General features: G+C 37.1%; 4 protein-coding genes across 5 annotated transcripts; 3 read left to right on the top strand and 1 right to left on the bottom strand.

Annotated features, from left to right (window-relative positions):
* Positions 1-14,677: 14,677 nt before the first annotated feature.
* LOC146732325 (alpha-N-acetylneuraminate alpha-2,8-sialyltransferase ST8SIA3-like) lies at positions 14,678-19,089 on the top strand. The gene is made up of 9 exons (XM_085492374.1): positions 14,678-14,689; positions 14,796-14,914; positions 15,496-15,600; positions 16,087-16,209; positions 17,551-17,686; positions 17,949-18,064; positions 18,206-18,295; positions 18,521-18,750; positions 18,863-19,089. Exons 1-9 carry the CDS (start codon positions 14,678-14,680, stop codon positions 19,087-19,089), a joined length of 1,158 nt encoding a protein of 385 aa, XP_085348500.1.
* An 8,814-nt stretch (positions 19,090-27,903) lies between these two features.
* Positions 27,904-43,924, top strand: LOC102803573 (alpha-N-acetylneuraminide alpha-2,8-sialyltransferase-like). Its single transcript, XM_006817333.3, has 7 exons — positions 27,904-28,383; positions 37,441-37,710; positions 38,070-38,202; positions 39,231-39,346; positions 39,779-39,868; positions 40,849-41,078; positions 42,881-43,924. Exons 1-7 carry the CDS (start codon positions 28,193-28,195, stop codon positions 43,108-43,110), a joined length of 1,260 nt encoding a protein of 419 aa, XP_006817396.3. The 5' UTR covers positions 27,904-28,192; the 3' UTR covers positions 43,111-43,924.
* Positions 43,925-46,633: 2,709 nt separating this feature from the next.
* LOC100373922 (alpha-N-acetylneuraminide alpha-2,8-sialyltransferase-like) lies at positions 46,634-54,867 on the top strand. 2 transcript variants are annotated; one of them, XM_085492192.1, is made up of 9 exons: positions 46,634-46,670; positions 49,199-49,438; positions 49,601-49,759; positions 50,153-50,263; positions 50,745-50,880; positions 51,712-51,827; positions 52,364-52,453; positions 53,171-53,382; positions 54,498-54,867. In XM_085492192.1, exons 2-9 carry the CDS (start codon positions 49,275-49,277, stop codon positions 54,731-54,733), a joined length of 1,224 nt encoding a protein of 407 aa, XP_085348318.1. In that variant the 5' UTR covers positions 46,634-46,670; positions 49,199-49,274; the 3' UTR covers positions 54,734-54,867. The 2 variants fall into 2 exon arrangements, with proteins under 2 accessions (XP_085348318.1, XP_085348316.1); XM_085492190.1 differs by lacking the exon at positions 46,634-46,670 and adding an exon at positions 47,126-47,294.
* Positions 54,868-64,226: 9,359 nt separating this feature from the next.
* On the bottom strand, positions 64,227-68,291 carry LOC102803807 (alpha-2,8-sialyltransferase 8E-like). The gene is made up of 6 exons (XM_006817335.2): positions 68,185-68,291; positions 67,765-67,900; positions 67,419-67,534; positions 66,932-67,021; positions 66,492-66,721; positions 64,227-66,000 (listed from the first exon to the last, which is right to left on the bottom strand). Exons 1-6 carry the CDS (start codon positions 68,250-68,252, stop codon positions 65,768-65,770), a joined length of 873 nt encoding a protein of 290 aa, XP_006817398.2. The 5' UTR covers positions 68,253-68,291; the 3' UTR covers positions 64,227-65,767.
* Between the last annotated feature and the right edge of the window lie 3,798 nt (positions 68,292-72,089).

Raw genomic sequence — 72,089 nt, 5'->3', positions numbered from 1 at the left:
AAGCCAGTGAAACAGCGTGTTCTATTTATTTCTAACGCGCGTGGTCGGCGTCTTTGATTGCGATTGTTTTGTATTTTTGTCTTCGAAATGTATCACTGGCTGCGTTTTTTTTTTTTTTTGGGGGGGGGGGGGGGGTCACGTCTCGCAACTGAAAGTCCAAGCTGACTTTGTTTTGGCTGTAAAACTAAAAGCCCCCAACGTCGGATTCGTCAGCGTCATTCACAAATACTTGAAGGGCATCTGTGATATCTTCACCTTCAAACTGTCTTCGTCCAAAAAGTCAAATTCGTCCTCTTCTTCTCCAGAGTTAGCTTCCCCAGCTAACACCTCTTGAAGTTTGCTGTTCAGTAATTTACTTTCATTGACTCCACCGTCATTCACAGCAGTTTTCGTTTCCTCAACGGCGGTACTCACAATGGTAAAGGATGTTTCCCAAGATAGTACGACGTATTCAATGCGGAAGTGTGAATTATAAACAGACCAGAAAAGTCCGGTTAAAGCAACAGAAAGACGACAAAAAGACACTTTGAAGCCCCGTCATAGCCATAACAAGAAACCACGTGGGGTTGTTTAGTGTCTGTCAATATTTTAGAACACTGCATTTTCATTGGTCGAATTACGTTGAAAGAGTCGTCAATTGAAACAAATATTACAGTCTGTTGACAGTGATTGATCACTGTTATCATCATGAGAAAAAAAAAATATCCGCAATGTACTTGCTGTTTTGGGGAGCCACACTACGGTAGCTTCCTTTGCCGAGATCGCCAGAATCTTCACGATAAAGTGGCAAGTTTAAAACTTGATGCAGCACAATTATTTGCGAACATAATGGACTTGAATTTAGCTGATGGTGGTTGTTACTATTTTAAACCAAAATCAAACCAAAGTCCGACGTACCTGCAAAAAGAGTGCATGTAAATGTGCTGTAAGACGAACACTTTGGTGAGGAGGGGCAGCGTTTCCTTCGAATTTGTCTGAAAATCGCTTTAGGCTTATTCAGGTAAAATGAAAACTAAACTTGTACGAACACTACAAAAGGTCCCTCCCGAAAATAACAAGTCCAACAAAAACGGTCTCGTCGGATGATGATTTACAATATTTTCGTGTTGAAAATTTACTCTGCATTTCTTCCAATTCCACACATAAAAAAACTTACCCCGCAGCCGTCATTCCATTTTCTTATTCTACCGTATTCTGCGCAAGTTTGCTCGCGGGAGTCTGATAATTATTGTCGGAAAGTGTTCTTGTGTCTCTAAAAGACTTTGAAACTTGTGGAATACTCAAGAAAATAAGTTTGCAAATAAAACGGCCCAAACATAAATACGCTATGTTGACAAACACTTCAACTGCCCAGTGTAGTATTTGTGTTGTTTGCTACCTGCAAACAGAACCGCCCACTTTGCATAATCCCAGCTGTAATGAATGACGTCACCGTTCGTTATCAGCACAGACCGTGTCAAAACTCCATAGCGTGAAAGAAAACGGTAAAAATACAGATTTTTTACAGACACAAATGTCGAATCATGATTTTTTCTGAAAACAACCTTCAAGGTAATTTATTTACTACCAACCTATATAATTGTTGCTGCTAAAACGGGAGTTAACCTTGATTGAAGTTTAAAATCATAAAAGTGCCGATTTCTCGGTGTTCGATTTCTGGCAATTGCCGTTGACCTAATTTTAAATGGCGTTTCAGTGAGTAGCGCTACGATGTCGCCGTTTGGCTTTTCGTACTCTCGAATATGTTGGCTTCGTATCCGTATTTACATTTTTGCGAAATTCTATCGCGTATTTTCACAAACCTCGCGCAAACCACCGGTATACACTAACTTCAACACCAAAAAACGTGCTTGAAATTTTCCATTTTCGGAGATGAAAAAAAAACTTAATTTAAAAAATAGAAATACGGATTTAAACTTCATGACCCTTGCTTCAAAACAGTGTAAAGTTTTTGGCCGCATGCATGACCGTAGAGCTGACATTTAAAAATGTATTCACGTTAGTTAATTATCAGCCGCGCCGATTTTCAGAATCACGTGACGCTAAAACAAACACAATGTTCACAAAATATTAATAATAGAAAAGTACAAGTCAAGGGCTTTCCAAACATATATAGATTGTATAGGTTCTTATAAAATTTACTCCGATTATAGATGTTTACATTTTTCATGCCAAAAAACTATCTCGCTACCTTAATGCGCACGTACATAGAATTAGCGAATGAAATTGTTCGAGATATTTGCCATATAACTTTCTAAACTCAACAAGACGTCATCTCCTTGACAGAATCCATTTTAAGATTTTGATTGGCCATAAACGAGTAAATATCGCGATTCTGTTTCGTTGTCAGTATCAATATCGATAACGATTACGTGAGTTCAATACTGCAAAGTGACCGACACTTGCAAGGTTGCAGAAAAATAGATGTTACTTTAGTACCTCCAGATTCGGAGCCGCGAACGTCTTATATTTTTTTTCTCGCAGCTAAATCAATAGAAACAAATGGCGGATATCTCAGTTGCTCATATGAAAATATTTGCTATCAATCCTAGCAATTGTACACACTACTTGAAAAGTAGTAATATTTACGTCAATTTGCAATTGTTTGCCCATGTAGACATGTATATGCTTGTTGCTCTGATGCTGTAATCATAGCCAGTATGCGGTCGTCAAAACCTTCTGCTTAACATTCGATTGACTTCAAGTTATTTAAGATTTTATCAACTTGGCCCTTATATTTTTCGTTTGTTTAATATATTTAGTCAAAGTCTATAATTTGTATTTTGTTTCTTTTCAACAAAAATGCAATATTTTAGCTTATTTTATTGTTAAAATCTAGAATTCTATTTTATTTTTTTTATTTTATTAAACTACAGCCAACAGACAAAAAACCCAATCATAGGCCTGAGAACAATACAATGATTGCACAAATGAATACAGACATTTGACAATAAAAAGAAAAACAAAAATTACTTTCTAAAAAAAATGAAGCTATACCAAACAAAATGAAGAAATTAAATTGGATATAGCAAACAAAATGAAGCCTATGGTCAAACAATAACTTAAGTGTGCGTTATTGAGGTTTTATTATAGCTATTCACATCGACTTTCTGTTCTTAGTTTTGAACTTTACGGCCATTGACTACTTACCACAGATTTGGGTGTGGTCAAATCCGATAGAGCCAACGTCACTGGCAGTAAGCATTTCACGGCATGGCGACAAAAAGCAACACGTACCAGTCGGCGCTGCTCTATTTTGCATCAGTGTGTGCGTGCGGTGTGCTACTTAATGCATACTCTCTTGTATCTGTGATTCGTGGACATATAGTATGCGTCAACACTACCCAGACAGCGTTACCATCAAAGGCGTAAGTAACCTGGGCTTCTCAGTAGCAGCGGCACGGGGGGGGGGGGACTCGCCCCCGGAACAAATATTGGGGCGCCCCGAATCAAGCTGAAACCCTTGTATGTCAGCAAAATTTGCCTCTCAAAATGCAGGAATAGCGTTTCAGAGGGTCTAGATTTAAAATTTGTCCCCGGATCCCCTAGTAAGGTTGGTGAGCAGATCTCGCACCATGCAAAATGTCGTGCCACCGCCTCTGCTTCTTATTCACTGTTATACGTTATAGCTTTGACATTATCTCTAAACAAATTAGAGTAAATTAATTTGCTTTCTTGGAGGTGATTTAACTTTACCCGTGTAATGGTTAACTGTTCCCTTTGTTTAGACCCTATCGCACGTGCACCTGCACGGGCATAAAAGTAATTGTTTCCAAACGCCTGTATTATAGTCTTGCTATCTGTATCAAATGGATAGTCGAGACAGGTTATTATTTGCTGTATGTGTATATGCGCCCAATAATTAAGGACAATAATGATATTGTTTGCGCAGACACCTGTAACCAAAGCCGCGGTGGCATCGCTGAATACAACTTTAATTAATGCAATTTAAACATTGTAAAAATGTACTGGTGTCATTAACAAAGAGCTGCTAACCAGTGTATACCTCAAAAAAGTTTAATTGCATGCACTCATAGAAGACGGTAGGTACTTGGACACTTCGACTGAGACGGGCTTGGAACACAGATGTATTCTTGGGTACGATGACGTGCAGAATGTGGCAAGTCACAAACGTGGCATCATCGTTGCATTCGTGTATTTCTGGGTTGAAAACACAACCGCACCACCTTTAATTCGATTTGAAAGCACATCCACAAGATCTTACAAAGGTATTGTCATTTCTACAGGATTCTGATTTGGTGATCATATTTAGTACACAGTAAATTACACCAAAGCATTGTGATAAATTAGAATATCTCAATTTCAAGCTCAGCTGAATTGGAGTGTAAGATGATCTATTATCTGTAAAATAATGAATTCAGAGCGTTACCAAGACTTAACTCGATCGTAACCCGGGCGTAGGCACTGCTAGCACACAATGCTTGAAAGCCAACACGTGCAAACTTTTTTAACCACTGGGCGTCAACATAGCTTTAATTTCATGCGTTATTAATTTAATTAAATATTTGTTCCTCTTCACTGAAACATCACATTTTGTACTCAACTACTGACGCTGAAGTCCGGTAGGATATGAAAAGGGCTGCTTGTGTGTCCATAGGCTATAACGCTGTGGCGTTTGTTTAACATTTCATTAAAACGTTAGTCAGTTACTAGTAGCCCAGTTATTCTACCATTCCATATCATTTTAATGTAGCTATGATGAATTTGTTTTTGCGTATCTGTTAATCGACTTAATTAGCTGATTACTAACGAATGGCTGTGTTATGTCTGTCATCGTTTAGGCGAGGTTCTGAACGGAACTTGGCTCAGTGATTTGGAAATAATTACGAGATAACCGTCGCTATTCGGACTACTATTTCTGACAGTTGGTATTCGCAATTATTAATGTAGTGAACGATTAATCAAAAGATATGACGTGTCCAGTACTTAGTGTGATTGGCTGTATGATTGAAGGTTACGCCTTAGAGTCTTTTTACTGTCTTGTAATTGGTTAGAGTTTTGAAAATAAATAAAGAGTTTTTAGTTGGTCTTGGCGAGTACTCGACTTGGGAGTCTAGAGTCCAGTCCTGGAGAGTCTTGGGGCGAGTCTTGACGCAGTCTAGAGAGAGTCTTGGTTCAGCCTTGCGATAGTCTTGGGGACTTTTCCCCAGGGCGCTGTGTGTTATAGAGTGCTCGACTGACCGACTAAGACGAGAGTTAAAACGTATTTCGCTGTGTGTGTCGTATTCGACTGTAAGGCTTAAGTGACTTTCCCGATCCCGTACCTCAAGGGGACGAGATATAGAGGCCAGACGAGATTTCCCCCTGTCACATGTGAAGAACCCATCAGAGAAGGAGAATTTCCTCCTGATATAGCTAATAGCAAAGAATTTTCGCATCCGTCTCCGACGAAACACAATCTAATTTCACCCACTTTCAAGGGTTGTAGCAACCGACTGCGAAATGCGCAACCAGACCAGATGTGTGCCAGATCAGTAACATTCGCCATTTTTTTTTTGCATTCTATTTACCTAAACACATGTCGTACAACACAGAGTAGATCTAAAAACACATTTCAGAAAACTACATTCATGTAAAACCGAGTGTTCCTATCCAGTTATGATTGATCACGGGGACAAGCACATGTTCTCAGCAGAGACACACATCAAGATAATTTGAGTGATATTAGGTGCACGCAAATGCTGATATATATTAGATAAACAAATTATTGTTTTATTTTCAGAATGGCCTTTTCAAGTCCGAGTAACACGCCAGTCACCAACTTTACCGATTACAAAGCAATTATTACTAATAAAAATGTTTCTAGCAACAAAAATGACGTCAAAGCATCTTACAGACTTCAACTCCTAAATGAGACGGTTGTGGTACAGTCACAAATACACAACGGTAACAGGCAAGTAGGTTATTTATTTTTAATACATGAGAGAGTGGCGAAGAAATACTATAGTGCATTTCAAGAAATTTCGTGTTCCTTGTACGATAACAATGTCATATTATCTATTAACACCACCGTGTTCATAACTACGTTACTTTTAAAACGCCATCATATTATAATATGTTACCCTTATAGTGGTGAACATCAAACATAAAACAGCAAAACTGTTTGCACATCAATGTTTTTATATTTCACCCTCACATGTGCCGTCCGCACTAACATAATCACATAGTACAGCTTAGTCGGAACATCGATTGTGTCTTTTGGATTTGGTGGTTCATATTAAAAAAATGATGGTCCATATTGGGACATAGACTTTTTGATTCTGTGGGGCACATTGAAAAGCTGATGGCTCAAATGCGACATTGAGTTTTTGGTTTGATAGTCCAAAGAACTGGTGGTCTAAATGAACAAATGGCTTAGTTTTGGTAGTACACATTGAAAAAGAAACTTGTGGACAAGATGAACATTTAGATTAGGCATTAACAAAACTGGTGGATCCAATTGTGAATGAACACTGACATATGGATTTGGTAGTCTGCATTGTAAATCTGGTAGTCGTTGGCCGCAAAAACAATCGATAATTTTGACCATTTCTGTGTGTCATTGACAATGTCTTAAAGGGGAATCGCTCAATCCCATGGATTGCACCAAAGAATCATGGGACACTATTGTTTATGTTGTTTATAAAGTTAATCTATCTTTTTTTATCCATTGTTATTATAATCCAGAAAGTAAATTTGTTGTGAGATTAGGCTTACCTGGAAGGTGCGAGAAGGGAAATCTTCACTTTTTTCTTGATTTTTCAAAAACTGATAAAACGGTTATTTTAGACCTTGATACATCATCCCAGGTTTACAAAAGATCGAAATTGCGAAATAACGTTGCTTAAATTAGTGTTTTAAGACGCTAGCAAAAAAGACTACAACTGCCGTTTCATGGATATTTGCATAATGTTTATCTTTGGAAGGGATTAAATGATAACATCTTATCTGTATACTCTGTTGTTGACGATTCTGATATAACGGGTGATAAGCTTCCGGTCGCAAACAATGCGTGTTTATCTAAAGTCCATTATCAGCATTACTGTCAGTCGAGACTTCGTCGGAGAAACATGGTCATACAGTCCGGGCATACAGTACTAATTTCGCCCAACCTTTCGCTTTTACATCGACCGCTTATCACTTAATTTACGACCATGTGGTCTTGTCCGACCGGAAACCGACCGCATTTTAATCGCTTTTTTTTTTCGCCCGCTCATTGAAACACCGACCGCTCGCCCGAACACTGATCACTGGCACATGAGTGATCGAAATGGTGGTTTTGATGGTAGAGTGTGAACATACAATTAGTATTAACTGTTATTAAATTATGAACGACACTTCAAATCTAATAGTTGTATGACACTTGTATCGTGAAAGCAACTGAACTGGAACCTCTTGTTACGTGTTTTGGATGATTATTCTAGATGTACTATTTTTTATTATTTTAATGGGACAGTTACGTGAAAAAGCATAGGTAACTCATTTTGACAGAGCAGAGAAACGAGGAAATGTTAATGATTAATTCCAAAAAATAACGATACTAAATCCACGTCGGCCGGTCTGGTGAAATTTGACATTAAATTTTCAAAAATAAGTCACGATCATTGAATGAGTTCAGTCTATACCGTATACGTACCGTAAAAGTGTTCCCACAAAAAAATATTTTCGACTAAAAACGGCCACATGCCCTCAGCAAATCGAACAGAGCTTGACATGTATGAATAATTTATTGGGCTATAAAAAAACGTGTCAAATTTAGTTATAGCCATAAATATTTGGTGGCCAGTCGATGAAAAATTCGAAACTCAGGATTCACTCGGAAGTCCTTCAGGGCTGAAAATCATCGACCCTACTCTGGTTTACTTTATTTCCCAACTTGCAGAGAAAACTGATTCGCCGTGGACTCTAAAGTATCTCAGCGTCAAATATGCTTTGTTACAACATCATTGATTGGCTGAAAGTCACATGATCGGAGCACGACCTGGGTCACAGAACCATATTGTCCGTATTATCAACAGGACCTCGCAAAAGAACCACACCCACATTTTCAATCTTTTTTAGCGCGGAAGTTGCCAACAAATGTCAAAAAACTCGTGAATTTCATGGAATCAAATAAAAAAAGCAAGCGATTGATAAGAATTATTATTAATATTTTCCCCGATGCTCTTCGTCGAATTTTTATTTATTTTTTATTTCAAGGTAAGAAATGGCTAGTTGAAGTTGTATCGTCTTCAATGCGGCTGTTTCACCGCGAACAACTCTAGCTCTGTTGTAGTTTTGCGATGTTAAATAAAATATATATTATAATAATAATACTTGTTTAATTATTTGGGGTTTCAGTCCACATATTACGGACATGGTCCCCATGAATGATTAGGGTCAATGTTTGTCCTGTCTTGGCTGATTGTGTTGATCGACGCCCTTCCTAAACTCAGTATGGAGAAACCAACTGGGATCGACATTCCAAACAAATTATTGGGACACGGTCGACAGACATTCCAAACAATCGAAATTATCAACGAAAGACGAGATTTTTCTAGATATTTACAGACATACTGTTATGAAAAACATATGTAAAACTAACAAATACACAAAGAGGTGTAATATTAGGTTTTATTTTAGGCTAAGAAATAATTCCTTTCACTCAGCCCATGCATGGAACTGCCATTTAGCTTCATGGTCCTTCAGCTTGTCTTTGCCTCGGTGGAAAAAAACAATAATTATACAAAACACATCGCGAAGACTCGACAATCAGAAAAAAACCAGACAACCATGTCGTACTTGTGTTGAAATACATTTTGTATTTCACGTCAGAATATTGTTTAAAATAAAATATTCAGTCCAAGCCAAATCGAGGTCAAAGGGTGCATATAATTATAGATAGTTAAAACATAAAGTATTTGAACTTTTGTCAGCTGTTCAACATTCATAAAAACCAGAAAGACAATTATAAGACAATGTGAACCTCGGAAATTTTTCTATTAGTCCGAATTTTAAATGCGCTCGAACGAGCGAGCGGGCGGGCGGGCGGTGACATTTCTGGGTTTGCGCGGTCGAAAATAAAGCGGAAATTGTCCGGTCGAATTCAACAAGCGGTCACAAAAGCGAGAGAAAAATGTGATTGGAAAGCGGAAGCGGGCGGGAGATTGTGCGAAATAAGTACGGTAACTTTGCGCAACTTTCTTTTATATCGTTTTATTTTCCAAGTCAATATTCTATTTTACTAATACCATTTTTTCTAACGCAATGGCGAAGGAAAGAAAGCGTTGACAGACGAGGCAAAGAAAAATCTGCCACTCAGTGTCGCACTTTGAAACAGCAATTTTTTTTTCAAACATCTGCCATTTTGTTTCACCATGAAAACTGTTTTATTAGATCTCTTATCAGAGACACTTGAAGGATTAGCTTGTTTGTAAACTGTCAGCGTGTACAGTGGGACAGTAATGTTTGTCAGAGGATTCGTTGCATAACAATAGAAACCCGAACGTTCCTGAAGTACGGTCTTAAATGCCAGCAGTTTTCTTCATTTTTCACGCTCGAGCTTGAAATTATTCATTATCTGACACTCTGTATGAGTACTGTGATATCAGTGGTTAATATGTTTGGCCTTTTTTAGTGTATATTTATAATAATACAGCAAATCTACAGTGTTTTATTAACCAAAACTGTTTTTCGCGTTTTTCTCGAGTTGAAGTTTTGACTGAGTACGACTCATTGGGACCGCTGCCAAATCAAGTGCGTTCGGACTAGGCCATTCAAACTCGCAGTTATCGTTCAAAAGATAATGATGGTGCGAAATATGTCTGGGTTTTTAAAGAAAGTGCTTTGTCACAGAATAACAGTCTGTTAAAGGTGTTAAGTATGAAATAATTTGGGGACAATAAAACAAACATGCATAGAAATCGAAATAATAGGTCTTTTGATTACCGGAGACACATTTCAAGGGACTTGATTACGGACAATGCATGACGTAAATTTCACCAGGAAATTCCGCAGTGTGCTCTAGCAATCGCGGACTTAGTCATTTTTACAAGGTTCGCCATTTTTGATGTCACGTGATCATTATGTAAACAATGACTGTCCAGTTTGTGCGAACGTGTACCTCTATACTTAGTCTTTTGAAATATATAAGCTAAATTACTGTTCTGAACGAGACAACAGACAGAGAATGTTTTATTCGAAAACGTTAAAAAACCTTCTTGCTACCTTAAGTTCCCCTTGATTAACGATCTCATCGTGACGCACCGACCGTGAGCGCTGAATAACGGCCAATAAAAACAGTAAACAGAAGATTGAAGGAAAATAGAGAGTACAGACTAATCCCTCATTCATTGTTACATTTCTAGGACCAAGGGTGTTATAGTGGACGAGGAAACGGCTCGAAAAATGGAAATTATCAGAAGGTAACTACTGTGTTAATCTTCAACATTTGATCTCTGATTAATCAATCGAAATATTGAAATGTATAGTCTCCATCTTTACACGTATATATAATGTTCATGGGAGAGCAATATTAGGGCTGAATGACTGAGTGCCGCGTTCTGTTAGAGGAAAGTTCTCGTTTCGGAAATTAAGAACTCTTTTGACAGTTCTACTGTGTTTATAACGCTGGGAATATATTTGGGATTTTACTGAAAGTTTGACGGTTTAGGCATCCGTACTGTAGGAATACCTCAATTTGGACTACGTTGCGACAAACGAACTCATTTTAGTCGACTTTTATATAAAACTGAATTTTATACGTCATCAATCATGCTGTTCCGATTGGTTTAACTGGATGTTAGGGGTTCGTGCACATAATATTGTGACGGGTGTGTCGAAATTTCACTCATTGCTAAATTTGCATTGTGGGTAGTACACAATTATATGTATATATTATATGTACAATTATATGTATATATTATTATTTTATTATATATATATATATATATATATATATATATATATATATATATATATATATATATATATATATATATATATATATATATATATATATATATATATATATATATATATATATATATCTTTATATCTTTATATCTTTATTTCGTACTGTGGCCATTGGCCTTATGTACAGATACAAATAAATACATAATAAATTAGATTGGAATGGTCGCAGAAACAAGTAAAGAAAAACAAATATAAAATCATAATACATAACATTTGCATAATTAAGTGTTCTCTCCAAGCATAAGTTGTCGTACTTGAAAATTATAAAATATAAATTTACCAAGGTTTAATTGTATATATGGGGTTTGATTCTGAAATAATGAAATAAACTTTATCTCTGTAGGTGGGGAGTAGTAATACTGTGCAATAAACTTCAACCTTAGGGAGTTATATTTGGGACAAACTAATGTAAAGTGGTATTCGTCCTCAATTACACTACAGCCAAAAGGACACAACCTCTGGTTACGTGGAGTACCACTGGCCCTACCCTTTTCAATTTGTAGTACATGGGACGAGATCCTTAATCTACATAAAGCATTTCTGCATATTGCAGAAGACTGACCAATATTTGTGAGATATTTCTCACATGTTAATTCATGTTTCACCTTACAATAAGTTACAAGTTTGGGACTTCTATTAATTTCAAAGCTCCAATCTTGTCTGGAAATATCAAAGTACCTATGTTTAAATAGTTCCAGGAATGCAATAGAATTACTTACATATTGGTCAATCCAAATATGTCCAAAACCATATTTATAGAGAAGATTTTTAACTGTCAAAGCCCAGCAGATAGTACCTGCTCCTGCCATATTAAGTTGAAATTTATACGATTCTTTTAAAATATGTGGAGAAACATCACTTATTAGTTTTAACCAAAAACGAATAATTTCAACATTTACATACACTCTAAGATAATGCCGATCCAATTCTCCCCTAACAGCGGAATTAGTGGCAACAAAACTAACACTTAGTATATATTTGCAAAATTTATTGTGTACTCTCTCCACATCATTAATATCAGAATGTGTGCCCCAAATAACACTACCGTAGATGAGAATTGGGAGGATTTTACAATCAAATATACGAAAAGCAACATCAGGTGGCACACCACCCAGATTATGTAACTTTTTTCCAAACAAAAAAGTGCTTTACTAGCCTGTTGAGAAACATATTTTTGTGCCTGGTACCACTTTCCAGAACTGGAAAGTATAACTCCCAAATAATTATATTTTGAAACAGTTTCAATGCTTTTACCCTTCCAAAACCATTTTTCACTGTTTTTTAAACGACCCCCTTTCCGAAAAACAATAATTTTAGTTTTCCTAAGGTTCACTGTAAGTCTCCACTTTGAACAATAGTCTGCCAAATTATTCAATAATCGTTGTAAACGAATAGGTGTACTACTAAACAGAGCCAGGTCATCTGCATACAATAGGTAACACAATTTCAAAGCACACAGGTAAACTACAGTTTCATGACCTTGTTGAAAAGTTATATAAAGATCATTAATGTAGAAACAAAATAAAAGAGGTGAAATCACAGAGCCCTGTTGCAAACCCACACTAATATTAAAGTAGTTAGTTACCCCCCAGGGAGTTTTCACTGCTGCCTTTACATGCTGGTACATTGAATATAAGGAATTAAATAATTTGCCTTTGAGACCAGTCTTCGATAATTTGTATAACAATGAGCAATGATGTACCCTATCAAAGGCCTTCTCATAGTCTACAAATGCACAATAGAAACGATCTTTTAACTGAAAGACATATTTTTCCACAAGAGTACGTAAAATGAAAACATTATCTAATGTGCTTCTACGTTTCTGGAAACCACTTTGTTCTTCCACAATTTCATTATAATGTTTTAACCAGGTATTTAACCTATTACTTATTATACTTGTATAAATTTTACTTATGACGTTTAATAACATTATACTCCTATAATTACCGGGGTCATCCTTGTTTCCCTTCTTGTATACAGGCGATATTAATCCCCTACCCCATTCATCAGGAAAGATTCCCTGGTCAAATACCTTGTTGTATAAAACAAATAACATTTCATGGATGTCTTTGGGAGCATTTTTCCAAAATTCTGTGGGTATGCCATCTGGTCCTGGGGCTTTATTTGTTTTTAATTTACTTAAATTTTCCCTAATTTCATCCAAAGAAATAGGCCTATCAAATTCAGAAACATTAAATTCGTTATTTAACACCGCATTATCTTCTAAATCATCCATGTAGTTTTTGATTGATGCGAAAAACTCTTTTTGATTTTCGTCCTCCATCAAGGTTAGAGGGTTAAATAAATCATTAAAATAGTTAAACCATTCAACCTCCGATATACTGTCTGGCACATTGGGCCTATTAGATTGCAAACTCTTCCAAAATTGTTTTGAATTAGGTTGTATCGCCATTTTTAAAAAAATCATCACGTTTTTTTCTTTGATAATTAATTTTCTAATCACGAACTAGTTGCCTGTATGAGTATTTAGACTGCCAATAATAGTCTAAGGTAGCCTGACTTCTACAATTTCTAAAACGATTCAATGCTTGATTTACTTCTCTTTTAGTAGTACAACATTCCTTGTCAAACCAGGAGTTAAAATATGACCTGCCAACATAATTAGGTTTGTGCATCATATGTGTGTTACAAGCATATATAATATCAGCTAAATTCTTTGCAGCTCTACTTACATTTCCCTGCCTAATACTATCATGAAAATCATGGCGCATCCCCTCAACGTGTTGTAAATTAATATTATTATAATACTTTGGTTTTCCCTTGGTGTCCCACCTTAGTTTAGTAGTAGAATAATTGACACTATGCTGGAAGTCATTGACATTCGCAGAATTGGAAACATAAGCAAGTGATATAGCAAATTCAAGTGGCATATGATCAGAATCAATCCGAGCTCCAACTGTAAATACATTGAACAATGGAAACACATTTGGAAATGACAAAACATAGTCAACAACACTTGTCCCAACCTCTGAAATAAAAGTAAAATTTCCACTACCAGTGTTTTTATAAACCCTACCATTCACAATTCTAAGGCCAGTGCTAATGCAAAAATCTAGAAGTTCACTACCATATTTATTGATCTCATTATCCATCGACTCCCTTAAAGGTATATCATTACTTTGCTCTAAATCATCTATTGGCAAATACATTGTATTTAGATCAACACTATCACCATAGTTACCAGTTCTGCTATGTAAATCGCCTACAATTATGACATTACAACCAAATTTTGCAGAATATACAATCAGATCTTTTTCTAATTGATCAAAGTATTTTTCATGTGCAAATGTTGAACCCTCGGGAGGTCTGTACACTGTTGCAAATACAAGTATTGTTTGATCATTGCTTATAATCCTAGACCAAACACAGTATGGATCTTTAGAAATATGCTTAATTTTAAATTGACATGTGTTCTTTTTACGAAAAAATACAGAAATTCCACCAGAGGCTCTTCCATATTTTTTCTTCCTCATACCCTTCAATCTTAAAATCAAATATGGTACTCACCCAAGTTTCTACCAAACAAACACAGTCAAATGATTTTAAATAATCTGCAAAATCATGATCAGCCAACTTCCCTATTAAGCCATTTACATTCCATACTAAAAACTTTAGTTCAGCGTCACTCCCCATGCTATTAAGGCCATGGCCAAATTCCTAGTCATTAACAGTATTTGAATTATTGGAAGCAGTAGGAGTTGGCATGGCCAACTATGTATATATATATAAAGCTGCGTATCAATATAAGTCAGTTACTACTGCGCATGCGTCAACACTCGTCAAGTTGTATTAAGATTAAATTTCCTTGTTATACTTAATAGGAAGTTGGAACTAACAAGCCCTACAGTGATCAACAACAGCAGGTAATAATTTGGCTTAAACTCAGTAACATGAAATTAGCACAACTTATTGGACGCGTGCCAGATACTTTGAGGGTTCGGTGTGTGAATGAGCATAACCAATGTTTTCTCGAAACAAATAATGATAAATCAATCGAATAACTTGAATCTATGCACGATAATAAGGATCTCAGGAAATGCCGCTACCGTAACGATCTGCGCTACGTGTCGCTTCCGTTCTTGCATTAACGTCGTAAAATTAGAGCAGACATCACCAAGAATATAAGGAACAAATGAAGCACCGTCGCATGGGTCCCATGCAAACGTACCCAGCGTGTATAAATTACGTTGTTTGTTCAGGTGGAATTGGACTGTGGTGCTTCATCAAGATGATCTTCATTTACATTAATCTCTCATTGTTATTGTATTGTCCCAGCAAGTCATTGACGCCGCAAGAAAAGCGACAACTACGCGCTGTGTTCAAGTTAGGGAAATCACATTTCGAAGCGGAACGAAATCGTCCCTCCGCGTCGTGTTCGATCTGGGCCCAAGTAATGTATACAACGCGTGTAAAATATTGTTTGTTTACATGGAATTTGAACACGTAAAGATGTCTGTTTAGATAACAGACAGGTAACAGATGACTGTTTTTATGAACAACAGCAATTGTTTATATTTACAGGGAGAAAGCACGACTGAATTATGCGCCTGGAGTCGCGCGACCGGGACAGCCAACCGGAAGAATCAGGGACACTAGTTTAAACATCACTAGAAATCTAGAATTAAGGTTTGTATTTCTTGGTGCCCGTATGTGGTGGATTTGATATGATAATGGTCTGATTCAATATGTAATGGAACGCACGAACGACAAGAAATGCGCCCTCTACCGACGAAGCGCTTCTCTGACGTCAAAATGACGTGTACATCGAGGTCATGTCATTCAAGTGGTAAACACTTTGGTTGTGTAGTCCTTTGCAATTAGAGATATATATTAAGAAGAGTATGTGTTGCCTACACGGACGACCACAGTAAGGGTCACACACAAAATGAAAACGGCGTTTACATCCATCACAGAAGCGCGTTGCTGCTAGAGGGCGTGTTTTATATAAACAAATGTTATATGAAAAGATATTGATTTTTATCTATAATTTCCATATAGTGGATATTTTCTATATCACTGCCAGAAAAAAACAAACACTTCCCTATGATTATTTCTCGCAATGGTTCCAAAACTGAAATGCATATAATATTGTGATGTTTTGGTCATTATTAGACAAGAGAGACGCGCCTTATTGCGAAAGTTGGCGTCTAAGAATATCCCAAAGATGATTGAACAAGAAATATCTGATAAACTACAAGATTGGAATTCAAACAGATCAAGGTTATTAACACTAAGGTATGTTCTTGAGAAACCCCCCTTTAGTATGCTACTAGAACATTTGCATAATTATATATAAACAGAAATAAATATATTATCAATAATTTGAGTGACAAGAATTGTTATACCTAATAATGCAACGGTAAGGTGGGAAAGAAATCGACATTGAATAATTATGTATATCATAGTAGATGTGTCGGAATCACCACGGTAACAGGGGGATGTTGTGAGTACACTGGATGTTTTAATTTAATTTGAAGTACTAGGAAAGTTCAACATAATTTCCCACATCAACAAATCATTAATTTCCAGCGTCTGTTGGCACCGACTATTCAGAAACCAGGACTACATACACCTGTTTTTACGTTTTCACTGTTCTTAACAACACACTTAAACATTTAGGTCAGCTGCTTTTAAATTTTTAGTGGGGAATTATTGCCGGTACCGTCACGGTTTTTCTCTCATTTATGTAAAATATCACCAGCTGAAAGGCAGTCGCTGATTGGTTACTCACGCTGTCAATAACTTGACCGGTATTGAATGTATAAAATAACAGAATCATATTTCATCACAAATATATTCGTGTTATTATTTATTTATAACTTTTGAAATAATATTTATTACATTTTATAGTACTATTTGACCGCTTTGGCACTAAGATGATGAGCCAATGAGCAAACAATCCTGTTGATTTCCTTGTACCTTAAACATTCAATTTAAAATTGCTTCAATGTTCATTGACCGATTGTTATGAAATTCGTCATGAAAATCCTGCATCGTTTTACTTTTCGAAGTAACACCAAGAACATGTGCAATTTGTGTATCAGAATTACCAATTATATTCACACCAAATGAACAGCCTATTTCTTTGTTCTGCTTATTTCGATTTTATTGTGATTAAGGATAATTACAAATCTGTCTGGCCTTTTTCGGCTCATTTGAAAAGCGTGGTTAAAAAGGTGCATCTCATGCACTCGATTTCTACCTAGTAGGATTTTGTCATTTGAGACGAATAAAACACTGAAGCGTTATTTTTTCTAGAAATTCACGGGGTATAATAAAATTGCACTTATATCCCTCGGCCAAATACTCCAAAATAATTTCTCTTGCGACGAAGTTAATGTATCTGTAACGCGAGTTGATAAACAAAAAATCGCAGTAGCAATATTGTGTAATTGTCCCTTGCTGAACAGTAATGCTTTCCATTGATGAACTACTTTGTGAACGATGAATGACTATACAATCGAACAGAGATGTAACTTCGAATGACATTGCTTTCGTCGATTCTTCTACGTCATTTTGAAGTCACAACACCACTCACAGGAAATGTGTAATTGTGTCAATTTTATGTGATTACAGGGAGGAGATCAACAATCTGAATGTGTCAAACTTCTTCTTCACAAAACAAAATGCTCCAATTGGTACTCAGTTCCACAATACGTTTTTCAAGAACCCAATAGATGTAAATAAAACAATGCGTATGCTACTTCCAGAGGCAAGTACAGCATAAGTGTAATATTATTCTTTATGGACTGGATACGGCTTTTGCGGCTCGAGGTCAAGCGGCGGCAGCGCCCGAGCTTGTGAGGCCGCATAACCAGTACGACCGATTTCAGCAAGAACATATTGGTATATTGGATTGCATTTTATATTACAAAAGATTAAATATGTTTGTATGTGTTGCACATTCATATAGTTTTCAATCTTGTTTTGTTGTACACATTTTAAAATTGTCTTTTATTGTATATATATTGCAGGCATCGCCATTCAGTAACAAAATGTTATACAAAACATGTGCAATCGTTGGAAATGGGGGAATACTTCGACACAGCAAATGTGGTAATGAAATAGACAGTTATGAATTCATAATGAGGTAATTATACAAGTAGTCCAGATTCAATTTAATCCAACGCTCGAATTGGAAATACAGTAATTATAATGATACACATGATAATCAAAATAAATTTCTCACTTTCACTCTAAATCAGAATATGAATTATACATTCGTTTGCAGGTCGAATCTACAAACAATTAAAAATTTCTCAGCTGATGCAGGAACGAAAACAAACTTAACAAGTTTAAATCCCAGTGCAATGAAGTTAAGGTAAGTTGCAACGTATACAGCGTTCCGCTAAATCGAATAGTAGTAATATTTCACAGATCTTTAGCGATACGCTCGCAATGAACTATATTAATCTGCTAAGTGTTATTTATGCATTCGCCTTTCAGTGTCTATGAAACACACATTCGCATATTGTTCAAAAGTTCGGTGTCGATATATCCAAGATGCGTGAATGTGTATAACGACAGTTTCACGTCTGTTTCACAGATACAACTATTTGGAAACATCAGCCAATGAGAATGCATTTCTTCAAGACTTAGGCGAATATCGGGGATATATACTCTGGGTGCCTAACAGTAAAATGATACCCAATGCATTGGTGTTACCAGTTGCTGACATCATCCACAGAAAGACGAAACTCCAGCCACTATTGACTAATGTGGAGTTTTTCAGAAACCTCAAAGAGAATTTCAATTTCTCAAAAATGCCATCATCGGGTAAATATACAAACATGTACTTAGAATGACTGTCAATAGCATTCCTCCATAATAAAAAAATTGAAGTTAATTACAAAGTGTACACTGTAATTTTCTATTCTTATTGTTTTAGGAATGATGTTAGTTGGCATTGCACTGTCTCTTTGTGAAGAGATTCATCTGTATGGTTTCTGGCCTTTTGCAACAGACGTTATAGGACATATTATACCAATGCACTATGCAAATGATCTGGGATGGTTCACCTATGCGAACAGTCATGACTATTCATCGGAATTCCAACTACTCATTCGTCTACACATGGAAGGTGTTCTGAGACTCCACATTCATGATTGCACATGACAGCAAAACTATAGACGTTTGCCACTTTGCTATAATCATGTGATCTGCTGAAATAACCAACCAAGACATGAGTACGGCACGAGATTCTAACATGACAATAGAAAATACGCATGCGCGGTATGCAACGTGTAGTAGATTGCTTGAATACAATCATGTAAGACATCTCGTGTAAGACCGTACGCACGAATAAGACTGTACTACGATATTGCGGTGCTACGAATTGGAATACCTGGTTCATTCTATAAACGCATACGCGATTTTTAACGCACAAACCTAAAGTAATTTGTTTTCACATTCTAACTAATTTATCATCATACGATTAGTGGTTGTTTATTTTTGAATCCAACAATGTATTCACGGTTTCTGGGATTTATTCAGAGTGAATTTAATATTTTTCTCTACATATTCCATAAGATAACTGATACCCGAAACCACCAGAAATACTCGAATTAATATAATTCCTAATAAACCTTCTTCATAATGTAAAATGATTGACAACATAAATAGTTTAGGATATATTTGAGATTGTAATGCATACATATTATGGAGGTGTCAAAAATGGCATACTGTTTTATAACACGGAACAGCCTTGATGTGTGGATAAGTCATTATCTCCATGGATACATAGCGTGTGTGATTGTCTGTGACATCCGAGACTCTGTTTACGCATGGCACTCTGTGTATGTTTCATTACACGCTATTTGAGAGCAATTACAGTTGCGCAGTGTAGTGTGTGTCCGTTCACAAGGACAAAGCTTTTTTCAATGATCGTAAGTTCAAATCAAGTGTAACGGATTCATATGTTCGTTATTTTACTGTAATTTAAATGCAATACAATAGCATATTCTACTCTATGGATATAATAAATCATCGCTAAATATTTGTATATATATTATAGTGTTAACATTCCAATAAATCCGTCCTGCAACGATATATTATTGGTATTCATCTTTTTCCTGTGGATTTGACAATCTATTTCTAAAAACAAACATGTTGCTGAAACATTAAATACAACATCGTATTGGTACAAAAAAAGTTTAGAAATAACAGGGCTGCTTTTATTATCACCACAATCACCAATGATGATCAATGATGATATAATCGAATAATTACACCTCAAATTTACGCAGATGCCATTTCACCTTATGACCTCAAGTGGCGCATTTACATAGAAGCACTCATAATTCCCATAGTGTAAATTTTATTACCACTGATCACAATGAAAATACGACCATGAATATTTTAACAGTCAAACCACGAATGACAACAAGTTTAATATTTATGTAATCGTGCCCTAAAAGCGACACATTTATGTGATCTCACAAATCATCGTGACGACAAATGATGGCGAGGTCAAACATGTAAAGTAGTGGTTAAAAAAACCCACACAATTTGACTAAAAACTACGCTACCATTAACTGGGATTGTGACAATGAGGCGTACGTCGAAGGCAATACAGAGGCGGCGACACGAAATTTAGCACGAGAGCGAGATCTGCTCACCATCCCTATTTCCAGCTTGATTTTGTCAGTCTTTTAAAAAATGCTAAATTAATACCAGTATCAACTGCATTTCTGGCCTAAAAAGCGGTAGTCATTGCGCCGGGCTCTGTCCGATTTGGGGCTCATGGCGACGTAATCAACGCGTGTAAAATACGTTTGTTTACATGAAATATGAACACACGCTGCATGCGTGACGACCACACGCTGCATGCGTGACGACCACACGCTGCATGCGTGACGACCACTGCCCTTTAAATTTGTTGTTATGCGATACATGAATTTTCTAGAAAGCATCTACCGTTTGGTTTCATCACTGTGGCGTTTGTATAACTTTGTAACACTCTAATTTACGTAATCACTGGTAAAGAATGAATATACTCGACCATTCTTTATACACTAATGACAAGTTGTGTGAAAATAGGCACTACCCTTTGTTGTGCCTGCAGACTCATATAGGCGTGGTAAACTGGATGAGTTTACAATCTCGGTTTGATGTAGCAACACCAGAAATATGGCGATAGTTGCTTGAATCCATATTAATTCTACCTTCCTATCGATATGCCCGTGTATAAAAATTATCTGCATGAAGTACGAGAACTAAAAGTCATTTTGTTTAGTTCATTACAAAAGGGTGGAAAGGGTGTTAGCAGATTTGTGGCAAACTTTTCAGACGACGTCTTGATAACGCGTCGTACTCACGAGTGATCATTGTACTCAAAGTGCTGAGTTCACGCGGAGAACGGCGCGATATCACGGAACGACGCGATATTACGATGTTGTTATATAATCGATCTATATGTGCTGTGGCAAATTTCGACATTTCTTTTGAAACTAGCTGTTTCACCATGATTGGTAAATAAGGACAATATGCCACAAGCTGCTTATTATTTCCACTGTTCAATTTGCAACCGCAACTGGAAAATGTCTTGTTTACTGTTCGATTATTCGTTTTGGGTCTAGTGGAGCACCAGGTGAAAAACGAAGTACACAAAATAATACAGTTGTCGATAATAAAGTGATAATAAAGTCACGCAGTAACTTGGCGCTAAATATGGGATTAAATTTCAATTAAGAAGAGTGCGAATACGAAAATCAATATTAATTTGCATAATCGTTTATTTTATATTAAGATAATTCTAACTTATGTGTAGGGAGTAAAAGCCTTGAAATATGCTAACCTAACTAAGTGATATTCAGGTCAACGTATAGGCGTTTAAAGAAGTATTTATAGATAAGCTGCGTTTAGTGTATTTACGACCAATCCTCAGGGCACCACACCCAAACTTCATTCAGCGTCACAAACGTTGTGACCTTGACTAGTAAATACAGACATCATACGTGCCATAGAAGTAACTGACATATATATCTATATATAATTTGGCTGCACGTCCCAGTGTCAGGAGATATTGCAAACTGTAGACTGCCATAAATAGGTATAAAGTGTATGCACTTTCTTGGTATAATGACTTTGCAATCGTCAAATCACTTATATATACACTATTATGCCCGGGCCAATTTTCACAAATTGGATGATGTCAGTGCATTTGTTCCTATCGAAATGGGGGGGGGGTGCATATACAAGACAGGTTACAGTGTGACCTCACTGTTCCGACTCGAAATAACCATGTTGCCACAAATACACCTACGTGACAAGAAAAGCAATTGATTTAAGTTGAGTAGTACTTGTATAAATAAGTAAATAGATGAGTAAAGATACAGACAGAATGTCGATATATGCTCTTTTTTTATCGTAAATACGTGAAATAATTATTTATTTATTTGTATATTTATTTGTCTTTTCTTTGGTTATACGTTGTTTGATTATTGATTTGTGTTCCTTCATTGTACGTTGGTGGCGCACTATATATGGCGGTGAGTCTTCTTGGTCTCATATGGTATCTGCTTTTCCATTAAAATTTGTCACGAAGAAATAAAGAATTACAAGAGTCAGTGGATGTATGATATATTCATCCGAGTACTTAAACTAATGCTTCATTTTATTCATCTTATTTCAAATACATAATAAGATGAATAAAATAAAATAAAATAAAATAAAATAAAATGTGAAAGCTAGGAAACAAGTATTATTACATTGTTTTCTTAGCAGCTTATGAAACGGTGTATCTCGTCAACAAATGTGAAAAAGTCAGTCATCTAGATTCTAGGTTCCAATAAAATGCGCATCAGATGGCACACATTGGTAGTATACATCTTCGCAGTGGGTTTTACGTATCAACGACCTAACAGATTGTATTTGCATTTTTTTTTCAAATTCGACGCCACGACAGATCATAATCCTGATTACAGTTATTGCTCGCTCTACTTTTTGTTGCTGTTTGTTTCCGAACCAAATGCAGACACGATAGTGTAACGCCCGGATGCACTTCATTCACGTATCACATTACAACTGTGTAAATGACATCGATATATCGTGTGAATAAGTCATGTGGAAGCTAATCGGTAAAGAAAACCCTGTTTCGTCGTTAACTACAAGAGTATGTGTTGCATAACCCATTAGGCATGTGAATAGGAGAATGTAGAGTAACAGACAGAACGATTTATTCAAATATAAATTAACGAAGAACGGCTTTCAATAAATTCGAAAAGCAATCTAACAAGATAGTTATGTAGAACATATAGACGACTATATCAAGCCCGCTTCGTCGTGACTATACGGATGTTGTCGTGGCAACGATGGTAAAACTAACCTGCGTGTGTTTATTTTCGTCTTCCAGAATAACGATGATCGATTTGCTGTGATACTTACACCTTACTATGACGTCATAGCACATGCTCTGATTGTTAAGACAATGGAAAATAACGATGCAACACCCGCAAGCGTGGTTTGGCGTCGCTCCTTTCAAAACTGACTATCTGATTGTCACAGCTGCTCTTAGGCATACTGTGCAGTAAATGTTGTGTTCTGCGGAATATCAAATTCGTAACCTTTTACCTATACAGCTTGTAAATTGTGTTCAATAAGAATGATTTCTGTACGTTTTGTCAACATAACAGTCGAAATCATAATCTGTATAATGTAAAATGAATGTGAAATAGGAACACATGAAATCAAACAAACAAACACCATAAATACGAATGTAATATTAATCAGTGAGAACACGAAGGCGTAAATCTATAACAATTGCTGATATATTTTATTTAGAATTCATATCAAGACGCCTGGCATTTGGCACGTCACGTTTCCTTCAGAATTTGAAACAATTATGCATACATTACAGTTCTGATTACTGTTTTATCACCTTGACAACCAACCATCTTGACAAATTTTGACGAATTTGTCTACCTACGTTGGTCAATGTTTAAACTTTTTTTGTGTTCACTTATGTATAGTTTACATCAAATTCGTCGTTCATATTGTCATCATATTGAAAACAAAACAGTTCGTGTAGAAATAATTACGGTATTGCATTTCCCTATTAAATCTCAAAAGAGAGTAATGTAAACGTTTCAATATAATAACTGTATGAATATGTCCATTTAACGAAACAAAAAGGTCATGTGGTGATACCGACAGTGCAATATGTGAACCCATTCCTTTATAGCGGGCCTGTTTACGGAAATTATCTTCGACTGACCTTTTAATAGACGTGAATTACGATGACTTAAGGTAGCGAGACTATTATTTGTGTTGAAAATTACGATTTTCACATTTATTTATTAATTGATGAAATGCACTATAAACTTTCATATGATAAAGTCAACATAACATAGAATGTCATGTAAGTTGGTTAAAATGTATATTTTCTGAAGGGAAGCAAGGCAGCCTCAGTAGTGTTTTCCAAAATCAACAATACAGGTTTAATCTGTGTGCCTATAAGTTTCAAAGATAAACTCAAGACAAAGCAATGTTAGGATGTGTTATCAGTAGCTATCTGACACACAATGAGTGTTTCCAAACATTCGAGTGGTTTGTCTCCGCCCCTGTTTGTTTTACAGATTAGTCATTTGCATATGAATGTGTCAGACACAAGGTCACACAGCCACTGAAAAAAATCATTGATTTTGGTGTTTTCATATGCCGAATTTATCCAATTATAGCTATCCCATTCCTCTATTTTTTTGGTTTCTAATAGCCTTACACATTCGGATGCCCCTACACATGGTAAAACAGACCTTGATGGGAAAACAAATTGATTGTGCCGATAAACAAGCTTGAAAATCTTTGCTGTTACTTCATGGACGTTTTCTAGGAGTTTATGTTTTTCAAAATACAAGGTCTTTAACAAAAAATAACGTATACTTATTGTCGTCGGATTAACACCAAATTTTCACAGCTTTAAGGTGACAATGAGAGGAACTTGAATGTGTCCAGACAAACTATTTCATCGATTATTTACCAACGAGTTGTGGTTTGAGTTGGGGGCAATGCGACTAAAACAGTAATTGAAATTCAGCACACTATTTTTTAAAACGCGTTGCTTGAATAAAACTGACCAGACACATTCAATTTACCAGACTATTGAACAACTAGGAAAAGTGAAAAAAATACTTCTTATTGCTAGCGTAAATGCGTAATTATTTTTTTTTACAGAAAAAGTAATTTTTCACCTTTGATTGAGTAACGCGTCGTAGAATGCAGATACGGGCATGCAAAATACACTTGTGAAAAGCTTGAAGTCTGGCGATTCTAAAAATATATACTTTCCCGGGTCTATTTGTAGTCATTTAGTCACAATTAGAAGATGAAAACAAGTATGCAAATAATAGTCTCGCTACCTTAATCTATGCGATGCAACTGTAAGTCTCGAGCCGCGATTATCAATTCAAAACAATGTATTGTGCTGCGTTTTCAAACATCTGTCGACGATAGAGTCCTAATCTGATTTGAGACAATGCTTTTATTTCTTCACATGATCATGGTGATGATTAATTGGCACCCCTGTCTACAAATTTAAAGTACCACCATTTGTCATACTCTGGCCATTTGTGGTTCGGACAAAATGAAGGTTTGATTTTTGTCCTAAAGAAAATTAAGAAAAATAATACGCTTTAATTGTGTTTTATTTTTTGTATTGAGATTATTTAATACCACTACAAGAAGATATATGTTCAATGGTGAATATTCATTGATAATCTTTTCGAATACATGCATTGAATGTTGGTTTGAATCAACAAAACGTCCTCTGAGTAAGACAACAAACATTTCCTCCTTTCTACCGTAGTGGTGCACTATAGTCACTGAATAATTGTTATCTTTTTAATTTTTGTTTGGCTTTTTTTCCATATAGGAATATTTTTTTCAATCTTAAGTCATAAATTCTGGTTCAGGGAATACCTACGCGTGCAATCACGACAAGCGATCGCTCCGTTGGCGTGTACTAGAAAACACACAGTTTGCTTTACACAAAACGTAAATATCAGTGACTTCTCCCTCAGGCAAGTTTCCAAGTGATTGTATATAGAATTAAACTTTTATAGTTTGGTGATTAAACTGTATAGTTTATTTATTGTAGAATAACAATATTTTGACATGTATAAATAAACCTCCTGAATATTACAAAAGATACATAAGATTAAAAGTTCTTACATCCTTCGTGACACATAAAATGTTACACAGACCCATGGAATCCGCGAATTCATGGTACATTGTACCTCGAATACAATGCGTCTGTTCGATTCAGCAGTGGCCGACGTGTTGCTTAGCATAGCAAAATAAAATAAAATGAACCGTCAGTTCAGCCTTTTTTGAGTCAGTTCTTCCATTATGTGTGTGTGCAAATAAAGGTAGAAAATTATACAAATCTTTTTTTATGTTAAGTTTGTCATCTCAATTCGAACTTGTGTCAATTTTACACATCGCTGGAATAAATCAACTCATCAAAATTTATGAAATATATTTATTAAATCAATAAGCATGCCAATAATGCTAGGAATATTATTTGTACTACAAGACTGAGAAATATATACTAGTATATCATATAAACAGTTTTTCCCCCGGAAAAATTGTAATTTTCTTCAGCATGTTGTGATAAAATATCAAGATCAGATCAAGCCAATTTATTTTATTTACACTTTCAATTCGTTAATTTGAATATACGAATTGTAATATTATTATTATTAATAATTATAGTGAGCCAATTTTTGTTTCACGATTTCTTGCAACTGAACCGAGTAGAAAAATATAATAAGGTAAAACATTTACTCAAATATTTCAATATGTTTTGGACAAACAAGTTAATACCTCATGAAATGCACTCCGTAGAACGTTTCTCAGTTCTTTGACTCAGGCTGTAACGGACTCGGAAATTTCTACTATGTGTACTTTCCCTCGTGGCGCAGTGTGCCAATCACTGTGAGAACTGAAAACACGCGCGTTTGCATTTAAGGTAATGGGAATTCTCCGGTAAAGTGCAGCAAATTTTACTCCCTGCATTTTTTTTTAAATTAACCCTCTTCACGTGACATTGCAGCAAAGTAATGTATACATTTTAGATGCGTGTATTGCTTACAAATGAACCGTACATATGTCGCTTGATCAAATCCTCACTGTGTGCTGAAGCTGTAATACCCGATGCCCACTTTAAAACATGCACCAACTGTATCGTTTACATCCCCCTTCTGGCCAATCAGATGTATTAAACCGAACACAAAGTAACGTCCATTACCACGTGATTTATATTTCATTTAATGGTTCCGTCTATTGTCATGACAGTTACACCCGTGCATGACAGATGCAATGTACAAACACCGTGTTATTACAGGTCGAAGAGTATTTCTAACCTTTCATATGACACGACAGTACTGAAATAATATTTATTATATTATTAGATTTTGACAATATTCAGTTTTAAATCAGGGTCGGCGGGGTTTGCTTCTGCATACAGTGTATGTCTTATTTCTGGTCGATCAACTAATCCATCCTCATGGTTACGTTATATCTTTTATAATAAATGAGCCGTTATTTGTATATCACGTAAGCATAACACAGTGAGTAAGCCAGTCTCGCTTTGTTCCTTCTGTGAGAAAAATACTAAGGTCCGGACGAACCATTAATTGGGTGTGGTGCTTAGCTTAAAAAATGGGGGTGGTGAAGCTAACGGTACTGCGTCGTGTGACTTTCTTTAAACGATTTTCTACGTGTTCCCGTTTATGAAAATTGATGTTTTATATTTCATTTTTGTTTCAGTGTTGTTATGCTTTTGTATTTCCCGCCCCATTAAAATGAAACGATGGTCGCTAGATTCGACAATGAACGAACCCGTATACCATTACACGAATTGGTGATTAGTCTTTTTCGCGGTGTAGCGTCTAACATCTAAACCAATGTTTGTGGCGAGGTAGTTGTGTTTCAATAGCCGATTGTCACTTTCACATTGATTCAGTGTACACCTTTCGAGGAATTGGCCTTTACCACCACTCTCCTGTCAGTTCTGTTGTTATAGCTGCATAACCGGAAATTGTTGTGAGGCACCCTGACGTAACGTGAAAGAGGAACTACCAGGTTACTATGTGACGAGCGGCGTTCTAAACACTTCACCTCAATACAGATCTGTGTACTTCAAGTCGATGCGAAGCAGGCGAACTCACCGACGGTGCCACCGTTTGTCGCCGCCAGGCGTTACGGTAGACTGTGAAAAGTTATGATCACAAAGCTCAAGATGGTTAGACGGATCATATGCAGGAAACGTCGTTCGCTTTTAGCCTGGTTGATATTAATGTGTACAATCAGCGTATCCGCCATTTTCTACTCCCATATGTCCGTCACCAGTCCGACTGACGGGCTACACGAACAGCTGCTTAACAGTGTGGTCAGACACAGCATATTCCGAGAGTAAGTTGTTTTTATGTGCATTACACTTGTAATCACCTGTATTATCATATGGTTACGACCACGGAGGTAAAAGACCCTCTGTCTTTTACCTCCATGGCCCGACAAAGGTGCTATACAACGAACAACGTTACGTAAAAAAAAACATTAAATCAGAGCTTCAGTCGGATTCAGGTGGAACTACTTCCAAATCTACTTTCAAAACACTTTCTATTTGTCTTGGCATCCTGCTTTATCTATGAGTGGCTGTCACTCTTTTAAAAAGTACGCCTTTTTTTGGCTTTTCACGAAGACGCGAACTTCGAAAAGTACTCCCCTTTCTCGGTGAAACTCTGAACGTACATATGCATCAGTCGAACAGCCAAAGTGTCCCTGGATTTTCTATATTGTGCTGCAAATTCATTTATCCAGCCTTGTGCGATATACTTTTGATCTTTTCGATTCAAATATATGCTCTGTTCAATCGATAAGGACATAATTATCGATTGACAAAAAGTGGTTGTATCAGTTCCCAATGGTTTCGGTGACACGGATATAATTTATTTGTTCTCAAATAATTGTGTGCACTGTAATAAATGTATTCAAATCTCACGTTGGTTAGCATGTGCGTTGATACACAATGTAGCATCCATGGATGAACATATACATGACAACCCTTATTTGACTTGGTGAGCAACAGTATCGATCACCGAATTTTGTTCACCACTTATTCATTCATAGGCAAATTCCCAGAATACCAACTTATATGAAGGCTAAATATTAGTTTATGTTTACACGAAACAGAAAATTCAAATACAATATAGTATTTGCAATAATTTTTGGTTCTATTTAATTCCTCCCAATGATACAACGGATTACAGTACACGAAACATGGTGTAAACAGAAGAGTTCCGCGTCGCTGCCTGTTTTCCGGTGTAATGAAGCGTTATAAGTACTGCAGTCGGGACTATTTTTCATTAGTTCAACAATGTTAACATAAAAATATCAACATTAATCATCTTCACTAAGCGACTCATCCATATAATAACTCATCACTCTGATTTTAATTGTAAAACATATGAATATTCATTAATGTCGATAGCCAATATTTACTCAAACAAATTATGTTTCAGTTTCCCAATACGTAAGATTATTGGCCAACTAAGTCCGTTGAATGACTGCATCTACATGCGTATAGCATGCTTACTTTATGACAGATGCTGTGATACTTTCTTCTCCTCCAAAAGATAAATTAGATTCAGAAACGTTATTAATTATTTTAAACACAATGCACCACATGCCTGCTATTTTATTCCTCCCATGAGACGCAATCGGTCCGATAACGTCGATCTTTTCAATATATAATCCTAGTATGTGATCACGTGCTCTGACTTTTTGATTAATCGCCGTTATCTCTTCGCTACTACACAGGTTGGAGATTTGAATTCATCATTGCTAGGGCGTAGGCATGGCAACGCGTAAATATAAATCAGGCCGTGTGCGTATAGACCAAATTTAAATTCGGCTTACCGACGGAAATTGCACGTAATTGTGTATAACGATTAATAGACGTACCTGATTTAAGTAGCAGAAGCCTACCCATATTATTTTAAATAGCCTGGCAATGTTCAGTGGCTTAGCGTATACAAACATTGAGCTAGAATTACATTGTAGTATCAAACAATATTCACAGATTGTGTTTTTAACAGGTTCCTAGAGTACATTTTTAATGTACAATAATTCAGGTTCAGAATAAAGAATCATATCAGTCACGATATACTAGTTTGTTACCACTCTGTATCACCAGCTAGCAATCTAAGATATGGCATAATAACTCCGCCATAGGCATTGATCTCTAAAATGTTCTAATGATGACGTCATTGCCGCTTTTCAACGAAAATAAATGTTTAAAAAATAGGCTTGCGATTTCAAACTTGTTTTACGTCAATGGAATTGTAGAAAACAATTGTATTTACTGACATGCATTCGATTATTGCACACCCCACCCATTGATTATCTACTGACTATCCACAAAACAACACAAAATATTGTACACATACGGACAGGATCATATGTTCACGGATACCCAACAATATGAAGTTACCCCCCCCCCCAACAACAGAGCAAAGCACGTGACGAAATGGTTTGCCTTTATGTATATCATTGGGCGTAGTTAATAAAAGGCTCATTTTAATGGCCACCAAAACAAACAGAAATCTTCATGTCTTCAAATACACCTAAACTAACATTTTGTATTTGAATACTAAACCTGTATTGCGAATGAGGGTATGTACTCAGCATTATGTGTGTTATAAATTGTAGATGTTAAAATGTTGAAGGGGTGGACGATGGAAGGCGATTTTAAAGTGGTAAGCTACTCAACTCTTGGAGATTATAACTAGTTATCGAGATCCTCTAGCTTCATTTTACATTTTGGTCACTGTATTGCGAATATATAACCCTGGCCGATGTATAATATGTATATACAAAACGGTATTGTTGTTTCAGTAAGTAATTTTGTTGGGGCTGGGGGTGCTTGAAGCCAGCATGGAAGTAAAACAATTTTTTTACCTCCATGAAGCCAGTAATTTGCAAGTGAATGATTTGTTTGTTTATTCAGAAATATTTTCAATATTTGTTATTATATTTGGGCAAGGTCAGGTTTGACGAGTGTGTGTTTGGAACAGGACATATGTGACTGTGACAAACAACGCAATATACGTAATAAAGAACGACAGCTTGATGGAGGCAGTCTTAATATTGATAGATGACGCCATCCGTAGGTTGATCAAATTACTTAGTGTCTTACTTGAAATGTTCTGTCAAATTAAGTAAAAAACAAATAAAGTAATGACATATAGTCCAGAAATTAGAACAACATAGATCAGGTGATAACATGAATCTGATCTGTCAGGCAACTGTTTATTTAAATTTGGAAGTCGGCCCAGCCATCATAAACACATCTGTCTGCATACAACCATTATCACCCATATCCCCAGGACTACATCGGTGTTACTCAGCGTCCTTTCACATCCTGCGGCGATGACCATACTTTGCAGACTATATTGTTTCTATTCGTCAATTTAATGACGTGGATAAAGTGGGATTGATGTGAAGAATACGTAAACTACATCGTGCCGTAAAAAACAAGACTATATTTATTTCTTAGCAATATATGTGCTATGAATAAATGAAGCTTGCACGCCAGTACTAATATCCTGTTCAGCCGCGTTAACGGCACACTGAAAGCGGAAGTTTGCAGTTGAGAAGCATAAGTGGAAATGTCTAGTAACTGTGTTTTTTAGATCATAGCCAATAGAATTTTTTAATGAATGCTTTAAATTGGCTGTGTTATTTGACCGCTGTGTTTAAATGCTTTCGAAAACAAACACTGTTTGCAATATTTGTGGAGGTACTACCAGTCTTACCAACAATAATCAGAGAAGGCTAAACTAAGTTAAATACGCATGCGCGTATTTTAATTATCATCCACGGCCGCCCATTGGCAGCTATTTATTCACTACCATTCGGCGCGTGTGTACACAAACAGTAAATATAGATCGAAACCCCATTTTAGAAAACACGGTGTGCATAATCGTAGTTTGCCTATTATGATGTCCCATTTCAGGTACGATCCAACATTATTGGCTATGAACGTGATTAGTTATTTATTTTTATTTCGAATCTGTTTTGACATTGGTGAGATGAAAATATGCGTTCGACCTCGTTCGCAGCTACTAGTAGTCATACTGCAATTGCTAATTTAGTCTGCCAGATATCACATTTATCACACCACGATTTGGCATGCTAATCATTAGATTGTAAATACCGCGATATGCAGAAATAAAGTTCGTTTTGTACAATTTTATAGAAACATGAGCTGGTGGCTAAGCTTATCTTAAACAAACGAGTCCAAACGTTTTTCATCTCGACCAAAATATAGGATTTGCTCTTAAGTACTTCACTGAACAATCAAGACTTAAATATCACACAAAATACTGTATCGAGTGTCTGACCTTTCCCCTGAACTTGCGCATTTGCTATTTAAGTTGCGGCGTAACGTACAGTGGATTACAATTACACTGCACTCTGAGATTATCTCAAGCATTGACATTATTATGCGAAATATTTGATGATATAAATATGCGCGAATTGTTGGAATATTTGAGCTCTCGGGCTCTCTAGGCTCTCTTTTATTATCTGTTTTTTAATAGTTTTGTATGGCCACATTTTAATTACTATGATGTCTTAATTAATAGTGCGAAAACTGGTAGTCTTAGATAACTATATGCAAACAAGTTGACAAGTATGTAAGCTAACCTTTATACGTAGAATGAAAAGCAAATATGGAATAACATGATGGTTTGCAAACCACTCGTTTTAAAGTGTCTTATTATTTAAACCAATACGCAAACTTGAATGAAGTACATGATGGTCGGTCGAAACGTTTTTATTTAATTATACACGTATAGCACGCACACGTTTTCAACATAAATGCGTGTGCGCTGACATCTTTGTTTAGAAATGGCGGCCTTCTATATAGATGAAGCAACGGTGGAATTCCAGAGACAGACAGAAAACCCAATATCCGACAAGGATTCACAACAGGCTAATAACGTCAAATATCTCATGAATTCCTGGCTCTTTATTGCGAAACTATTGCATCGACGTTATCATCCGGAAGGAGACATGGATTACAAAATTTATGGATTACACTCTAAATATTGTTTATCAATTGTGTGTATATCTGGACGCATAGAGCCCGAAACAGCCACAGCTGGTGGCGCTATATACAATCGAAACGTATTTAAGCTTGCCAACGCTCACGCCGGCATCAGTGTAAAAAGCAGAAACAGTTATTAAATTTGGTGACCAGTTTAGTGTTATAGAACGAGTGTACAATCTTCAAATAACCAGAATGGACAGAGTTGTGGTCGAGACCGAATATACGTGATTCCGGATTTTCAAAATAAATGCATAAATGCTTTATATTAATAATTGCACTTTAAAAAGATATTCATGAGATATGTCTGTAACGTCTGTATTGATAAATCAACTCAGGTATCGTTCAGGTATTCCATAATGCTACAGAGTCATCACTATAGTAACATATCGTCAAAGGTCATGCATAAATAATGATATAGGACATTACAATGTCTATGTCATGACCTTGTTAAAATTATAATGTAAACGCAGTACGCATGCATCATCACAGTGAGGTCAATTGAAGTTTACGTTTTATTCCTCAGCTCCTGAGAGCGAGGTTATTTGTAGATATGTTGGCGATCGCCACTGTGTCTGCGGAAGTACTATGGGAGATTGCATGATGGGAGTGAAAAGTCTTTGGATCTGTAAAATAATTTTAGAAAAGTGAAAACTAAAGCGACTGTGAAATAAAGGTTGGTTTTAAATATTAAATATCATGAAATTTGGATGTAATAATTAAAGGAAATTGAACTGGTATGAAAGGGCAGTAAATTTAGCCGGAATGCAAGGTCAGAATCCGGGGTCAAAATACATCCATCAAGGCGTTTGCAAAGTGTCAACAACTGGAAAGGTGAAAGACTTCGTTTGCAGTTTGTGTGAATGGCCGGGGAGAAAAAATCATGGACAATTCTGTGCTTCAGTAACAATATTTGCTACTTGTTTGTGCAATGGAAATTAATACAAGAAATTCTGCCTAAAGACATGTCCTTCTAGTAAACAACCTTGGGACGTTTATCTTGAGAAATTGAGAAGACGAAAATCCCTTGGGACAGTCGTTGTGAAACAATAGACATGCTTCGCCAGGGTATCAAGGTTATTTTGATTATTTGAAGATAGAAACTGCTGCTTTATGGAAGAGCAAAGTTCAATGTCATTGGCACAGTAATGACGTTTTTAGAGGGGTAACTCGCTAGAAGTATTCGCCGTGACTCCAGACTTTTCATTCGGGTTTATACAACACTTACTTGTTACTATCAAGAAGGTTTAATGTCTTGTTTGTATTTGCACAATGTGAATGAGGGGTTTATTGTCAAAATATATACAGGTGCTTGTATGCCTATTGAAACTATACAAAATTCGACCAATGTACATCTGTTTCATGTGTTAAAAGAACGTTGCGATATTCTCATGGAATTGTTAAAGGGCGGCAGTCGTCGTGCCGCGTCCTGTTCGACATGGAACTTATAGCGACGTATACAACGCGTGTAAAATACATTGTTTATTTACATGAAATTTGAACACGCGCTGCGCGACGACCACCGCGCTTTAAATCTTGGTATCATTTCCAACTGTCACCAAACTGCACGTTTTGACGACTCGTATGTACTTCTGGGACTTGTAATTATTTTCTGGGAACTGTACAGCAAATCGCACATTTTCCTTATTAATATTTCATAGTTTTTCTAAATTTCAGTTTTTATTGTTCATAATTATTTACAGTAATAACATATTTTTCCGATTGTGTGCATGACAGCTTTGCCCACACACAATAAGACAGGATGATATGTACGAATATGTGTGAGTATGTTTCATGGGGGTACAGTCACTTCGCCCGAAATCCACTTCGCCCGAACTCCTTCGCCTGATTACCAGTTCGCCCAATTACCGGTTCGCCCGTTTTCTGTTTCATGGATTTATAGGCCACTCCTTTGCTTCAATTCCAACTACATCTCTGGAAATATCACTTGCTGTTTATCATCCATATTTTGATATCCCACAATGTGTCGATTGCGTATCTGGAAATTCTAACTACTATTTCGCAAAATTTGACCAGCCTTGCTTCTACCAGTCATTTAAGTCAACTCCCATATTGTCCTTCACAGTGCAGGTTAATGCAGATATATTGTAAATTACACAGAGGTAACATTACAATACATTTTCCTTCACAGTCCCTTGTATTACATAACAATCTTTGAGCTGAGGCAGTTATGGTTCTACAACCATCACCAGTTCTCTTTGATGATGCTGAACGTAACCTAGGGGTTACGTTCAGCATCATCAATGACTCAGATGTTTATTGTCGATCAAACTTCACTGATGGTGCTGAACGTTGTGTTCGTATTCAAAGTCCACACATATTATTATTATAAATATTATTATTAGACTGATTCTTAATTTACCACTAGGCAATATTAACCATTCATTTACATTAGCCGATAACGTTGGATTGACTATTTTATTCACGCAGCACTTGCTAATTCATGGCGTTGGTATACTGAAAACAGTCATGTTGTCTCGTCATTATTGAAAGTTCAACACTCGGCCTGTTGTACCGATTACCGTGCAAGTTTGACACGAGTTTGACCGATATTCTCAATATTGGACACAGATTCACGAAACACATAGTACGCGTGGACTGTTACTTCAAAGATAAAACATTAGTATCACACGAGGACGATAAACATAATTTCAGTGTGTACGGACTGATTATCTTTGTTTACTTGTATTAACGCGCGTTGGTCGTCGTATCACGCAAACAATTTGTGTCGATAAGCACATTAAATTAATGCAACTATTTATTTTATATAATATTTCAATTCATTAGAGAGAAAATATCCATCATTATTAAGTATGATGGATAGTTTTGTTTACATACAACCCGGATGGTGTGATTCGCTGAAAAAAATCCTGGTAAGGCATTAGTATTCTTGAATAATCACCAATCCACTGATATTGATCATAATATTGGTTGGTCTATTAAAATATTATTTTTATTTCACAAGTTTCATCTGTCCACCCATGCGTCCGAACCCTATTCTTTGGAATGGATTTACATTTATCCACCAAGCTACACCAATGCTTTATTTAATCAGAGAAGTCGCTGGCGGCCATTTTGTGGAACGATGTAAAATAAGTATAACAAGCGGGGTTTTCGGCAACCGGCTCTTAAAAAATTACTGGGTCAATTCCATCTAAACCTTATATGATGGTAGTACATAGTGAGTTATTTTTTCATTTTCACTTTCATGTTGAACCTTTCAAGTTGTTTGAATGTTTTTTTGTGCGGAAATCCCTATTGTTAAGTCAGTGTTAAATTATTAACGGAAACGGTGTTTTTACAATAATTGTTAAAATTCCCTTTTCATTTACGAATATTCTCTGCATTCAGCTCTTGTGTTCAATGGAATGTATTACCATTACAATGATATCATTCTAATCCCCCTAAAACTTATGATATAACAATATTTATAATGTGTATTTTTACAAACAATCCTAATCACCACAGCTGAATAAAATAATTACAAATGCCGAAATGAATAATATATATATATATAAGCCAGGAAATGCACATAATACATTTTCAAACAATCAGGAAAGCTTTCTTGAGCCGAGGTGGTTGAGTCTGTGTTTAAAATTACTGATATTTGTGCAGTGTTTAATACATATGGATGACGTGTTTAATGGCAGAATCTTTTCAGGCTTCAATTGTCTCCGTGGGACCTTACTCGCAACGTTCGAGCACGCTCCAGTGCGCTGGGCTAAACATTTATTATATACTTCCCGCAATTCGGGTAAATTTAGTCCGTCAAATATTTTCTATATATATGTCTGATTGCCCTGAAACTACAACTTTAAAGCAAATTGCTGCCACCTAGAATCATATTCGGTGCAAATACGTCACAATTGAAGGAGCACAGATAACACGTATATATATAAATATACATTTCTCAAATGTGAAAATTCAAACTATGGACTTGGAGTAGAGACTTGGCTCGATGTTTAAACTAAACAACATCGAGAGGCAATATCTAAACATTTTTATGAAAACAAGAATACTTGGACTACTTTCACTGCATTAAATATTTGTATTTGATATTCGATTCTGATAAAAGCAACACCATGACAGTGCTATGATTTATCATAAACGTATAGCGTTTAATTTAACAGTAAATACAGCTGTATTCTTTGGGTGTAATGAACAATCCAAAACACCGTTTATAGCACATAAACAAACCAACATTTGTCACATTGCCTTTTTAAAAAATACAACTACCGGATGTTTGCTGAAATGAGCGCCGTCCGGAGTACACGCTGCTGCTCAGTTCGTCCATTAGAAACAATTATACTAACATTTTTTTTACATTTGTGTAACAGAATGACCGACATACCACCTCTACTCATTGAAAACACTGTTAACATAACTTCACATTTAACAACATTCAACGACACTCCGTCAGCTGCGAATGAAACGGGTGGTAGTCCTGTGGAATTACTGGTAAACAGAACAATCAACTTGAAGGCTAACATAACTGCCAAGGCTAACATAACTGCCGAGACGAGAGAACGTCTAAAGTACTTGACAGAAACTGATGCTCAACTACGACAGCAGTGGAAACTTAACCGAGATAAAATTAGCGGCATCAGGTATTTAATGTTGGGTTATACATCTACGGGTCACATCAGTACGTATGTTTCGGAGTCCATATCATGGTGAATATTCTGAAATAGCGCTTGCGCACTGACAACAAAGGCATTTTAGTGTGTTGAAGACAACGTTTGAACAATATCGATCAGCTTATCATAAACGCAAATAAAAACACCAATGATGAGACATTTTTTTGATAAATAGAATTTGCAATGCTCGGTTATAACTGGATAAATGATACCCGGGTATCTTGCAAATATTCAAACTGTATTTGATTTAAACATATTGTATATATGTAACGTTAAACGACCCGGCTTGTTTGTGTTCCGAACCACTTATGTATTGTTTACTCCCACAGAAATCGTCTGAAGCGTATCGGTAAAAATCAGTTTATTTACACGAAGGAAAATACCCATGTTGGCAGAAAGTATTACAATACGTGGAATGGAATGACGAAGATCGATAGCTGCAAGCGAATGTTACTACCCCAGGTAATAACGTTAATGTGTTTAATATTAATCCAGCACACAATGCGATCAATATCATACATGGACTTAATTAAAGTGGATCGACAATACGTCAACAAAAAGAGGAAGCAATTACTTTCTTGTTAGAAAATATGAATAAATTATTCATGAGTTGATACAAAATGGCCATGTCAGTTTTACTGATTTGGTTTTGATTATGTGTTCTATATATATATAGAGTTCAAGTTCATTATTGTGTCTGCCCTAGAGTGAGCAATTAAGTAAATTAACCTTTGACTACATTCCCTGTAGTACATTGTATGAAATGAACAACTAAGTGTGATGCAATCTCGTAGCAAATATTCAAAATATATGCAAAATACATCCCCTACGAAGGTCATTTTTTCTTTGCTGTATTCTTCTATAACGGCAGTAACCTGTAATGTCACACGTCAATGAGACTTAAAATGATCGCGGCCAACTAGTGGTAATTTTAAAAGAACTTCAGTTTCTAGATATTTGCCAAGCCAAAGGTTCCAACACATACGTGGCTAAGAGCTAATGAAAAACGGATATTCGAACTTGTTTCCATGGAAACAACGTAATCACATTTCGTTTTAAAACTTAAGGAAGTTATTTATTGATTGAGGTCGACTTTGTATATGCCTTCGTTCGACGAGTATGAAATCTAATTCAAATAAAATCTTAGTATGTGTTTTTTTAAATATGTATTTAATTTATTATTTTTCGTATATATATATTTTTATTATTTATTTGTCATAGATTTTTAAACTCTAGTGGAGTGTTTCAATTTAGAAAAGCCTAAAAGATAGTTTCACACTATTATATTCGCGGATAGTTCCGTCCTACATTACACCCAGTACAAATTCTATTGGAAGAGACAACATTATTTGATCGTGTGCTTTTATTGTGTAATAAAGGATCCACAGAGATATTGGAACGGCTACACTCCCACATCACAATTACAATAATTGTATACGTTTACTTTATTGCTTCATAATATATCGCAATTGCTATATCTCCTGTCGTAGGCGTCTCCATTCGCAAACGTGCCGTTATTCAATAAATGTGCCATTGTTGGAAATGGCGGAATCCTGCGGAATAGTAGCTGTGGTAAAGAGATTGACCAATACAAGTTTGTAATGAGGTAATGCTTGATCGTTTTTGAGATATTTAATAAAATAAGAAGGTCGCTTTTCATGGGGGGGGGGGGGGTATGCGCTTTACACGACCACATACCCATTATAAACAATCTGTAGATTATATTGCATTTGAAATGAGGGAGATAGAGTCAGCTGGCGACGGAGCACCTGCAGGCCATCATAGCCGATGCGTGTGTGACAGATAAATTGGCATGTACAAAGTATTTTAACACCCACCAAATGCACTATATACTATATATACATGTACATAGGCACAAGACAGAGCATCTATCTATGATAGCGTATGACGAAATATTCAATTTTAGATTCCAAGAAACACCAGTTCATTGTACCTCATTGTTCAAGTTGTTTTGTTCAAGTTCTGTGGTTGGGGTTGGGCAAATCTAGTATATTGATTACCATTTATCTATTTTCAGGTCTAACCTTCAACCTCTGGGTCACTACACAGTTGACGCTGGACGGAGGACCAACTTGACCAGTATGAATCCCAGTGTTATTAAGGACAGGTACTTTATTTACTTGGTCAATTTCGTCTTGGTCTCACCTTGACTCCCTCCACCTGTAGAAATAAAAAAAGCATGGCTTCCAACCATGTCGTCTCTTCTGACCTATTATTGTATACATGTATGTATATAAAAAGTGGTCCCATACTTGCATTGTATTCCAAGTTGCCATAGAAACCTCAGACAACTAATATTAATCACCTGACAAAACTGGACAGTAATAGCATTATAAATGAATGACAACATGGACTATTCATAGAAGCTGAATTGTTTAAGTTACGAACATCTAGTTTTGCAAATGCAGGCCCGTCACTCAATGTGGCTTTGCAAAAAATAATTATGGTTTTCCATGTAATACGAACAATGCAGCATTTCTATTTACTACACTGTTGGTACGCCATCATATTGATGATAAAAGGGCGGTTGTCATCGCGCCACGCATGAGCGAGACATGATACAAAGATGGCGTCTTTGACTGTTGCGACTGATCAACAAGTATGAGCTAATGCATTGCTAAGCCTTAACTATATAATTTCTTCGATGATTGGAAGGGATCATTTGTAGTTATCGAGCACACCAGTATAGGCGACAAAGTCTCAAAGCCAATAGTCTACGATAGTTGTTTTAAGGAGGTGATCGTTGCATTACGGATATGCAAGATTTGAGTACATGAAAAGTGTGTTCCCCCACAACCCAGTGGCAAACAGGAAATCTCGTGTTAATTTGACCGCGACGTGATGTGGTAGATTATTGTTATCACAGATAATGTCTGTCATGATATAGGCACCTATCTATTGGGTTAAATGCTTTCTCAGCGGTCTTAGTAACTATGAATTGGTTAAATCTTGCAATGTCTCGTGTTTGTACTTGTTGATCTGCGCAAAACCCAACGCCGCCATCTTTGTTACTATGGAATCCATATCTCGCGCATGCGTGGCGCTACGACCACCGCCACCTAACCATATTGCCTTTTCTGTGTTTAGGTTTGCTCTGCTACAAAACCCTGATAACATCACAAGTTTCCTTGATGCATTATCGGAGTATACTGGATATATATTGTGGATTCCAAACAGCAAAATGGTTACGCACGAATTAGCCTTTGATGTTACTACTTTGCTGCAGCAAAACTCCACGCTGGAAATGCTGCTATCAGACGCAAAATATTTCGGAATACTTAAAAAGTTTTGGAAATCGAAAAAACAGTTATCATCAGGTACAATCTTAAGTTATTATTACTAACATACAAAATGACTGAACGTCCATCGCTGTACCTACTCTTTTATTTGTTTATGACAATAACCAAAATTAATATTATTATATCAAATTAATATCCAGAGCTGCGTGCATTCCCTTATGCACACAGGATATATGGCAATTGATTCCCCTTTGAGGTATAGATGCAGGATCATGGGCACTCGAAGTGAACAATTGACAGTCTTTGTGGAACATGTTCAAAACAATTTAGACATACAGGAATCCGGGACACGCGCCTGAAATCAAATATCCCGAAAGTTTGTTTACGTTGCTCTATGGTCAACAAGTTGTTGTCCTCAGAACGGCGCGGCGGTTGTGACTTCCTGTCCTGACCTCAAGCACGATCAACTACCTTAGCCTCACAAACTACAAAAAACAGACAAGACGTAGTCGCCTCCAGTATATCAAGTGGAATAAACACACACACACATACAGACAAAAAATAAGTAAATGATAAATAAACTTCTCACCCTTATCTCAATTATATCCGGGTCGCCAACTTCTAGCCTGGTAGCTTCCAGTGGCATACTGTGAAATACTTTTATTTGATTAATTAATTTGAATTTTATTCATTTTCACGTAGGAGGAATAAAAGGCCCGATAGCGCGATTTAATTTTCGCGCAATATAACGAAGGTCACACTTTATTTTGCTCTAATGGTGCATAGATTTCAAGCTTTTCTTTTGAATTGTGGACGAAACTAAAAAACGTTCTTACGCATCTTCTCCAAAGGCATTTTAACACTGAAGTAAAAAAAAATCGTTTCGCTGCCAGCTGACTATCATTGCGATGCAATAACAACCACCACTGCCGTTGCTATTAACGATACCTAACTTTTCAGTGTCAAAGACGCAAAAATAAAATCCTCGGATAATTAAAAAAATACCCTGGAAAATGCATCAAAATGGCAACAATTGCTGTTTTTAAACATCACGGAAAAATTACGCACTCTGCGATGCCATCTTTGTTACCATGATCGGAATGCCCCTTGTCACCTAGCACCGGTAGCGTACGTTCTATGACCGTGCTCGGCGACCTACGGTGCCACGGCACTCTATGAATGAGGTATTTCCAGGGTCAGGGTTCATCTCATTTTTTACCATCTCGTCTGTAGTTGAATGAAATCTACCTCGTTTCACAATAATTACTCTTCCTATGCGACTTCTTTCCGATTTTGTCTCACCGGCGTTTGAACGTTTGAGTAGTAGTAAACGCTAAAATAGCCGTTGCGGTAACAACTATTTCACACCACTCATTTCACTCCAAGTGCCCACGAACTTGCATCTCATTTTCAATAAATTGCGCTCACTAGCGACGTTGGTGAGTATGGTGGGGAGTCGTCCGTCAGTAGCACATATATGCGTTTACTGATTTGAATTTTGGATTTCCCGGATACACATCTCAAAGTGAGGCTGGCCGGAAATGGAGTGCAAGCAAGACGTCTGCTTTTGTCATGGCGGCAAATACAGACACGTCCGTTTGCTGGTACTCGGTCACGTTGTTTGGTACATCCACAAGCACAAAATCACGCCGTTCATGTATATGTTGCACCTCATATCCCGTATGCGCGCTCATGCTAAAATGCTGTATTTTCGACGGACAACCGGGAAAGTTGTCTACTAGTATGCACAAGGCACAAGTACTGTTCACGGTGTACGGTGGACTCGGAGTGTTTTTAATGTCTGAAAGTGTCATACAAAGACTGATTCGTGAATTCGTTTCAAATACAAACCCTGTTAACAGTTTCCCTATATTTTACAGGTATGATGCTGGTCAGCTTAGGGATAAATGTATACGAGCAAATTCATCTGTACGGGTTTTGGCCGTTCGAGTACGACGCTACAGGGCGTTATTTACCAATGCACTACTCCGAAGACTTGGACTGGTCTACCTTCCCTGGCAACCACGACTATTCATTTGAATTCAAAGTGCTGACCAAGCTTCACTCTGACGGCGTTCTCAAGCTACACATCGATAAATGTTCTTTATAATATCGAAGATTGTTTATTTCTAAAACTTATCAACAGTATTACTGTTCAAGTATCGTGTAGACATGCATTGACTGTGCTGATGCCACGACATCCATGCGTTCAATAATTACACTCTACAAATGCTTTGTATCAAACCCAAACTTGGATGCAGTTATAGTATGAAAGATCTGATTGGCCGATATATCGTTGCGAGCGGGAGAGCCATACGACTTGTTTCTGTCACATTCCAAGCACTGGCGGCGCTCTCACTTCCGTTCCATTCATCTGCATTTTCACCACTGCCACATCGTGTTTGCATATCGAAGCATAATAACATAATCAAAGACGTTTCGAAGTATCTTCGAGTCGCGCAATAATTTTGAAAATCACTTTTCCTTTCTTGTACGTAAACTTCGAATACGCATTCCCCTAATCATCCGAATCTCGCCGCTGCCATTTCGCGACATTAGTGTAAGGAATTTTTATCAAATAAAGCACACTTATTTTAGCCAAACACCACACTTTGGACAGAATAGGTCTCATACAAGAGATATTGCCTAAACACACTTTCTGTTGGGCTTGCGAAAACTAAACTGTTTCATTTGTTATCACATGGCGAGAAATGCTATTGCGATGATTAATAGTTACTAGTTATATGCGCCGTACTCGACTTTCGTAAGCTACGCTGGGAACAAGCGAAGGACACAGTGGACACGTGATTACAGAATACTAGTCTCGTGACTTGCTCGCTTTCAACCAGATCTCGGCGGCTATTTGGCCGTTCACCGTGCTATTTTGAAATGAAAATAAATCTTGTTTTTATTTATCGATTATACTAATTGTTTTTTGTGAAATTTATGTCATTTGAAATCTATTTCAATAGAGGGGTTGTTTTGTTTGTTGTATGAGGGCTCGTCACGGTCAATCTGTGCAGATATTAACATTTTAATGATGCTTTAAAAAGCATGCAACGTTGTCACGCTCGCAGCAAACACGTCAAACACTTGCCAGTATTTGATTCTACGCCCGATCTTACATAATAAGCTAGTCATGTGATATTAAAGTTGCGACTCATAACAAGAACATCCCATAAAATCGCGATTATCTTCTCAGCCTTGTTTGAAACATTTGCGCGTAATCCCGGCACAGGTCGTTCATCGTTTGTTATTCGTTTACTCCAACCTCCGTCACGGTAAATTCAATTCTCAAATATTAGTAAACTTCGATTTGAGGTCTGCCCAAGTACTAGAATTGGGGCTCAATTTCTCACGTTACTATACCTTAAGCAAAACCGTTGTTCTTGTCGGTTTATATGGATGTAAACATTGAAGTCATGCAGTCCATGTTTTTCATCAAAAAACAAGTTAGCTATGTGTGTGACGTCAGTGTAGAGAAACAGCCTGAGTTGTACGGCGGGCATTTTGTGTTGATTTCGCTAGGAATCGGTTGATATTTTCCCATTTCTATTATTTTATATTCCCTCTAAGAAGGTATTACGGAATATGCATGTTGTTTCCGAGACGTGGGTGTTTTAGCTTATAATGTTACAAGTAACTATGGTTTCTGTAAATATTTATCACACGTGACAGTTAACTTGAATGTTTACGTCGTATGATAAATTTATGTGAAATATATAAAATACAAAACTATGCATAATATGGCGTATTTGGAAAATACACGTGAACTCACGGATTTCGATGTAAAATATTGCCTACTGTGGCAGAGAGGCGCCAGCAACGACAATAATCTGTCTATAATGCTACTCCCATTCAAAGACATTATATTATGTGCATATTGTTTTTAGAAGATTTGTTCACAGGTATTGGGCAGTTTGTTTTATAGTTTGTGTGTTGCTTGTTTAGAGATGGCAAATCATCTTGTAAGACGTGCCCTAGATCGTCGTTAACATCTTCACAATAATGCATCAAGATAATTAATTAAGTAAGTTACGTCATCACAGGTCTGAGGTTGAACATACAATAGTAATTTCGTGTTATTTTGTATAGCTGGTGAAGACTTTCGTTTTTAACTAAACACAATCGTCAGTCGATGGACATTTTGACGGCCGTAAAAAATTACAGCTTGCTAAACAGATGTCATAATAATGTTAACGCTTTCCGTGAAAATATACACATTTAGTAATGAGGGCGAAGAGAAGATGCTTGATTTGAGATGGGCGCATATACTCGTGAAGGTGTAATGTGAGACCATGGTAAAACTGTGAGATGTATATGGGACGTTGGATGGTACGCGTACATTAAATATATAATTATTAGTAACGATGTATCCGGGATATTCCAAATTTAACAGTGATTTACCTGTGTACGTTGGGAAAAGTGTTATTTGTTTTTCCTTATTGGTTATTGTGCTGGCTATGTTTCAGTGGTTTGGCCGCAACCTGCAAGGCTTCCAGTCACATGCGGAGACAAACGCAATTGCATCACTCTTTCCCCGGACACGTATTTTTTCATTGTCTTTTACTGCAGTTGCATAAATATTCAATAGGTTCGTGAAGGAATTTGAAAAATTATCAGAGTAAGGGAAAAACACTTCTGTTTCCTAGATAAATGAATATTTGCTAAATTAATTATTTTGTCTTCGGCTTCGAATGTTTGATCTATGGATGTTAAACAATAACGTGTATGTGTGTTTAATTTTGTGAGCGAATCTCACTTTCTCGAAGGCGTGCGCCTCCAGCGACGATATGCTTACTCGGATAACGCGGAAGTTATGATATTACGTTTTTACAAAGCGAGCTGTAATATAGAAGACTAAATGCATTGGAAATGTATTCCGTTCTGTGGATCTCTATTACAGGTGGGCCCAGACTGGTGTCAAGTTTAGATCCCTGCAAATAAAATTAAACTACAGCAGTTTTATTGCGAAAAACAATGGAATAGAAGTATTTAAATTGAGGCTTCATAGTTCTCACCTTTTACTTCAGAAGACTATGAACATGGTGTGACCGGTGAAACCGCTTGCACTTTTGTGTTTTGTCACAGACAAGGCAGACGAACTGGAAAAAATCGTCTCATGTTTTGCGCATAAAAACTTAAACTAAGCAATACTGATACAAGTAACGCCCGATGATACCGTACTACATCTCATATTGATGTCCCAAAGCGTCTGAATTGTATTATAAGAAACGAATTACGTTTTGTTTACAAGATATATATCATTATGGCAATCAGGGATAGGTTAACTGCCAGTTAAAACGCGCTTAACGCTATATTGAAATTGGAAAGTGGCTGTCACGACAGGACCTGAATCTGAATCCATGTTTATAGTAACCGTGTATTGAGTTGGATATATAGCGTACTTTCTTAATTACGCCCGCCTGCATATCACTGCCTCGAGGGACATGCCAGGAGTACACACATAGCAAACATAGTATGATTCAGTTCAAGGTCAAGTCTAGAGGTGGGTGTGCTTTGTGTAGTTCAGACGTTGTACTTCTCGGTGGATTTTACTGCAGTTAACGGCAGTGATTAGCTTTATGTTATGAAGTGTATTTTGTTTGGGCAAATGGATTACACAATATAGCAAACGTAGTATGATTCAGCTGAAGGGGATGTCTATAGGTAGGTGTGCTTTTTTTAGTTCAGACGTATAAAACAGTGGATACATATGTGTGCTACATGTGCTACAAAGCAAGTGCGGTTGCTAGAAATTAACATGGAAGGTACTAACGGTGAAATTAACTACTGGTGGTCCGAGTCGCCGGGCCGAGTCGTCGGTCGCGCAGCCCGTGTTCGAATTTCATGTAAACAAACTAATTGAATGTATTTTACATGCGTTGTATATACTAGTAGTACGTCGCTATGAGTCCCGTATCGAACAGGACGCGGCGCGAAAACCACCAACCTTTAATATGTAAACGTCGTGGGCGTATTCAAGATGACACCGTGCCGATGCATGTACTCATTGACATTACTTACTTCCGTAATCACGGAATCGCAAAGGCATATGGGAAACATTAACGTCACGTTTGCATTCATCCTGTTAAGAATATGCTAATTATGTATTTGCGCTGACTACAGTCTTTCTTTATAGTAACCGTGCCTTGAGTTGGATCGCGTACGTACTTTCTTTATTACCCGGACACGTCCGTCTGTGTATCAATGCCCCAGGGGCACGCCGGAGGGCGACAGGAGTACACAATATAGCAAACGCTAGTATGATTCAGCTCAAGGTGATGTCTAGAGGTAGGTGTGTGTTTTTTTAGTTCAGACGTTGTACTTCCCGGTGGATTTTACTGTAGTTAACGGCAGCGATTACCTTTATTCTATGAAGTGTGTTTTGTGGATGGATTTGCCGATTATTGGCTGTGGTCCAGCACAACAACCACTGCGATAGGCTACACCGAGCTATTTCTACATAACGTATAAAACAGTGGATATATAATCAGCCCAGAACCATAAACTGATAAATATAACTGCCGTTAACCGCATCTATTATTACGTGTGACATCCCCCAAGGACAATAAAGAAGACAAATCAGTTCAATACGTTAAAAAATTATATGAACAGTGTTATTTTACAAGCTCCGGTCATACAGTATTGTCTTGAGTGGGTCAATAGTTGTCGAAAACACAAAGCCCGTTAACAATTGAACAACTAGATTAAATTAAACACAATTACCTAATGGCATATTAGATTGTGAAGATGCGAAATGTCTTTCATTCCGTTTTACCCGTGTCAATGGCAGAGTCAATGCCTAACAATCAGACCAATCAGAGAGAGGTTTATTTGTTGACACGTTTTTTTTGACGTATCAAAATCATTCTTGTATATATGCTTCGACTCGACTGCGATGACGCAATGACGTGTTTGTTAAATCTCAGACTGGTTGTCTGAGGTTAAATCTTCTAGTACATGTACGTTGAACACGGACATGTGCATATGTCATTGAACTGTGTGGAATACCACAATCTAGATGTTATCCGGCATACTACAGGTAGATAACTCATCGTATATTGGTTTGATTCATAACACATATTGCATAATATGTACAAGACGTTCAGCGTGGGCACATATGTGAATATTGTTCTGACAGCTATATCCGCCGTGGGAATCTCGCTCTGTTAAACAAAATGCGTCGGCATCCTATAGGTTAAAATGTTAAATTGAACTGTTGTTTCCTTCACAATAGAGGACTCATGTCATTATATGAACTTGGGCCACTTTGAAAGGGACAGCTTTGTACCACGCTATACATAGAATGATTTGTTTGTACACTGCCGTGGCCAAATCGAATCACTCACTGATTTTCGACTTCTTGTTAAAAACCGCAAATCCGATTGCTGGTATTACATGTAGACCTCTCTCAGATTTGTTCATTTTGTGATGATATCTTTAATACTCTAATGTTGGTGAATATGTTTGTCATTTTTGGTGAAAAGTGATATTTTCGAAATCTTGTTGAAAACAGCAAGTCTGATTGCGTTGATACTATACATATTGTTTTTTTTTTTTAATGACATTTTCAGTTTTTAATTGAAATGTGCATTGCTAACAGCGGAGCTATCTCAGCCGACTGGCTGCTTGTTTAAGTATAGTATGATCGTTTTTCAGTCATTTAAAAATACTAAAACTAGAATTTTCAGACAAAATTTAGAAAATTTGTCACACGATTAGTTTCGTATAAATGTTTTTTTTTTATAGTTTGAGTTATTTAAAATGATACTAAATATAATACACTACTTTAAAACTGAACTGATATTACACAACATAAATAAACCATCAAAATCATAGCGTCGTAGATATATGGTCAAATTGCAATTGCAAATATAGTGATGATTTGGCCTATAGTTTTCATCTTTGTGAAACCAGTGTCATATTGAAACACGTATACAAGCCTTATATATCTCAGATGTAAAATCATATTGCATATTTTTAATTTGCATAATTGGTCGACTGTCGTCCATATATTATTACACTTTTGGTCAAATACAATTTTAGGCACTGTATTAGAAAACAAAACTTATTTGTAATGTTCCTCATTAAATATTAATATCAAAAAAGGTTTAATCTTTGATCTTACAATATAGACTAGTTGTTGGACCCCCAGGAATTGCTATGGAAACAACCAATATATTCGTTTATTTCAGTGCACGTACTACAGCGAGTAGACAAATCAAAAGTGTAGATGACCGGAAACGTGTGTGTATAAAACCCAGTGAGAAGATGAAACAAAAGAAATCACCGTGTAGAACAGCATGGACGTGCAAGGCAATGGCAATGCTTAGTTATCTATTGGTGTTCTGTGCTGCAGTGATATCGTATGCTCATGTTTACACCATTCCTACGTACACACGAAACTACTTAATTAAAACAAGAGCAGCACTTACGTGAGTACTATATTTTTGATCAGGGAATACATTTATGAATACATTTTTCAACGGGGGGGGGGGTCCGGACCCCTAGAGCCACCACTGATGATAAAGCGGATTATATTAGCAAGCAACACATAGTTTGAGGAGGCACTAACATATACACTCCCTTTATATTAGGTCACCGAAAATGGATTGTAAAGTTCTTGAAGCGACGAACCATACTTCCCCGAGTTTACCTTTTGTAGACGAGGAGATTGAGACTGGTGAGAAACCGATGGAAAAGCTGCCTGTTATAGTCAAACATAATATTCGACTCCGGCGTGTTAAGAAACGTCGGTGAGTGAATTATACATCAACATCGGGGTTCATGTAAAATACAAGACAGTAAATACGGAATGGATAGATTTGTGATACTGAATGTGGCGTACCCATGATCTATGTTGTGAGTACACCGTTCTAAAAATATCGCAATCTAGCGACGAAACGCTTATGTGGCACACAGTTCGTCCCATGGTGCCGTTCGGCTATTATATCTACTATAAATATCTCAAGAACGCCTTACATTGATCCCAAGGACGACCTTTCTAAGAATCCTTTCCCCCCATCATGGTAGCATTTCGTCAATAGAGGACGCAATGGGAAGGTTTAAAGCTCAGTATTCATACCTACTACTGTTTCTAGATTGATTGTTTTGTAAGTTTCCTGTCCCTGTTACGTTTTAATCGGCAGGAAACAAAAGAAGAAGAAACCAACTTTACAAGAATTACAAGAAAACCTAATACACACAGTCTCCGAACTACAAGAATGGCATTCAAACATCACACGATTACGGGAAATAAGGTAAGTCCGAGATATTGTAGTCGCCATTATGGTAATGGTACCACCGAAGGATCTGCAAATATGCGGCACGAACATGACTGAAGCAGAAAAGTTTATACACATTCACGTTCACAGGAGCCTGAGATAATGTTGTTCGGCAACCTACTTTATTTCCCGAAAATATTCTAATTTTGATAAATCAATGCACAAAACAAACGGAATCACGACTATGATAGGTTCATATTTCCGTTACCGATCTGTGTATCTTACATGGGGGGACAGTGCTTGTCCCAGGGTCCGTTCTTTTTGATTATCGGCTTATTCGTAACACTTGTTATTGTGGTCATGTGTAAATCACGTGTATGGTGTTTATATAGATGGGCGTGGTGTTTTTTAGTACACTTCAAAGGGTATCAGACAGTTCTCTGAGAGCTACCATTCTGTACTAGTGTCTGTCACGTCTGTCAAGACCAAAACATTTTTTTTAATTTTTTTTTTCCAGAAATAATATTATTCAGGACAACGGGACATCCTTACTTTTCACACAGGAGAACACTGCTATTGGCGAAAAATACTACAGTACATACTTCACCCGAGAAGTTGTAATAGATAGCGCAAAGAGGAGTTTATTTCCCGAAGTAAGTGCTTTCATGGGTGTTGTGCAGTGAGTGTTTTCTTTGGATTTGTAGCTACAGATATTTAATAGATTGCGTTCTCTAGTGACGAAGAGATTGTAATGTCCGAATGACGCAGTGTGTTGGCAATGTTGTTCAAATACTAGTAGTGAACTCCGTCATGTTTGGCGTTGTAACAGAGCAATGAAACAGATGATATTAAATAAATTGCCCGATTGCAACATGATTGCCTACTGACGGTTAACAATATGGTGACAACTGTCTGAATGTGAATACTCGGAGGGCCCAGGATCATGTGTATATATATATATATATATATATATATATATATATATATATATATATATATATATATATTTAGATGTTAATTTGTATGCAAATTAGTTAATCTAAATTTACTAGTAGTTGAAATACACAAACTATGCGTAAACTACACGTATGACAAAACTTGGATGTTGCATTTTTCGTGGACATTCAAAAATCCATATTTCACAATACCCCGAAACGGCGTTCAAATTATCACAAAGCGCCATACATATTAGTACCGTATAAATACTGCAGTACACGGTGACACGGTGGTTAGAGCTGGGGTCGAAGTATAATCAAACTATCCAACACAATTATTACAGTGAAATGATGAACTTTTTCTGTAGTCGTGAAGTCACGCACACTGCTACGACTCGCCAGGGCTCGACGTGTTGCGATGAAATGACTCGAGTCGGGCGTGTCAAGGCGGACAGTGGGTTGATGACGTACTCTTGGGTATCACGTGATATAGCAACCCGCAAATAGCTGATTTTTTAATGACTTCTTTGCTTAAATTTTGTTCGGTAGGTGTCACCCTTTTCAAGCAGCGCCCCGGTGAAAACCTGTGCTATAGTTGGCAATAGTGGTATCCTACACAACAGTAACTGTGGAACCGAAATAGATAGCCACGATATGGTCATCAGGTAAATCGTCTAAAATTTCCCTTTGGAGGTGTCAATTAAAAAGCGACGTATTCATATTTTAAAAAAAAAATAGACAACAAATTAAATTATCTACGAATTTCATTCATATTTGGGGAACACTGGAAATAAATACTTCTCATCATTCAAACATGACACGCGATACTATTCGTTTGATGATAAATCAAAACCACTATTACGCATGCTCAGTGCACACTAAAACAACCAGCGCACATGCGTATTCGAGAATTTCACTTGTTTCATCGAACGAGTACTAGAACAAATTCATTTCTTGCAGTTATTTTCTTATGACTTGTCGACAATCTCAACATTTCATTTCATTTTTCACCTCCCATATTTACAAAGTTTGAATGCAACTTTAAGGGCAGGCCCGGCCTTTGCTCAGCAAACCCGACAAAATACAAGATACTGTTTGAAATGTTTAAATCGCGCGTATGTCGTCAGTATACTAATATGGTTTGTTCATAGCGTAATTATAACAATTTTGTAAATCTATTGTTTGTTTTGTCACATGTCAGGTCAAACCTTCCACCAATTAAGAAGTACGTGAAAGATGCCGGTAAAAAAACCAGCATAACCAGTCTTAGTCCGAGTGTGCCTATCGCGAGGTAAATAGCAATGTGATATAAAGCCTGCATTGTTTGAGTGGATTGTATTTTTTTTATTAGAAAATATATGTCTGATAATGAATTATATACTACAGTTGTTTGTCGTGGACGAGGGGTCACATGCTATAGGGTGTGTTAGTGCTGGTGTATGACAAAAGCAATATTAAGGTTGTAGTGTTGAGTGAAAGGTCAAACTTTTTATTTGGTTTGGATCAAAGTATGGATTGGCGTAAACATCGCACTCGAACATTTCAGTTGTTTTCATGGAGACACTATGTTTTATATGTATATCACGCTCCAATGTACCCGTGTTTTGATAAACTGTAGTACTGCTTTCATATAAAGAGCGCCATCTAGTGTCCTGTTGCACAAAAAGGTGAAATAAAGTTCACCAAAACCGCTGATAGTGTTCTGATCGGAAATTTACCATCAATATAACTTAATGTTCCTCAGAAATTGACAATATTCTAAGCAACGTGCGACTGCAAATAACAGTCGTTGTCTTGAACGTTTCCTACTTCAATCTACGCAATTTTTGATGGGAAGTACATTTTATTATTTTACGACAAAGTGACAGAAAATAACACTATTTAGATATTTATTGATAAAATGCGAAAACAAATTGTTTCTCCCTTCAATATCCGTCTGTGATAACAGTATAATAGGTGTACAATGTATTATTGGCAGTATTCATCACGTTTTAACTCTCATTCACAGGTCCCGTCCATCAAGATTTCTCAAAGCACTGAAGGAATACAGCGGATATATATTATGGGTACCAAATAGCAGTCGAATGCATTCCACTGACATTGCGTTTAATGTGACCCGATTAATACAGGAACACACCGATCTAACTGTATTGCATGCAAATGCTGTACACTTCGACAAAGTGAAGAAATACTGGAAACTTATAAAGAACATGTCAACAGGTAGATACAAAACGAATACGTGTTTTAATCTATGACATCGTTTAGATTTGTTTTGTGTTATGGAAAATGCTAACGGTTCTACATAAATAATGCATTATATCATGGCAATGTTTTAATTGCCCGGATAAGCCGTTCAGATTGGTCGAGAGTGTGTGCAAGTCCTGGTAAAACACACCACGGTTTGTCGTGTTCAGTTCCAGGGCCAATTTTTACTTTACCTCGGTTGCATTTAGGCTCTGGGTGCTGTATCACATTGGTTTATGAAGCTTTAAAGTTATTTCCATATCTCAGAATTACATTTAAAATTAAGACGGTATACAGTAATATACTGGTAATATACCACCGCCGAAGTCGGGAACTCGCCCAGTCCACTCTGTACGGGGTATTTTTGTAAGCTGTAATCAATTGTTTTTATTTTCGTAATAATGTAATTTAAATGAAAAAAAAGTAAATTCATAGACACGGGCAAGGTGTAAAACGTAATCAGTTATTTTATTCTTCCGTAATTTGAATAAAGATCTTATTTTTGTAAGCGTATAAGATATTTTCCCCATTAAAAATGTTGTACTGAGTACGCAATTTGCCAATTTTGATTCTTGAACACAAATTATAAAAATGTAAAATGTAATTAGGAATTTGCTTTATCTGTAAAGTGTAAAACCTATTTTTTTTACTGTAAATGTAACTTTCATTTTATTTCCTGCAATAGCGTAAAATGCTTTTCTTTATCCTTGTAATCTGTACCGGCCAGCCGCCCATGCCCCCCCCCCCCTCCGTACATACATCGGCCCACGCTCATGTTTTTACGCCATGGTTTACCCGCATTTGGCGGTGGTTTATTGCCTCATTTTGCCTCGGAACCATATCACCCATGTGGGATAATCTGACAAAAATGTCTGCGCATCTAGTACTATTTGCGGTGCTATCTTGGTGCCAGCCAGTCCCGGTCGAACACAACACATAGAACGGACCAAGGAGCGCTTCTATCAGTGATTAAAACTTGGCAACTCTTTGACAAACTCACCCGCATGAGAGTGGATTTCTATCAACATTACAAATATATATCAACATCACAAATGCATATAACGTACGCTTCTCTCTCTATTTGCATCCAGGCATAATGCTGATGTCATTGGGTGCGTGTTTTTGTGATGAACTTCATTTATATGGATTCTGGCCTTTTGAGATCAATTCGCGAGGAGAGCCCGTATCTATGCATTATACGAACGACTTTAGTTGGTCTACATTTCATCACACCCATGACTATCCATCGGAATTCGACCTGCTCATAAAACTTCACTCTGAAGGCGTACTCAAACTACACGTTAATAGTTGTAATACCGATGCATAGGGTTGCTCAACCAATCAGAAGACTCCATTGAAGAGCGTTATGCAAATGTATCGACCTGCTTCCGGTTATCACCTAATTCGACTGACTGCGCTAGAGTGCCACGCGTGGTAATTTCCACGAAGGTAAACTGTCACGTGACCTGTATAACGACCGGAAGTCAGACCGACCGCCATTTTTTCAACATCGGAGCCACAGATGCCATTTCAAAAGAGAAACATAATTTACACAACAGTCTGCTCTTATTACTTTCTCAGACCGCATTATTTGGTTTGTTATGTATGACGCAGTCTATGTCTTACACCAAATGTTATAATTCGCAATGGGACAGGAATTGTAAACATTTACGTATATTCAGATGATATCGAGTTTTAACATCTTAGAGCGTCATCAAATCGAACTCAATCGAACTAGACACATACTGTAAAATGACTAATTTTCACTGGGTTTAAATTTCACTGATTTACCATTTCAGGCATATTCGGTGGGTTTTAAATTCACGGTTTCGTCATTTAGATATTGTGTTCTATGCTACATTTTACATATTCACTGGGTTTTAATTTAGCGCATTTTCCAGTCAGCGAAATAAGCTAAATTAAAACCCAGTGAATAATTACTCCCTTTACAGTACGTTTCTAATGTGGCCCATTTAATTCATGAGAATCGATCAAAACAAATCGAAAGATTTGTTGATAAACCGCATCTCTACCTTAACTTTATACATGTTATATGAGAATTCCAAACATCTGCCCATTCAAGGTACAATTATTGCAACCTATATTTATAGCAAATAAAGAAGAATATTTTATGTAAATAAAGTGGCTGTAATATTACTCAATTTGTCAAATATGAAATGACAGTCTGTGCACGTAGCCATTGAATAAATTACGCCCTCTATTTTACTGTGTATAAGTGCTCGGATTCTTACTTGAGATCGATTCAAACTTGATGTTTTCTGGAAACTAAATGGATTCAGAAATAAGAGATGAGCACTATATGGAAGAATTAAAACATGTAACCACGGTAACCATGACATAGATCAAACATAATCAGAATGAATATAACATATGCCAGTTTGACGAACAAGGAATCGCTTCGTCTGCGGAACAACTTAAAATTGGTTCTTAGCAAAAGATAAACGTAAAGGTTGTTTACAATATTTTTCATCCCCTGCGCACGCGCGGGAATTGAGTCCCAAGCGACGATAACAACACACGCTAAAAACGCAAAGGCTCATGGGTAGACGCTTGTTTGTAAACAATGACACGCTATGGCCATCTGACGCATGCGCAGGTGACGACTCCTCTCTTTAACACACTAGGTTCAGTGGACGACGAATATTTTCACGATGAAATTAAAGGGAGACGGTCGTCACGCTGCGTCCTGTTTGATATTGTATACAAAGTGTGTAAAATGCATTGTTTGTTTACATAAAATCGAACAAGCGCTGCTCGACGACCACCGCCCTTTGATGAGACGTGGTGGACAACATGGAAAACATTGACAACGAAAATATTGATTTTACTTCAATGGTCAGAGTGTTTGGTATTGACGGGTTAACCAAGTATCATACAAATTAAACGTGGCAATGCTGCTGGGTTGGATGGCGTAGAGCCTGATATTGTTAAAGAAATGTTGTGCAAACTACTAGTACTAGAACAATACTACAAATGGATACAAGATTTCAAAATTTGACAGATACAATGTAGTAGGAACTTGACAATACGGAAGCTGGTCGCGTTGCTGCTTGTGCAGACTTTAAAATCAGTCAGTTTAAATTACAGCCATATTCATCGTTAATCGTAAAGTGCGTGTTTTTTCATACATGGCAAATACAAACTAATCTATTTCGATGTGGAAATCGGTCTGTACAAGCAAAATGCATGGCATAACGTCATCGCGAAGTTTAGTAGAAAGAGATTGTTAAACTTTGACAAATCTTGACAACAATAGTAACAGTGTTAAATTTAGGAAGTGCGCCCCTGGAAGTAACTGTGAAATCACGACTTTTCCGATAAGCCCGCCCTCAAGCTACGCGATTCTGTGACGTCAAACCACGTAAACGAATAGTTTTGAAATAGACTACTTTGGTTGTCTAGTTGTACATAATTTTGCACCAATGCCGAGCATGCATTATATATTAAAGTTGCAGACGTAACGGAGCTCAATTATAACACCCACTGGTCGTCTCATGCGTATACCAATTATAGTAGCGTAGTGTTTCATGGGTCCCATGGCAACCTATATACAGCGCCTGCACGGGACCCATAGCGACGTATACAACGCGTGTAAAATACATTGTTTATTTACATAAAATTCGAACACGCGCTACGCGACGACCAGCGCGCTTTAAATTATAACGACGTGTTGTTTACGGCATGTAGTGTCCATGCACCTAAAATTATCGCGACTGTGGTGAATTATGGAAGTTTGAAATTGCCGATTAATTAGTACATGTGTGTGTGTATTACTTTTTTTATTATCATCGGTACATTGATCACATACGTAAACTGAAGACAATTGTTATGACACCAAAGATTCACGAATCCAAACTTTCCACATCTATTCAGGCCTTTGAACACTATTTAAGCTAAGCGATATATGAAGTATTGGTTAAACGATAGTAATATAAAATTGACTTGTTACGACATTTATTTTCGAGGAATACCATCACATCCATCTTCACTCAAACCTCCATTCTCAGCTAAACCTGCAAATCCTAGTAGTTTAGTTTTATACCTGGTTCTCCTGACAATGTACAAAATCCTCGATAGCCCGATGATCTTTCCCCTTCATCAATTCCTGCCCCCCCCCTACAAATTTAACATGCGCCAAAAACCTGTTGCTTTCTTTTGTTTACATTCAAGTACCCACTCCATACTAACCCTACTAGCGGCTATAATACATATGAAAAAATCGTTCTGCGCTTCTGTTTGACTTGGGTATATAAAAACTGAATTCAACTGAATCGCATTTGTTTCAGTTTGTTTTATAAAGGCAGAGTGAACAAGCAAGGCGTACGATCCCGTTCAAGTCGCTCTACTGAAGTAGCTATCGGGCGTGTTCTATGGAAGTGATAACTACTAGTAGTTTCGCGGGTTGTTCATTTCACGCTCTCCGGTTTTCAATTGAAGAGATAATAAATTATGCTAGGCTCCATAAACATAAACGTCAGCGTGTGTCGTATATTGAAATGAACATAGGGTCACTGTATCGATCGGCAGTAGACTCAATTTGTTATTTAGTTTATAGGTAATAAGAAAACTACTTGAAATGGAACGTACACTCAAGGACATTCACGGGGTACTGTACACGCATGCGTACTTTATGGAAAAAATAGGCGATTTTCACCCACGACCAAGATAGAATTCCGGCGTTAAGCGACATGTACTGATTGATGGCGAGGCCGAGGCTGCTATGTAGAATCGACAGAATTAAGAAGGCCGCGTCTTTGCTGGCAGTGTGTCTGTTTGTCAGTGTTGTCTGCGTTGCGACTGTAACATACGCCCATGAATTCAACATCACAAGCTTCGCAGAAGTGAAGATGAAAACTACCCAATCGCATCGAACGTAAGTTCATTTTCAAACCTACGCGTTGTTTTTGGGTCGTTAGAGCGATGTTAATTTTCCTAATTGTCAATCTAGTAACTGCGCATTTGTGGAGCTCTGAAATCGGGTAGCTATATTTAACAACATACCTTGCCATTATTAGTATATCTTAGACGTTATATCACAAATATACGGTATACTAGAAATCCACACGTCCAGGTTGATTTGAAATATCAGCGTAGTTAGACGGATATTTTCATGACACGGCTACTGTATTACTGATTTACTTTGCACCCACCATGATATCACACAACAATGTGCGTTTCGTCACGGATACATTACAGCTACATTAATGCAGCTACATTAGCGAAGTGGTAAATATATTGATTCATCACGTGTTTAATTAATTCATTTCACTTGTTTGAAATCAATATGTACATACGGCAGTAACCATAATTTGAGTTTTTACCAACATACTACGTTAGTATAGGAGTCGGTTATTTTAGAATTCATATAACAAACTAATCTGAGGCTTACAATGAACCGTAGTTTTATTTCACACAACGGTTGAGTTCACGTAGAATTGACTCCAACAAAGGCATTACAACAACAACCAGCTTAACATGTAAGAAAGACTGTAACTATAATGCAGGTATGTACCATATTGGACAAACACAATGTGGCCAAACCAGCGCAAACGTATCCACAATGTAGAAAGTAAAAACACCGCATATGATGCGTTAATGTTAGTCAGAATTCTCGGCCAATACACACATCTGTACGTGGTAGCTCACCACGGTGCGACGTCCATCGTAATGTAATTATTACCAGAGACGTACCAATAATTCTTTAATGGGAAAGCTTAGAATAAAACAACGCAACATAATACAATTAGGAACTGGAGCCATACGGACATTTGGATAAAAATAAATATAAAAAAAGACATTTGAACTAGAACAACAATCTGCCGATACATTACATCCCTGAATGGTGTCAGAGCATCCGTTAGTACCTTGCATGGTCAGAGTTACTTCAGCTCAAAGTAAACACTATTCAACACCAATTAATCTGATTCGACTCGGTCATCAGGCATCGTGGAGCGCCCGGCATAATCTTAAAAGCCGTGTCACCCGTAACAATTGTATGCTGGTACTTTGGAGACTTGAGTGACCTTAATCACACTGGTTTGTAATGTCAACTTGTCGAGTGCCAAGATAACACCTTTCTTTAAAACCAGACAACTTAATTCCGTGTGGCTGGTATATATTAACTACTTTCTCGGCAGTCTGTCCCAATTTCTGAGACGTTCCTGATCTAATACGTCAGCTGTATTTGTCCTATATAAGTGAAATGTGATTGGATATTTTCAATAGAATATATGTTAGTCTGATAAATTCGTTGCGTGTTCGGCTTATTGTTATTTACTCCCTGGATACATGTTTACCCCTAGCAACCAATAAACTTTCACCCTGTTCAGTGGATAGTAGCGACTGGATAACCTTCACAGCGGAAGTCGGATACCCAAACGAGTGACTTCTGGCAGTGTCGATATTTCACAGGGGCATGCTGGGATATAATTGAGCGTCACAGTGAAACATCACCACACATAAGTAGTGATATTAAACCGTGACATTCCTAAAGGGCTAGGCTGGGATTTCTTTCTGAGTTTTTGTCTCAAACGAGCCGAATGAGTGTTTATACGTCGTTTAACTAGACACAATATCGCAGTATACTCGCTATTAGGGGCTGGTTATTCCCTGAAAACATATATTTTGTCCTGTTCTATTATACGGACAATAACAAGAATTATTGACGGAAATGCTGACGATATTAAGGAGATGAAGAACTCATTTTAGTGCGCACTCAACATCCAACACACATAGTTTCCCGATATACTAGTACATCTTCATTTCTCAGACGCCCTAACAAAATAGTGTTTTAGTATGCCATATATACACATGAAATAACGTATATTATCTTTCACCCAGGAATCAGCACTACGTGTCTGAAGACGGCGATACCATAAACCACGCATCCAGCTCGCATACTAACGTAAACGATACAATATGTTTGCATGACGGTGAAGAATTCACGAGTAAAGTAAAATATAAAACATCCAGATTTGTGGTTACGAAGAAACGATATAGGTACACGCAACTCTATGATCACTTTGCTTGAGCTTTCACGCTAGAAACTCGGGTCTATTCTTCTGTGTAGTCCGTGACGCGAACGATTGGTATTCATAATCGCTAGTTGATAATCGGTTACTAACTACCACCGAAGGGTACGGCTGCAGGAATAATATAACAGGTATAATATTAACTTGAAGTGATCGGCATGAGGAATTGCACCCTTGTTAATCGTCACAAGAGAATTGAATTCCGGCACGTCGGCGAAGAAGCAGTAACAACTCGCCGACAGTGTCGAAATGATATTATTTTTATTTATTTATTTATTTATTTGTAGATATATTTATTTTGTTAAACATTTCATTCAACAGTATTGTTTTGCATGTTGTTTGTCCAATCGTTCTATAACAATGTTAGATAGAGATGAACGAATAAAATTGGAGCAATATTAGACTGTTAGACAATAATAAACTATTAGAGGCGGTGGTTGTCGCGCAGCACGTGTTTGAATTTCATGCAAACAGCTTGAAACAACGTATAATAATTGCAAATTGCAGATGCAGATTGCAAATGGTTTCTTTTTCGTATCTTATCATGATTTTACTCAAATTAACATGCATGGAAACTATGGTCATAATCTCCACTATCATGAAACCATTTCCAAGGTTTCTTTTTTTTTATTAAAAGAGAATAACATTTCTGTATTTACATAGAAATCACGTGATTACTATGGTATGGATTGTTCGTCAATTTAGAATATTTGACCCAAGAACTGTACAGCTAAGTTAGTTTCAAGAAATACTTTGAGTTAGAGACCTAGTTTAAACAAAAAACAATAACAGCCTGAGAAGTGACGTATACTACACACTTGAGGGGTTCTATATTTCTATTTAAAGGGCGGTGGTCGTCGTGCCGCGTCCTGTTCGATAATGGACTCATAGCGACGTATACTGCGCGTGTAAAATACATTGTTTACATTTATTTAAATTCGAACACGTGCTGCGCTACGACCACCGCGCTTTAAAGACTCGCATTGCGTATAACACTAGAGAAATATGCCCTATTGCTACACTGTTTAATTTTGTATAAATTCAAACAGAAACGGATACGTCATAAGACAGCGTAATTTACAGAATATATTGGTTGAAACTAAGAACGAGCTGCGACGATGGTGTCCTAACAAGACTCGGACAGCTCAGATAAGGTCGGTATGAATTACGTCATTTTAACTCTGCGATATAAACTTACTGACTGTGAAATTAAAAACAAACAAATTATTTTCAATAGGAATTGATATTAAATATCGGCCCTTATGTAATATTGTGACGTAATATTGAGGTATCAAACAGGATACCTACACCTTACCCTATCAGAGAACTAAATTCGAATAATTAGAGCAATATTTACGAGATAACGGGCTTGGGAAGATCATCGTCATTAGTTTCGAGATAGGAGTCACCTTCATATGATGTCAAGTGTGTAAGTTATCTAACATCTTTTGTACTACTTTACTGGTATATATTACAATATCACTATTCATTTTTTACAGGGATCACCTTAATCGATTGACTCAATCCAACCTTATTATTTCTCAAGGAAACACACCAACTGGGAGGAGGTACTACAATACTTTCTACACACAACCCGTACGAATTGACGAGGCTAAACGCAACTTGCTTCCTGTTGTAAGTATGTCTTTTTGGCATGACAGCACTATGTGATTCGACTACAGAAATCGGAGCAGAGGGATAGCTCAGCCTATTATTCCAGTTACATGCGTGTGAGGGTTTCGTACCCGTTGACATAGTTTGATAAGTTGCGATCCACACAAGGATGTGGTTTTCCCCAATGCTCATTTTTTTGGCAAGAATCCGTTACCATGACAATCTATCCACATTAATCTAAAAAAATGGTTTTCATACAGTTTACTGTACAGTTTTTTAATGTCCAGTGTCACAGTGAATGGTTATAATGTGATACAATGTCTCCCTTTCTCAGACCGTATGCAGAAAGGAGTCCCATCGTTGCAGGCATTGTCGGCGAGGTCCGGCAAATGCAACAACTATATGACTTCATTTGCCAACCGCACTTTTAAAACGTCGCTGCAACATTTTCCAACAAATGTATTGTGGGTTCTATGAGTCCTGGGATGGGAATTCCCTAGAAAGCCGGTGGGCCTGTGCCACCAAAAATCTCGTATCTCTGCAACTTTTCATCTAGCCACAATTAAAACCGATTAAAGTATTTTGCAATTGAGTACACTGCGTTCATATGAAATATATCTAATCCGACTGCCAGTATCCTATGTTTATCGACTCTAGATGGCGCCCTTCTCCGAAAAATCGTTATATAGATCCTGTGCCGTGATTGGAAATGGTGGAATCTTGAAGCATAGTGGATGCGGCAAAGAGATCGACAGGTTCGAGTTTATATTGAGGTGAGAGCGACAGTAGATCAAGCCATCATATCATCGCCTGCATTAAATGTGCATTTCGATTATGAATAATTTACTGGTCATTCGATTCATTTAAGCAGGTCAAATCTACCGGTGATTGGTGCATTCACACATGACGTAGGAAGTAAAACCAATTTAACCAGTTTGAATCCCAGTGTCATAAAAAACAGGTAAGTCACATGTTACGTGTTTAATTTCAACATATTTATTAACAAGAAGTGAGAAACACGGAGCTGTGAGAATGACAGAGTGCATTGTATTATGAATAAAGTACCGTAGTGACGGACCATCACCGAGTCGCCTTGATGGCCAAGTTGATGCCAGCCAAATCCGTTTCCGGCCAGGGCTACCCTTGGACGAAAAAGGAGGTCGACGTAGACTACATTAACAGCGACGCAGTCCATTCCGTCTTATTCAATGATGTATTTACACGTATTGTACGTTTCATAAGACCCATGGGGAACACGATGCGGTGCGACGACTGTTGCTTTTCAAACAAATCGTTCAATTTGTTTTCAGGTTTCATTATCTGAACTCGTCAGAAATGACCAGCATGTTCCTAAATGCGTTGGACGAGTACAGTGGATATCTGTTGTGGATACATAACAGTAGAATCGTGGACACGAGTATGGCGTTCAGGATTGCGCAGCTGGTAAAAGAAAACACTACACTGCAGATTTTACTAACCAACGCTGAATTTTTAGGAAATATCGAGTATTGTGGAAGTCCGGCAAAACTTTATCAACTGGTATTTATTTTAAATAGTATTGCTGAATGTCTCGGTTTTTGACAACAAAAAAGGGAAAATACAGGGGTATTTGTACTTCCGTAATCTGTCTATCATTCTTTTCCGTAGGAATGCTATTAACTAGTATAGGACTAATGCTATGCGAGGAGGTTCACCTTTACGGATTCTGGCCGTTTTCAATAAACTCTGAAGGAATGTCCTTACCCATGCATTACACTGAAGACTTGAACTGGTCCACCTACCATCAAAGTCATGACTATCCGACAGAATTTAAAATACTCACGCAGCTTCACTTGGAAGGTGTACTACACATGCACGTGGACGAGCCGTGTTCTTAATAACTCCCAACTATTACAAGATTGCATATGATTTTAATCTCTGTAACTGTACATTTATATCTACATATATATTCCAACGTCGTTGAAAAGCGGCACACCATGACCATACTGCGGCCATGGTCGCCGTTGTATAACATATCAAAACGCTCAGATAAAACAAGCTGTAATACAAGTGTATACAATTCGTAGCGAGAGCGCCCTCTGTTGATGATTTGGTACATGGCTGCGACAAAGGCAATGCATCAGAAGTGTGCAGAAATGTACGTTTGTCAGACAGTTTTCAGTGCACAGAATGTAATAATTTATTCACAATTGTACATCCTTTGTTTTGAATAAAATAAAATATATGTTCGTACACGCATGTATCAACACTGCCCAATGTGGTGTATTGGAAAATGTCCTCACAAATAGCAATGTTTTTGTACATCGCGCACGTTGGGTCGAAATGTTATAGGCAACACAGTGTCTATGGCAATTTGAAAACAAAAAATCTTGATATAATTTTCAATGGTTTCGATTATTTTTAAGTAACTCAATACACATCTTCCATTTTTTCCTACGTGAAATACAGAAAATAACTTCGTATACATCTGTGGGCGAGTGCGATAACAAACGAATACGACAATTACTATATTTACAACACATCGTAACTCATATACATTTATTAGATCACATTTTGGTTTATACTTTTACTAGACTGTGATGCACTTGATTAAAAATACCACTTGACATCTTAGAAAAAAGACAATTGTTAGGATTTCAGAAACAGCAACAACAACATCAATATACTATTTTTTAAAAGTATAAATAACATATTTATCACGAGACACTGGATTTGCCCCAGAATCAAAGAAATAAGGATTAGTAGTGTAGTTTAAGTTCAATTTCAAGCGTACCTGCCACATTTTATGGTGGAAACAATTGCGGTGACTACAACCTGTATATGAAAAAAAACAACAAAAAAACATCTCTTAACTTCTTAACTAAACAATTCGGTGAAAAATATCTTGTATATTGTTAATATGTATGGTCTTTATCGTATGATATAAAATTCACGGACAGGATATTACGGTTATGCACCAACAGCAGGTATATTATTGAGTAGCGTTTAGTTTAGTTTTTTTAATTCAACTACACCCTTTCAAAACCATCGACGACTTGATTGCCCGGTTTTCTAGTCTTGTAAGTAATGCTGGGGACAATTATATATGCGACTGAGTCAAAGTAATCTTCGTTCGGTATCATTGCTTCTTATACGGAACAACCGTGACGATACCTGTTGACCCAGTTAGAGGTTATCACTGTTCGCGATAATTCATTGCTGACGTGACGATGGTCCAGCCCACAACCTTGGACTCACTAGGAAACGTCAATGTGTAGAACCATTATGTCTAGGGTGAACGTCAAATGGTTAAAGCGCGGCGGTCGTCGCGCTGCGCATGTTCGACATTTGTGTTGATAAACATTGATTTTCTCACAATCCAATGTGCTCTTCAAATGGTAATCACAAGTATGAGGTTTGACCTGGGCGCGACTTGCACTGAATACTACCGGCTACTCCTTCGATACCGTCCAATCACCTAAAATGACCAAATGCGCATGCGTGGCACCGACGACTACTGCGCTTTAAAGCACATCGAGGGGTTTACCTGTTGCAAGCAGTCCAGCGACGCAGCATTTTCACGGCAGTACTAGGAATCGTGGTTAAGCGATATACCATAATTCAGCTCCTATAACATCCTGTTTCGATTATGCTTTTATCAGATCGAATATTTACGTTGCAAATTACATATTTATATACCCCGGCATTACTCGTTCTCAAGATTCCATGCACTGATTTACATGGAGTTTTATAACGCCATCGAAGTGAAGTTTGGTAAGTAGCGTGAACTCTCTGGAATAATCGTGTACGTAATGGTAGGACGACCATTTGAGGTCATCTGTATAGTGCATTAGCAATGGGTTTCCCCGGACGTCCATGCGGAATGGCCAGAAACCATAAACATGGATCTCTTCGCAAAGTGAAATTGCAATATTAACCAGTATCATACCTATAATGTAATTAAGAAATAGGTAATTTTTTGGGTATTGTTTTCAACGGGGATGGACAGTCAGCACCATCATCCAGCAATTTGTCAAAAACATTCGGAACAAAAGAGCGTCCACAGCGTTTCACAAGGACCCCTATTGGGTTGCATACGGGAGCTCACATAGCAAGCGCGTACAATATAATTGTACACACAGACGCACAAAAATTGCAACATTCAAAACAAAACTTGAATGCACGATCACGACAAGTGACTTGGTACTACAGAGAGACGTGCTACATACGTCGCCAAACTAACTATCGCAAGATTCACAGCACGAAACTGGATAGCGTGCAGTGAGCACCGCCCTCATAGTGATCAATTGGAAATGCGCATGTCAAATTTCGACAATGCATGGGGCGTCTATGCACATATGTAAAGCCATACAAGTCATGGCTTAGAAAGAACTTATCCAATTACGTTGCCATTACCGTACCCTGATTCTAGTTACTCACCGGTTGAGATTATCCTTTTTATTTGCCAGTATTTACCGAAATGTCTACAGTGATCAGCGTCTACTAACAATATCTGAAGTCGCGTATCTTCTTGAATGATTTTGGCAGCTTTAAACGCCATGGTAGTGGTTATCGTGGCGCTATTGGGAATCCATAAAAGGTATCCTTCATATTCTTTCAATGCTTTCAATAAATCTGTCTTGTGTTCCTGCTTTTTCAAATGATGAAACCTATGAATTCGAATAAATAAATAAATAAACAAACAAACAAACAAACAAACAAACAAACAAATAAATAAATAAATAAATAAATAAATAAATAAATAAATAAATAAATAAATAAATAAATAAATAAATAAATAAATAAATAAATAAATAAATAATAAATAAATAAATAAATAAATTAATTAATTAATAAATAAATAAATAAAATATGCTGACCTGAGTTTAATAACACTAGGATTCAGGCTGGTCATGTTGGTTTTCATCCCGGCATCTGTAGAATAGTTTTTAATCGGCTGTAGATTTGATCTGAAAAGTGAGAATATTAAAGGTCTCACCCCTGGCTAAGGTAAAGTTTAGGTAAAACTCTACGATGTGCTCATGTTTATTTAAATTGATTTGTTACTTACAGAGATACAATCTGCAAAAGCAGTTATGTTCAGTTCCATTATGTCTATAAATACTTTAAAGGGCGGTGATCGTCGCGCAGCGCGTGCTCGAATTTCATGTAAGCAAACGATGCATTTTACACGCGTTGTATACGTCGCTATGAGTCCCGCATCGAACACTGACGACGCGGCGTATTTAGTGAGTGACTAGCTTATGGATGACAACGCTATGAAGGCGAACACACAAATTATTATACTACATATATAAATTTGTATCGTCTTCAAGAACAAAGTGAAATAAAACACAATCAAATCACCTGAACACAAAGTCAAAACTATCAATATCTTTACCACAACCACTGTTCTTTAGAACACCACCATTTCCAATAACAGCACATGTCCTGAACAATGTTGTATTTGAAAATGGTGAGACCTGGTGAAATAAAACAATAATATATGTATAAGTAAGAATGGTATATACAGTTACAGTGATCGCGAACTTTTACTTTTCTACTTGAATAGACTACCAAATCCATATCGACAGTCGCAACGATTCAGGTCGATAATAGGATTTGTGTTAACACTATTCAAAGATTCCTGTTGACAATTAGGGATTTCCTTTATAGAGTAATATAGACGCGTTTTGTGTCTTTGTATAATCACCTTTGGAAGCAGCTTCCTTCTAGATCCGTCGATTTTTGCTGCCCTTCTGTGGTATGTGTTGTAATACATTCTACCAACTGGTGAATTTTCTTGGGTGAAGATGAAGTCTGATCCGTTCATTTGATTTAAATCATTTCTGTGTAGAGAATAAAATATAAATATAGCTGCAAGCAGCAATGCTGTTATTCAGAGCTAAATCATTGTTGTTTTACACCCCCCCCCCTCAACCTGAATTTATCACATCCACCACAGATTGTGAAAAAACACGTGGTATACTAGATAAAGCAAATTCGCGCGGCAGAGGTGTCATCATTTAAACAAAGGGAACGCTTGATGCTCTCTAAATAAAACGTGCAGGTCATTTACGCCGTCATACCCAAATCTTCTGAATGAGAACGGTTCATTCTTATATAGGTGTACCTGATAACTTCTGCTCTAGTTTTATTCTGTTCCCAGTACTGAAGTTTAGTAACAGTTGCAGCCAACATTCGTTGCACACGTCTTTGACGAGATGTTATCTTTCTGGGTGCTGATCTAGAAAACCAATAAACGATATTTGTATCTCAGCTGTCTTGGCGGATATAAGAAGGAGATAACTTTAAAATGACGTTCAACAAATTGCATATGTAATTACACACACTAATTACAAGTGCTGATATTGGAACATTAGTAAAATTGAAGGGGACGTCACCTACGCACGCGCGGAAATTGAGGCCCAAGCGACGATAACAACACACGCTAAAAACGCACAGGGTCATGGATAAGCGTTTGTTTGTAAACAACGACACGATATGGCCCGTTTGACGCATGCGCAAGTGACGACTCCCCTTATTGGTAACAGACTATAGAAACAAATACACCACAAGTACACCCATCATATAATACACAGAAATTGTATATACACACAGGTATATATCATATCTGTAACCAGCTAACTAAATGGCAATTTGTCTGTTATAATCACTGAATTGTGACTCAAATCAATTAATTTGGTCTGCACTGATTTAACTAATTTGCAGCATGGTGACGCCATTTCCCCTGAAATTGCAATTGCACTACTATACCAGAGATATGATTATAGTCCATTTATTAAATGCATTTAGTATTAGATGAAACCGACATACTCCTGAAGGTCAGACAAACATTCTCCCGTTAAAAAACACATAATGCTAACAAGTTTTACTTTGTGAATAAATTCAACAAAATCATCCCAACAAAAAATGGAATATCTGAAGTGTAAACCTGGTTCATTATACCATTTTTTATATTGAAGTTTCATTGGCCCAGCTAGGCGAAGTACTCATTTTAATATGACGTGAGTTCGCCATCTCAAAATCAGATAATGCATACAGGGGTACTTATCATAACCATACATTTTTTAATTTCAGTGTGACCCACCCTCCTGGTCATTTCCACAAATCAATAACAAGAATTCACACCAAGGCAAATTATCTAGTTAGACATAACAGCGTCCTTAATGAATGAATAAATAGATCCAATCATGATAGCCTACAGAATACTAACCATTAAAAAGAATGCTCCACACAACAAACCGAAAAACATAGAAGGCGATATTCTTTTATATGATGATTTTTTACTGTAAGTAACATTTATTGTTTGTTTTGTTTGAAAAATATTAAAAGAAACATATTTACGCTTTTTTTGCTGGGACTGTATTGTTTGATGATATATTGACATTTTTTTCTATTGTCTTTGTCTCATCTATAATAACAGAAGTCGTATTTATATTCGCATTCGGCATATTTCTTCCAGTCATATTTATTAGGCATTCTATTGGTCTGAAACAAAGAAAGGCACATTTTAAAACCGGTTTACCCGAAGCAACTTATGAATCAACTCGCTGATGCATGTGTTGCTCCACGAGTTCCAGTGTGTGATATAACCGCATCGCCAAAGTAGACAAGGAAATATCGCATGAAAATCTGTCGCGTCGGATTTTCAACAACTAGTCGCCCGTCGCCAGTTATTTTTACCCGTTTCTGTCATCGCATTGCCTCATGCATTTTCTCGGCATATTGCCTCTAAAATTGGCTTGCGAAAAACTGTACTGTGTAGTAGTACTGTGCGTAAATCTCACTGTAGGTATAGCATGTACGTTTTATTTAGACATTGTCTTGATGAAAACAGGATGACCTTGCAATCTCATGAACACGTCTGTACAGCTTAAATGATTCTCCCTTCCCACAAAACACTTCTCCGTATTATATATCCTTATTTGTACCAATCTCGATCATGCAAGCGTGCATCATTTATGTAAACAGACGATAGTCCGGTTCTGTCAATCCTAAAAAATATAACATGAACTATTCGAAAAATTCGAACCAGTGCTAACCAAACATGAGGCTATGGTTGGATTGCAGTATTGTGCATTGTAGATTTATTGCGCCCATGTAGAACGAATACGAACCAGATTCCCAACCCTACTCGACGCATTGGATCAATATTGCGCCGTATCCCAGAAACAAAAGCGTTTAGAGGTGGCGACAGATGCGTTTGACCCGGTCGTCTCGGGCGAGAACAACACGGCGTGATGATCAACGAGATGACATAGAATAAACTGATTTTGTCACGGATCTAACTTAGTAGAGAACAGCTGTTATATCAAATACTGTCAACAAGCAAGCTGTGCCATGATTGGTCTGACTGTTAGGCGTTAGGTTCAGATAGCCAATCAGACACAGTCTTATAAGTAGCTTCGCAATAATTCTGTGGTCAGAATTTGATAACGTGCTAGTCGATGAAGACTGAATGACATAGCATTACACATGCCGTGGAAACACACCTTTAAATTGACAATTGATTTGCCTAAACAGAACCTCACGCATAATGATTTTATAACGGTTTTGTTACTTATTATCATATATTTTCACTATAACAAACCAGTGAGATGACTGAAAAAGTAAACTAAATTAAAATTAAACACATCATAAAAAGTGGGTATAAATAAAAATAAAATAAATATAGTCCAGAAATGATAAGATAATTTAAGCATTAATACTTCAATTAAAAATGTATCACGTACACACATATGATAACAGCTACGACCATACATAATGAACGATTTGGCGGTTTTGTAAATATCGTACATTTACTGAATTTCATTGTTGCTGATCGTGTTTTCGATGCGTTTGTAAATGGGTCCGTGGTTTCGATTTGCCACGATTGACTTGGAGACACACCCTTTTCTCCATTGCAATGTGTCGCTTTGAACCGCAATATGCATTTGTTAATAGTTTATTATACCACTGTTATGCATTGGATGGTTTAAAATGGCGTCATACCGATTGTTCTAACTGCGTAATGACTTGCTGCCTTCATACAACAAATATCGATGAAACAGATGTTTTTTTACAAACTGGTGAATCAACGTTATTATATATATAGTTTTCGATTAATTTTACACAATGTTTTATGTGGCGTTTATTTGCATTATCAAACAATAAAAAAAACAATCGTGAAATCTTTAAAAAATCATGGAATGAGAATAAGCAGATTCAGCATAACGCAGTGTTCCCACAAATATTGACCACTACACCGTGCAATCAGGCAACACATGTGTGACTACCCGTACAGATCATTAAGTACATCGGATTTAGAATAGTATCTCTATTATGTCACAATGCATGATCCAACAAATAATAACTGTAAAAAACAAAACGAAAAAAAAAACACTTACGGACCACTCCGAGTGTGCTCTGTACTTATCCTACGTGCCGGAATCATGTACACATGTGAGTATAACACGACGGAAGCGCCAAACATGCACACGAATATAAACCAGGATAGCACGGACAGTGTTCTTTTTTCGCGTGACATGAACATTTTGCGATTCCACACACCTTTCATTCTCAGGTGTCAGAACAGCGCTTGTCTGGTGGGTCCGCTCACTGCTATTCAGATGAACAGCATTGCCAACGCCTCCGAAATTAGTTTTGGAACATCACTGAAAGTAAAATCCACGGTTTTTCGCTGCACGCGTGCGTTTGATTTAAATACAACAGGTGGGCTACTTTTAGTGAGAAGATATTAATACCATGCCGTGGGCGCAGTGACGTCAGCTAAGCTTCAGAATGATTTCTACTGTTGATATATATCAGTGCAGTGGAAAGGGATGACACAATCAGGGGTTGGGGCTTTGGACCTGAGTCGACAATGGACAGACATGATTACGAAGGTCATTGACAAAATGACTGACTGATGATGAATATCATACAATAACATCGACAGATTCGAATAAAATGGCCGTTGGCGTAATTATTACACAGAGGGAAATTCTCCGAACATTTGAGATATCGCCTTTAGGG

Source organism: Saccoglossus kowalevskii, chromosome 17 (assembly GCF_978046115.1).
Source record: "Saccoglossus kowalevskii chromosome 17, keSacKowa6.1, whole genome shotgun sequence".
In the NCBI taxonomy this organism is placed as follows: Eukaryota; Metazoa; Hemichordata; class Enteropneusta; family Harrimaniidae; genus Saccoglossus; species Saccoglossus kowalevskii.
The sequence above is the reverse complement of the archived record's forward strand: the minus strand, read 5'-3'. Positions and strand labels throughout refer to the sequence as shown.

What these genes read in the sequence shown, in the direction of transcription:
- LOC146732325 (XM_085492374.1), top strand. An exon ending in AGTTATGAATTCATAATGAG is followed by an intron (nt 18,065 to 18,205) that starts GTAATTATACAA and finishes ATTCGTTTGCAG; the next exon opens with GTCGAATCTACAAACAATTA. An exon ending in CTCAAAAATGCCATCATCGG is followed by an intron (nt 18,751 to 18,862) that starts GTAAATATACAA and finishes TTATTGTTTTAG; the next exon opens with GAATGATGTTAGTTGGCATT.
- LOC102803573 (XM_006817333.3), top strand. Translation starts at nt 28,193, where the DNA reads ATGATCACAAAGCTCAAGATGGTTAGACGGATCATATGCAGGAAACGT. An exon ending in CAATACAAGTTTGTAATGAG is followed by an intron (nt 39,347 to 39,778) that starts GTAATGCTTGAT and finishes ATCTATTTTCAG; the next exon opens with GTCTAACCTTCAACCTCTGG. An exon ending in CCCAGTGTTATTAAGGACAG is followed by an intron (nt 39,869 to 40,848) that starts GTACTTTATTTA and finishes TTCTGTGTTTAG; the next exon opens with GTTTGCTCTGCTACAAAACC.
- LOC100373922 (XM_085492192.1), top strand. Translation starts at nt 49,275, where the DNA reads ATGAAACAAAAGAAATCACCGTGTAGAACAGCATGGACGTGCAAGGCA. An exon ending in AAAACAAGAGCAGCACTTAC is followed by an intron (nt 49,439 to 49,600) that starts GTGAGTACTATA and finishes CCTTTATATTAG; the next exon opens with GTCACCGAAAATGGATTGTA. An exon ending in AGAGGAGTTTATTTCCCGAA is followed by an intron (nt 50,881 to 51,711) that starts GTAAGTGCTTTC and finishes TTTGTTCGGTAG; the next exon opens with GTGTCACCCTTTTCAAGCAG.
- LOC102803807 (XM_006817335.2), bottom strand. Translation starts at nt 68,252, where the DNA reads ATGTTGGCTGCAACTGTTACTAAACTTCAGTACTGGGAACAGAATAAA. An exon ending in ACTAGAGCAGAAGTTATCAG is followed by an intron (nt 67,901 to 68,184) that starts GTACACCTATAT and finishes TTCTCTACACAG; the next exon opens with AAATGATTTAAATCAAATGA. An exon ending in AGTTTTGACTTTGTGTTCAG is followed by an intron (nt 67,022 to 67,418) that starts GTGATTTGATTG and finishes CTCACTTTTCAG; the next exon opens with ATCAAATCTACAGCCGATTA.